Source organism: Natrix helvetica (assembly GCF_964273705.1).
Source record: "Natrix helvetica genome assembly, chromosome: 4".
Classification (NCBI taxonomy): Eukaryota; Metazoa; Chordata; class Lepidosauria; order Squamata; family Natricidae; genus Natrix; species Natrix helvetica.
Window position 1 is genome coordinate 94056044 of NC_138550.1, and position 72089 is coordinate 94128132.

General features: G+C 39.6%; 2 protein-coding genes across 7 annotated transcripts in view; both read left to right on the forward strand.

Moving 5' to 3' along the window:
* The first annotated feature begins 2480 nt into the window (after positions 1–2480).
* LOC309392183 (uncharacterized protein) lies at positions 2481–50235 on the forward strand. The gene is made up of 16 exons (XM_081953184.1): positions 2481–2496; positions 11362–11541; positions 13117–13230; positions 13957–14091; positions 14205–14322; positions 14896–15038; positions 15550–15717; positions 17983–18371; positions 30908–30977; positions 34460–34689; positions 38996–39170; positions 40936–41073; positions 41565–41682; positions 42211–42353; positions 47667–47834; positions 49189–50235. The coding sequence occupies exons 2-16, from the start codon at positions 11368–11370 to the stop codon at positions 49591–49593; spliced, it is 2688 nt and encodes an 895-aa protein (XP_081809310.1). The 5' UTR covers positions 2481–2496; positions 11362–11367; the 3' UTR covers positions 49594–50235.
* Positions 50236–63382: 13147 nt separating this feature from the next.
* The window catches only part of LOC309391423 (leukocyte elastase inhibitor-like), a 10660-nt gene continuing 1953 nt past the window's right edge, over positions 63383–72089 (forward strand). The window contains exons 1-7 of one of the 6 annotated variants that reach the window (XM_081951870.1): positions 63383–63534; positions 64050–64140; positions 65240–65417; positions 68488–68625; positions 69075–69192; positions 69833–69975; positions 70846–71013. In XM_081951870.1, the coding sequence (XP_081807996.1) occupies positions 65250–65417; positions 68488–68625; positions 69075–69192; positions 69833–69975; positions 70846–71013 (735 nt within the window). In that variant the 5' untranslated portion in view covers positions 63383–63534; positions 64050–64140; positions 65240–65249. Of the gene's footprint in view, positions 63535–63564; positions 63835–63859; positions 64141–64274; positions 64640–65239; positions 65418–68487; positions 68626–69074; positions 69193–69832; positions 69976–70845; positions 71014–72089 lie in introns of those variants that run through there. The other 5 variants (XM_081951873.1, XM_081951872.1, XM_081951874.1 and 2 more) reach the window with 5 other exon arrangements.

A 72089-nucleotide genomic window follows, 5' to 3' on the forward strand; every position in this document is an offset into this window, starting at 1 on the left:
GATAGGCATTTAACAGCAACAATATAGATCCAAATCCCTGCAGACTGATGGAATGGATCAGCCACATAGCGAGTGGGTTTGAAGAGATAAAAGATAAGTTTTTGCCAAGAGCTTTCTGAATCAGCAAAAGGCAGCTCCTATAAAACTGTTTATTATACTATTATTAAAAAAAAACCCTGAATATAAATAGTTTGACTTTGACTTATGACCACAACTGAGCCAAAAATTTCTGTTGCTAAGTGAGACAGTTGTTAAGTGAGTTTTGCCCCATTTTATGACCTTTCTTGCCACAGCTGTTAAGTGAATCACTGCAGATATTAACTTAGTATCATTGTTGTTAAGTGAATCTGGCTTCTCCATTGACTTTGCTTGTCAGAAGTCTGCAAAAGGTGATCACCTGACCCAGGAACACTGCCACTGTTATAAATATGAATCAATTCGTCAACAAAGTCTGGATTTTGATCATATGTCACACGCTCATTTATGCCATAAGTGTGAAAAATGGTCATGTCAATTTGTTCAGTTCCGTTGTAACGTTGAACAGTCACTAAACCAACTGTTGTAAGCTTTATCCTAGCAAGAACTTCTCAGTGTCTGTATGAATTGAAGGTTTCCTTGAAAAGTCAGTAGAAATTCACGGTTTCGACTAAGCCAGGAGTCTACAAACTTGGCAACATTAGGATTTGTGGATTTCAAATCTTAATGTTGAAGTTGAACTTCACAGGTCTTAAAGCTGCCAAATTTGGAGATCCCGGCACTAAGTTATTCAAAGTGAAAGTCGGCTGCAGGAGACAAGAAGTTGAAAAAGATGCAGCTCAGCAGTTCCAAACAAGCAGGAATGAAACATATACTGTGGAATGTGGGTTTCATACCTGCTGGTTTCCTAGTGACAAGAGAATACACATTGTCCTTGTGAAAATCTGGTTCATGTCACAATATAGAAAATCATAATAGAAATAGAGGTTTAATAGAAATAGTATTTTAGGATTTTATGCAAAGCTTCAATACTCAAGTGTACACACATCAAATTAAGCATACATGTTTCTACTGCAATAAAGTAACGGTGCGGTCTTAGGGTTGCCAAAGAGCAAGCATAGTGAAGTTATCACCAAGATTTTATCACAATGGGAAAATAATAGCCTTCCTTATAAAGCAAAGGGACAACACTGCTGTTCTGATCTTGATCCATGCTTTTTAAAAAAATGTTCAAACACATTTTAAAGTATTTTCTAATGCTTTTAAGGCATGTCTCATTATTACTATCACTATTAATATTATATACAGGAGCTTCATATTTGAGAAAAACAACTAATGGATATTTTATGAACTATCACCAGAGTTCCTGGAAGTAATAAAAGGGTTTTTCAGGCTGGTTACTTTTGATCTTCTGCCTAGATAACAGTAGATCAGAAAAGATGACAAACCCTTATGCTCTATTAGCCTTGAGATTGGCAAGTTTAACTTTTGAACTGGGACAAATCAGAGCAAAGGTGGTATGTTTAACTCAGAAACCTCTAACTTTTTGCTGTCATTTAGGGATTTTGGATATTTGGATTTTGCAGTTCAGATACAAAGGGTCTGAAATTATTTATTTATTTCTTTAGTTGTTTTACACTGCTTTTACAACACTCACTTTGGTTAAACATCTGACCGATACAAGCAAAAATGAAAGCAACAAAATCTTCATATACTGTATAGGAGTATGATCTTTTCTCAATTTATCTGCAAGCGCTCTGTGAGAAGTTCCTTTAGTTGATGGAGGTAAAGGTAAAGGCTATATAAGTAAAGGTGCTAGCCCCGCACACACGTGCTAGTCATTTCAGCCTCTAGGGGGCGGTGCTCATCTCTGTTTCTAAGTTGACAAGCCAGCACTATCCAAAGACGTCTCTGTGGTCATGTGGCTGGCATGACTAAACGCTAAAGGCACACGGAGCACTGTTACCATCCCACCAAAGTGGTCCCTATTTTTCTACTTGCATTTTTTACATGCTTTTGAACTGCTAGGTTGGCAGAAGCTGGGACAAGTAACAGGAGCTCACTCCATTACGCAGCACTAGGGATTCGAACCACTGAACTGCTGACCTTCTGATCAACAAGCTCAGCATCTTAGCCACTGAGCCACTGTGTCCCTCGAAGCTATATATCTGTACGTAAATGCAGGTTTAATATTTGAGGATTGACCCTCCCGTGCCCTTTTCTTCTTTTCACAGCAAGACACTCATGCCTGTGCTGTTAGTGATTCATTCTACAACTATTCAATTACAGTCATCTATTTCTATTGTTATTGTATCATTGTTGCCATCTTGTTTAAGTCCTATTCTTGTTACATTCCAGAAGTTCCATAGGGACAGTTCATGGGCAAAAATATATTACATCAGATAAATGTTGAGAAATTGGTTTCTATGGGAGTGGTAAAAAGTCCTATATAATCAGTATGATTTCCTCATGAGCTTATAGTGAAGAGACTGCCTGTTCTATTTGTTGATTTTAAAAAAGGTATGTAAAATTTCAGATTGCCAATTTTGCTTTTGTTCTTCTAGTTACGCCAATATACTAAGGGTATTTTATTTTACATTATGGGGATGATGACAACAAAAGATATGCTTTATAGATGCTTATACCTACATTCATAACCATGTCTCCAAATTAATCCTGTGTATGTTTATTTAGAAATCTGAACTGGGTCAATCAGACTCATTTCCAAGGAAGTTTCTTATTAGGCTGCCATGAAAATCACATCACAAATTGTGCAGTTGTAACTGGTGTTTAATATAGTTATTATAGTTATTATTTATTAATAATAATGTCCCAATAAGATGACTCTGGATGGCTTACAGATCATCAAAAGATAAATAAAATAGCAGGTAATTTTTTTTTAAACTATGCAAATAAAAACTTTAAAAATTAAAGAAAAAATAGGAACCAAGAGATGGACAGTATAATGATGATTTTTTCTTACCCGATAAACCATCTTCAGCAGTGAGCGCCCTCCTTTCAGGGCTTCAACCTAGCCAGCAAAATTAGGTTTTAATGCTCTTCTGGAAGGCCAAAAGGGTGGGAGCAGTTCTCACCTCCAGTGGTAGAATGTTTCACAGGTTCGGGGCCACAATGGATAGGGTCCATAGCAGGCCTCATTTGGTGACACAAATGGGCCAGGCTAGAGCTATCCAGGTGAGACGGCTTCTCTTTAGTGGTTAGCTTATGAAGGTCTGTGTATCAGCCAATTTAAAGGTACTTTGTGAAAAGTTGAGAAGCGTATATAACAGGCATTTAGTTGGCATAGCAGGGTGGAACTAAACTATGAATTAGTGAAATGAATTAGTAAAGACTATGGAGCAGATGAAAGGCAAGACTCGACTTGACAGTTTCTTGAGAATTAGAGAGGTAAATCATAGCAGAAGGAATCAGCCAAAAGATAAAGCATGCCAGCCAATCCAGAAGCGCAATTCTCATGTATCAATGTCACAAAGAATGATTCATTTGAAACCTAGGGGCAAGTTTCTATTGTCTCAGTAAATACTTGACAGTTTGAGGAATGTTATCATAATTATAATCAGTAGGCTGAAAGGGACAAATGTTTAAATGTATACGTGACTGGCTGTATAAATATTATTTTTTCATTTTATTTTTTATTATTAAATTTGTATATCATCAATATCCCTGTTTGGGGTGACTTCAGAGGGTATTATGTTACGCTTACTGGAAATTAAACAATAAGCAATTGTTCTCTTGTCCATTAAGAGCTAACATGCTGGAGAAAATTCTATGGTCACCTCCCAGTATTACATGACATATATAGGGGAATGGCCAGACAGTGCTACCATTAAATTTTGCTGGCATATAAAGAAAAGAAAAAGGGTTTTGGAAATAGGCCTTAGACCAAGGGTGTCAAACTTGATTTCATTGAGGGCCACATTAAGGTTGTGTTCGACCTCAGGGAGAGTGGGCTGGGGATATGTGGCCAGTGTGAGCATGGCCAGCTCGACATCACTTGTGTTAGAATTGGAAGGAACAGAGTTGGAAGGGACCTTGGAGGTCTTCTAGTCCAACCCCCTGCCTAGGCAGGAAACCCTATACCATTTCAGACAAATGGCTATCCAAAAACTTCCAGTGTTGGAGCATTTACTTCTGGAGGCAAGTTGTTCCACTCATTAATTGTTCTAACTGTCAGGAAATTTCTCCTTAGTTCTAAGTCGCTTCTCTCCTTGATTAGTTTCCACTCAGGTGCCTTGGAGAATAGTTTGACTCCCTCTTCTTTGTGGCAACCCCTGAGATATTGGAACAGTGCTATCATGTCTCCCCTAGTCCTTCTTTTCATTAAACTAGACATACCAGTTCCTGTAACTATTCTTTATATGTTTTAGCCTCCAGTCCCTTAATCATCTTTGTTGCTCTTCTTTGCACTCTTTCTAGAGCAGTGATGGCTAACCTTTTTCTAAAGCCGTGCCAAAATTGTGTGCATGCTATTGTGCACCCACCTGCGAATGCACACGCAACTCCCCCCTGAGGGGGGGGAGTTCTCACCCTCCCCAGGCTCCGGAGGCTTTCCTGAAGCCTGGGGAAGGTGAAAATGGCCTTCCCTGCCCCCCCGGAAGCCCTCAGGAAGGCAGAAATAGATCATTTCCAAACTTCCAGTTGGGCCGTTGGGCCCATTTTTCACCCTTCCCAGGCTTCAGGAAAGCCTCTGGAGCCTGGCGAGGGTGAAAAACAGGCCCAATGGCCCAACCGGAAGTTTGTCCCTGAACTTCCAGTTGACATGTTGGGCCTGTTTTTTTCACCTTCCCCAGGTACCAGAAGCTTTCCTGAAGCCAAGGGAAGGTGAAAAATGGCCCAACGGCCCAATTGGAACTTCAGGGAGAAACTTCCGGTTGGCCCATTAGGCCTGTTTTTTGCCTCTCTATGCTCTGGAGGCTTTCCTGCAGCCTGGGGAGGGTGAGAACAGCCTCCCCCAGCTTTCCGAAGGCTGAAAATAAGCTGGCCAGCAAGCACATACATGCAGGAAGTAAGGGCCATGCCGGCAAATATGGCTCTGAGTGCCACCTGTGGCACACGTGCCATAAGTTCACCATCACAGTTCTAGAGTCTCAACATCTTTTCTACATTGTGGCGAACAAAACTGAATGCAGTATTCCAAGTGTGGCCTTACCAAGGCATTGTAAAGTGGTATTAACACTTCAAGTGATCTTGATTCTATCCCTCTGTTGATGCAGCCTAGAACTGTGTTGGCTTTTTTGGCAGCTGCTGCACACTGCTGGCTCATATTTAAATGGTTGTCCACTTGGATTCCAAGATCCCTCTCACTATTGAGAAAGGTACCACATATACTGTACCTGTGCATTTTATTTTTCTTGCCTAAATGTAGAATGTTACTTTTTTCACCATTGAATTTCATTTTGTTAGATAGCACCCAATGTTCAAGTCTGTCAAGATCAGAGGTGGGTTCCTACCGGTTCGTCAAATCTACCGAGCCGGTTAGAAGAGGTTCCACCAGTGGACCCGGAAGTAAGTTCCGGAAGTCCTGACCCGGCCCTGTCACTCGCTCGCTCATCCCTGCAAATCTGGAAGCAGCTCCATCACTTGCTTCCCCCACCCGTCCATACTGTCCTAGCCCCGCCCACTGCTCACTGATTGGCTGGCTCACCAATTGCCCCGCCCGCCTCTGAGAACCCTATCTAAACCTACTTACCTTTTTTCCTGCTTGGCTCTCTATTGCTGCCTACCGACTCCGAGGAGTAAGTAAGCTGCAACTAAGCGTGGGGCAGGATGGTGGTGGCGGCAGGCCATCTGGAGCGGCCTGCCACGGCCCTGCATTATAAGCGAGTCCGGTGACCTTTTGCGGCCTTGTAAGGATCCCGGGCTTGCTTATAGTGCAGGGCTGCATGGCTGTCAGCAAACATGGGCGCGGGGGTAGGGATGGCAGCGGAAGCTTACACAGCACTGCCGGTGTTTTTGACAAGTTCAGGGATCTCGCTAGGCCTTTGCAAGGTCCCTGGACTTGCCTAAGATGCCTGGCTGCCAGAAAGCACGGGCGCGGGAGTGGGGACGGCAGTGGGAGCTTACACGGCGCGGCTGGCATCTTTGACAAGTTCGGGGACCTTGCAAGGCCTTTGAAAGGTCCCGGGACTTGCCTAAGATGCCTGGCGATCGGAAAACAGGACGTGGAGGTGGTAACGGCGGCAGGAGCTTACATGGTGCGGTCTCCTAGGACCTACTAGGCGCTGGCTGCACCACACAAACTACTGTCTGTCTCCCCGTGCTCAGAAAAGCAACTCTGGGAAGGTCCTTTGATGGTGGCAGGCATCCTAGAACCTGCCTGCTAGCAAAGGACTTGCACGGGCTTTCTTTTCTGAGCATGGGGAGATGGACTGTAGTTTGTGCTGACCACGCCACGCCAATTACTGCCCATCACCCCATGCTCAGAAAGCAAGTCCGGGCCCAACCTCATAAAGCGGCAAGGAAAGATCCACGTTTAAAGATAGGAGCCTTAACCGCTGCCAAGGCCTGTTGCTCAATAAGCAGGCGGAGGAAGCAATTGCTCCTTGTTCCAGGTCAGTTTGGCTGCAGTGCTTACACTGTTTCCCGCCCATTTTTGTGATAAATCCGTCCCCCCCCTTCTCTTTTCGAGGCTGCAGAGTTGACTGGTTTCCACGTGCGTCAGTGGCAGTGGCTCTTGGGGCTAACATGGAGGGGGAAGCGGCTTGGGAGGATTTTCCCCACAGGGTTTGGTGGAAAATCTCACAGAATGGAGCTTGGTGGTTTTCTTGCAGACGTTTCATTACAAAACTAGGTTACATAATCAGTGCTAGAAGGGAGTGGAGTGGGGGGGCGGAAGGAGGAGAAAGATAGAAGGACAAAATGAGAAAGAGAGGGAGAAAGAGGAGGTGGAGGGTATTGGGATCCCTGCTGCTTTCTGAGCTTGGTGGTTTTCTTACAGACATTTCATTACCAAACTAAGTAACATCATCAATGCTAGAAGGGAATGGGGTTGTGGGGAAAGGAGGAGGAGGAGAAGTAGAAGGACAAAAAGGAAAAAGATAAGGAGGGAGAGGATTGTAGGGTCCTTTGGTGTTCTCTGAACTTGGTGGTTTTCTTGCAACCATCTCATTACCTAACCAGGTGTCATCATCAGTGCTAGAAAGAATGGGGTATACAGAGAGGAGAAGGAGGGCAACGACTCTGTGGTCCTTGGTGCTCTCTGAGCTTGTTTGTTTTCTTGCAGATGTTTCATTACCCAAACCAGGTATCATCATCAGTGCTAAAATGGATATATTGGGATATATTGTGAGGAGGAAGAGGAGGGGGGAGGGAGACAACAGTGTTGGTGTTCCCTGAGCTTGGTGGTTTTCTTGCAGACATTTCATTACCAAATTAGGTAACATCATCAGTGCTAGAAAGAGTGGGATATCTTGAGAGGAAGAAGAGGAGGTGGGGATGGAGACGACACCGGGGTCCTTGGTGTTCCCTGAGCTTGGTGGTTTTCTTGCAGACATTTCATGACCCAGCTAGGTATCTCACACCGATGAGAATAAAACATCTGCAAGCAAACCATCGAGACCACAGGGCATTTATTTCTTCATTTATTAAATTTATATGCCTCCTGCCTCGTGGTCATCACGAACTCCTCATCAGGACCGTCCACAATGACCGGCCTCAGAATTACATCTCCACCATCTCAAATTTTATTTATTGTGTATAGAATATTTTAATGGTTTTATTTTAATTTATTATGTATAGAATATTTTTAATGGTTTTATTTTAATTTATTGTGTGTAGAGTATCTTTTTTTTAAATTATTTTTAGGGAACTTTTATTTATTTATTGTTTATAGAATATGTTTATTACAAGAAATGTTATACCATTTTGCAAATGTTTTACTTGTGATGCAATATGTTGCTTTTAAGTGTACAGGTTGGTGCATGGTTTATGTGTCTCAAGGTGGCTGCTTTTCTATGGGCAGGCCAGGTTGGTGCAAGGCAGCTTTGCCAGATTTTGTGTGTTTCTGTGTGATACCTGGTTGTTTAGGTAATTGTGAGGTGGTTGCTGATTCTGTGAGCTTCCTGGCACTGTCCTTTATAAGTTCCCACAATGCCTTGATAGTTTTTATTCCAGTCGCTTTGTCTTTCCTGTTCTTAGGGTTAGGGAAAAAAACTGGTTTCATCTGCAGTCTTTTGGGGGTGGGGGTTGTTATTTTTTGGTGTTTTCCTGACACTGTCATAGTTTGTGTGTATGGGTGTGTAATGTCTGCAGTTATCTACACATTAATAATGATCAAATACTAATATTTCCTTATACATTTTAGTGACCTTTCCTTACATAATTGGTATTTTCTTTCATACTTTTAGATTTCTAATTGCTGTTTCTGTTTGTTAGCAATTGATAAAACAAATCCCACGTGAAAAAGTATTCAAAGCCTTCTTGATTTTAATTGTCAATTTATTCATTCCTGCACGTTCTAATATTTATTCATTTTCATATCTTTGTTTTTCCACTTTGTGCAAACACAATTCCAGCAGCTGTTAACATGTGTAAAATTAAATATGTATTGTATTCCCTTTGAAATACAAGTAGTAAGTAGTAAGCTACTTACCGTACCTTCTGTAAGTAGCTCTTTTATTGTTTTGTGTACTTATTTTAATCTTACTTAAGTAGTAAGTACACAAAATAATAAATTTCCTTTTTTATATCTTCTTTTTGTAGATCATCCATTGGGGCAAAGAATTCAGTGACATCGTCTTGGACACTCCCATCCAGTCACATGACTGCCAAGCCACTCCCACCCAGTCACATGGCTGGCAAGCTACTCCCACTCAGTCACATGGCTGGCAGGCCATTCCCACTCAGTCACATTGCTGGCAAGCCACTCCCACTCAGTCACATGGCCGGCAAGCCACTCCCACAAAGCAGGCCACACCTACAGAAGAGGTTCCCAAAATGTTTGAAACCCACCGCTGGTCAAGATCCTTCTGTATCTTAAGCCTATTTTTTGGTGTGCTGGCTATTCCTGCCAGTTTGCTGTCATCTGCAAATTTGATGAGTTCCCCATCTATCCCCTCATCCAAGTCATTAATGAAGATGTTGAAGAGTACTGGGCCTAAATCAAAGCCTTGGGATACTCCACTGCATACTTCCCTCCATGTAGATACAGTTCCATTGAGGACTACATATTGAGTGCAGTTGGTCAGCCAGTTATGAATCCATCTGGTGGTGATGTTGTCTAACCCATGTTTTTCTACTTTATATAGTAGTAGGTTATGGTCTACTTTATCAAATGCCTTACTAAAGTGCAAGTAAATTATATCGACAGTATTCCTCTGGTCCACTAATTTTGTCACTTTGTCAAATAATGCTTTGTCAATTTGTCAAAGAAAATGTTGTGGGCTCCTGTGGTGGCCCGAACACTTTGCCAGTGAAAATGGGCTCCTGAGCTCCGTTTTTGGCTGCGACTGCCTCCTGTAACCCTCTGCCAGCAAAAACAGAGCTTTCCATTTTTGTTAGTAAAGGGTTGCGGGAGGCCGTCACAGCTAAAAATGGAGCTTATGAGTGCCACACGCATCTCTCCCGAGCTTCGTTTTCACTGGCAGAGGCACTCCAGGCTGGTTCTTTACTGTTTCAGGACAGCCCTATGGGTCAGATCTAAGTATCCCAAATTTGGCCCACGGGCCTTGAGTTTTACACCCCTGCCTTAGACCATTACTCTGTATCTCAAAGTTGATATATAACATTCAAAATAGGCATGGATGTGAGGTCCCTGAGACTCAAACTCACTAATGGGAACTTTTCTATAGCTGTCTTCCCTATTCCCCTAAAATATATATGGGCAGAGAGTTGGAAAAGGATCTTGATGGAAATATGCAAGTGTTTTGCCAAGCTAGGGTAGTGATCAAGTGGCCAGGCAATTGGTTCTTTTGGATCGAGAGACAATGAGCTCCAGTAAATAAAGAGATTTTGCACTTTATTATTAGCTAAAGCAAATAGAATGAAAAGCATATATACCAAGATGATACTGAAATCTGTTATAAGCTGTCAGGAGCACCTTAATAATGACAGCAGGGATACCCAAGGGAGGCCAATTTTGACATACTAGTGCTAGGTTCTGTGAAAAAGCTCCCAAGAAACAACCACCACAAAGTTTTAATCAAAACCTGGCACCATGACTTCATGGCACTCTTATGATATGAAGACTACAAGACTTGAGTGGGGTAGGAATTGAAAGTCTGAGATTTTCACAGTAAGAAAAGCTTTGAAGCTTCATGAAGATTCCCACCCCATCCCTCTCCCTTATTCAGGAAATGAGTAAAAACAAACAAACAAGCAGAGTAGCTCAAAATGAACTCTAAACTTCTACTAATTTGTAGAAAGAAAAATACATCACTAAACTCCTCAAAATAACAATGGTCTTCCACCTTACCACCATAGCAAACTCTGGGGCCAAGGAAACAAGAGGTAAAGTGTCTTTTAAGTCCAGGAAAATGTTTGCTTATGGCTCAAACATCTTCCTAATTCACTAAACTATAAGAAGAGGAATTCTTGTGGAATTGATTTCTTGGCCTAGTCTACCTAGTGAGGCTGACATTAAGCAATTGGTAAACGATATGGCATCCAAGGACAATATCACCCCCACCTCTCCTGACAACTATCTGTGAGGGCCTGCTTTAAACATTTGAAATTTGCTCAGGTTTTTTCCAAATAATTTTTATTTAGGACTGTAAATGGAAAGAATAAAAGTCTTTCTTTTTCCTTTCTATGGTCTTTTCTCTGTTCCTTTGATCTGTTTATCTTTTTCTAGTCTAGTGTTTAATTAGACTTATATATCTATCCATCCACCACTAGCATCTTATTTTTCCATAACCATTGAACTTGCAAGCTTCCCCAAAGTTCATTCAGCCTGGATGGGTTCTTTTTCCTTTTGATTTTACCAACCTGCAGTTTGCAAATAATTCCCGCAGCTAATTAAAACCAGTTGGGAGACAGGAGGAATTGTTGCCCAATCCAACAACTGAGGATACACACATTTCCTATCCTTACTAATGCAGAAGATGGAGAAGGGAGGAAAAAAACCCTTGCTTCCCAAGGCTGCAGAAGGTTTGGGCTGCTTGCCAAGTGCCATTTAAATACTGCCTAGTTGTCACCCGTTTGCACATCAGAGGCGTCTCCAGCAATTCATGTAAAGAATAATTCTTTAGTGGCAGAGTTTAATCAATGCCCCCAAACCATGCAGCTGTAGAGATAAATTTGTGGACCAAATATATATTTTCCATAAATTTTCATGCCTATTTATCAGACGTTTCCAGTGTTTCCTCATAGGGCTTGAGTGGTCCTATATATAGACTTGAATGCATTTTTCTTGTTTATATATACTAGGTTTAAATGGCGATGGAAGCACTAAGTGCAGCAAACACTAGCTTTGCTGTTGATTTTTTCAAACACTTATGCAAGACTCAAACTGACACAAATGTACTGTTTTCACCATGGAGTATTTCATCAGTTATGGCCACTCTCTACCTTGGGGCTAAAGGCCACACTGCACAGCAGATAGCAAAGGTAAGTTTGGACTTAATTATAACTGAAAGGTTTGAAAAAAAGACTGGTTTGGCTCTATAATCTGTTGTCTCCCAAAGTGATACTCTGCAGATTGTGTTTGGATGCCAATAATTATCTTGAACATTGGGCACTATCTAATAAAATGAAATTCAATGGTGAAAAGAGTAAGGTTCTACATTTAGGTAATAAAAATGGAATGCACAGGTACAGTATAGGTGGTACCTTGCTCAGCAGTAGTAACTGTGAAAGGGATCTTGGAGTCCTAGTGGACAACCATTTAAATATGAGCCAGCAGTGTGCAGCAGCTGCCAAAAAAGCCAACACAGTTCTAGGTTGCTTAAATAGAGGGATAGAATCAAGATCACGTGAAGTGTTAATACCACTTTATAATGCCTTGGTAAGGCCACATTTGGAATACTGCATTCAGTTCTGGTCGCCACGATGTAGAAAAGATGTGGAGACTCTGGAGAGAGTGCAGAGAAGAGCAACAAAGATGATTAGGGGACTGGAGGCTAAAACATATGAAGAACGGTTGCAGGAACTGGGTATGTTTAGTTTAAGAGAAAGAAAGACTAGGGGAGACATGATAGCAGTGTTCCAATATCTCAGGTGTTGCCACAAAGAAGAGGGAGTCAAACTATTCCCAAGGCACCTGAGGGTAGAACAAGAAGCAATGGGTGGAAACTAATCAAGGAGAGAAGCAACTTAAAACTGAGGAGAAATTTCCTGACAGTTAGAACAATTAATCAGTGGAACAGCTTGCCTCCAGAAGTTGTGAATGCCCCAACACTGGAAGTCTTTAAGAAGATGTTGGATAGCCATCTGTCTGAAACTGTATAGGGTTTCCTGCCTAGGCAGGGGGTTGGACTAGAAGGCCTCCAAGGTCCCTTCCAACTCTACTATTGTATTGTATTGTATCATTTCCAATCAGCATATTGATTGGTAAGTCTAGGTTTAAAGACCCAATACATCTGGAAACCACCAGATTGGGGAAGACAGATGTATGTAGGGTTCTCATTATTCATTGTAGGAAGGAGAGTTCAGATGAGGTGGATAACTCTCATCCAGGGTTAGAAGTCTGTTCTTTTGTGCCAATTTAATCCAAGAGTAATTTTTTCTGCCTGGTATGTTTTAGATAACTGAGTTATATTGGACTGATGAAATTGTAACAACAAGTTTGAACCTTTTGAGCACCAGGCACCAGTTCCATGGAGGGAGGTTTTCTGCAGACCAGAGGGTGCATGGTTTCATGTGCTGCCTGCATCCCATGATGGGGCTGCCCTTGTTTGCGCAGCCCGGTTTCTGGCATGCTGTGGCCAGGTCCTGGTCCGTGGACTGGGGGTTGGGGACCCCTGATCTATAGTAATAATCACTGAAGTCTTTTGGACTCCTACCTTGGTATGAATAGCATCTCCTTTTTATATAGGAAGGATAACGCAAGACATATCCAAATTAAGGAATATGACCTAATATGACCATTGTTTTAAACTGGTTTACAAGTCGTGGATTTGAGAATGTGTAATTTTATGCAGTTAATATAATGGTGCTATGTGTTCATAATGACTTTCATTGTAGGTGTTTCATTTTAATAAAGCTGGGGGAACTGAGACCGCCTATCCTCTGAGGCACCCACGGGTATATTCCAAGATGGAAGAGCTTTTGAAAAACCCATGCATCTCACTTACAAAGGTGATTTCTTAAAAATAATTCCTAACTGAATTTGGGATTGAATGAGCATTTATTCGAAGGTAGGCTAAAAATACTTGACAACCAGTTTGCTTTATTTTCATTAAATTTATATTTGCTTTTATTAGTTTGTCAAACATGTACAAAATAGCAGGTATAAATATAAACATGGAGATAAACAAAGTAAATGAATACAAATAGATGGGGACATTTGGACAGGGATGTTAGGCACTCTGGTGCGCTTATGCACGCCCCCTTTACGCATCTCTTAGGAATTGGGTAAGGTCCATGATAGACAGTTTAAGGTTGAAGCTGTGAGGGTTAGAGGATATAACAAGAGTCAGGTAGAGCATTCCAGGCATTGACCACTCTGTTGCTGAAGTCATATTTTCTGCAATCTAGTTTGGAGCGGTTTACCTTGAGTTTGTATCGATTGTTTGCCCATGTATTATTGAGGTTGAAGCTGAAGAAGTCGGTGACAGGTCGTTGATAAATGCTCACTTTATAATAATTGAAAAGAATGAGGTATTGTTTATACCATTTGCATTGACTTCTTAAAACAATCAGTAATTGCTCCAAGTGCTCCAACTGGAAACCATACAATTAAAAGATCAAGTCACAAAGATTTAGAAATAAATTTACAATAGCATGCAGGATATAAATACCTTACAATAAAATGCCTCCCTCGTCCCCCCGTTAATAAATTTCTTTGTTTTTTCTTTCTTTTAGCCTTCCCCAGAAATACATAGTAACATCCATTCAAGATTCCAAGCCTTAAATCAAGAAATCAACAAACCCACAAAAAATGTTTTGCTAAGTAGTGTCAATCAACTATACGGGGATAAATCGGTGTCTTTTCAAAGAGTGAGTGTCACCTTAGTTTTAGTAGTGAGAATGTATTACGGTAATAATGATGTATTGTTAAATTTGAGGTAAACTTATTGCTATCTTCTATTAAACTACATTTTACCTACAAGGACTTCTCAGAATCAATGAAGAAATATTATAAAGTTGAGCCACAAACAGTAAACTTTCAAGAAACTACAGACAATGCAAGAAAGGAGATCAATGCATGGGTTGAACAGCAGACAGCAGGTAAAGTCCAAATAATTGGCCAGGCATTTATAAAGATGTTCGCTTTGCTTATCCTTCTTTTCTGTATTTTACGATACTTAAGCATTATCATTTGATAGATTTATACGGAATATAGTAGGTTTACAATGTGAAGAAGCAAGAAGCAAATGTGAAGTGGAACTGGTATAAGAGTTGTATTAGGCTACAATTTGCTTGGGGACAGAGGGAATATACAAAAAGCTTCCTGGAAAATAAAGATTGTGAGAAAGGACTTTGATAATACTAATTTGCTTCCATCCTGAATGACACTCAAAGGAGCTACTGGTTTTAAGCATAAAAGTGCCACATGAGAAAACTAAGTGAAGTTGTTTTAAAGCAGGATTTTAGTCAGCAATAAGCACTACAACTGGAACAATGAAAGTCTGTATGTGAAGAAATAAGATCATAAAAATATCATGCAGACAAGCACAGCCACACTTAAAATATAAAATTGCAGTTCTTAAGTGATTATTTTAGCTTATATTTCCACCTTTATATTTCGTCATGTGAATAAAGATGCAGAAACATTATTTTTCTCATTCCTTCCGTGATAAGGTAAAATCCTCAACCTGTTGAATGAGGGCTCCATAAATCCCCTCACCCGGCTGATCATGGTGAATGTACTGTACTTCAAAGGCAACTGGTTAAACACCTTTAAGAAAGAGGACACCACAGAACAACCTTTCAGGTTGAGCAAGGTTAATCATTATTTAATTTTGTATGAAACAAGATAAGGCTTTGAAGATCACAGTAGTTGCTATCTTCTCCAAGTGAATGATCAGTGCACTATTGGTACCCATCAGCTTTAAAGCATTAGGAGGCATTGTGTGACACATCAAGTCCAAAAGTAAGTGGGACCATATTAGGCAATATTCCAAACATTCCACTATGAGCCATGGTGGCACAGTGGTTAGAATGCAATACTGCAGGCTAACTGTGCTTTCCACTGCCAGGAGTTCGATCCTGATTGGCTCAAGGTTGACTCAGCCGTTCATCCTTCTGAGGTCAATGAAATGAGGATCCAGAGTATTGCGGGCAATATGCTGACTCTGTAAACCACTGAGAGAGTTCTGAAAACCACTACAGAGCAGTATATAAGTCTAAGTGCTATTGCTATTGCTAAATGTTTTGGCCCCATTCACTCTGAAAAATTGTTGGAGGTTAGCATGCAAGTCTCATTCATAACAAAATATCTCTACCTCTTTTCAGAGCACAAGTAGGCCAATAAAGATGATGTTCCAGCATGACAAATTTAAGTGGAAGTATATAGATGAATTACAGACTCAGATTCTTGAACTCCAGTACATCGGGAATGATTTCAGCATGTTTATACTGCTTCCTGATGACATCAATGATGACAGCACTGGCTTAGAAATGGTAAACTGCCTACATTAAAGGGAAAATATGTTTTGAGATTTTTATCCCAAATGTTTACTGAGTTGTCTTTAATGCTTCTATTTGACCTGTTTTGTATCAGAAATCACCGAATTATTTAAAATTTATGACACTGTTTCGTCAGATATTAGATTTGTATTTAAACAGAAAATGACCCTTAATCATTTGGAGGAAATTATTATCATTTAGTTATTTTACATATGAAATCATACAGCACAAAAAAGAGAAAAGAAAAAATAATAATCCATCAAAAGTCCAAGATCCTTAGTTGAAAAATGAAGTATTCTGTCTATTGAGCCTTTTTGAATACATTTCACTGAAAAACAGTATTTCTCATATCTAAATGTAATAAATCGGTGATTTATTATGTATGGATGCTACATAAAGGCCTTCAATAAATGTCATATAATTAGTTTCAGAATTTTTCATTTCACTGAAAAACAGTATTTCTCATATCTAAATGTAATAAATCGGTGATTTATTATGTATGGATGCTACATAAAGGTCTTCAATAAATGTCATATAATTAGTTTCAGAATCCATGTGGTATCGCAGAATGGGATAAAGAGACTACAATCGCTATTCACTCTTCTAAGTAACCTTGGACAGTTTACACTGTAGAGCTTTTATAAGTGAAAAACTTGTTACAGGATAACACATACATACATACATACATACATACATACATACATACATACATACATACATAGCATGGGTCCTGCTAATATTAGTCTGCTGCTAGCTGCATGGCAAATTTGCTACTGATTTCTTTGGGGAAAGCATTTGTAATTAACTTCCACCCTCCTTGTTTGATTATTTGACTAATACCCCAAATGTCCATTAAATTAAATCCATTATTTTAGTAATGAATAAGGCAAGTTGGATAAAAAGACTGGCGGGTGTTGCTTCCCCTCTCTCTCCATCACAGCATGGCATATCCCACTGATCCATCTATCAAATCTTCTAAGTACACAAACTTCAAAAAACCACATTAGAAATTGTGAATGAATGGATTTTGTAATACAGCAAAGAGAAACCAATAAGCACTATACATCCACTTAAGAGAATAAAATCTCGTAGAAGAACCAGCAATGTAAAAGTAATGAGACACAGTAAGGTATTACCACTGTGAGAAATGGATTATGACGTTTGCTGGTTACATTATCTGCTGCCATATTCACCATCCTGCAAAAGTGTTATCTCTTCTAGGCAGTAGCAGGCATTCTGTCCCATGTAAAAAGAATGAGATGGTGTTCACTGCGATGACTTGGAAAATGTGCATTATGCCCTAAAAATTCGCAATATAGCAGAGCACAATTTATTAATAGTAATTAAACATGAACTATTATCTAGTAGTAAAACTATAGAATAATTAGATGTCTTAATCTCACACTTTGCAAGAGACAAAAATCTGCCTCCATTTGAACCAAAGTACTTTAGCATAGTTGCAGCCCTATACTTTAGAAATAGATTCCGCCATATTTGAAACAAACTTCACTGAATCGGGACAACTTAAGGACAGATTCCAGCTCACCTCCTACAAAGTAACATTTTTACGCGTAATACATCTTTGTTCTTTTTTATCACATATAATTTCTTCAAGAAAAAGCATAGGTTTGGATGAAAAAGTACAGGTACTTATATCCTTGTTTTAAACAGGCTACAATTGAAATAGTACTTATTAATATTTATGATATTCTGAAACATCTGTTTTATTTAATGACAGTCTGCTCCTTCAAATAATCTTGAAAAACTAGTAAACTAGTCAACAAGCTATTCTTGAATTATATATAATTGAAATTATGGCTTAAATTCAATGGTATGTAACCTGCATTAGTCTTGCGCATTTGATTTATAGATACGCTGGGTATTTATAAATCAAGTTTCATTTTTTTCTGCTGACACAGTAACTTTGCTGTTAACATTTGAAAAGTTTGGATTTTACACTAAATACTAACAGGATTTATTCTGCATAGCTTAAGGCAGGGCTGTCAAACTCACATCGTCAGGACAGCGCCCTGTGATGTATCGGGACTTTTTCCCTCTTCACTAAACCAGGCATGGGCATGGCCAGAATGTGACGCAACTGGCCCATGTGGAGTTTGACAGCCCTAGCTTAAGGGATCTGTACTTCAGCATAAACAGAAAACTTTCACTATTCAGCATGCATGCAACTATGGAGTGAGGCCTTTTCCAAAGTGATAACTATCTGATTTTCTTTGTGTATCTTTCTCAAAATTATTCTAGTTGGAAAACAAATTAACTTATGAGGCCTTCTCCAAGTGGACAAGTCCAAATGAAATGGAAGAAGTTGAAGCAAATGTCCATTTGCCTAAGATGCAATTAAATATCCACTATGAACTGAAATCGTTGCTGACCAACATGGGAATAACAGATGCCTTCAACACAGAAGCGGCTGATTTCACTGGGATGTCTGCAGAAAGCAACCTGGGTGTATCCCAGATTTTTCATAAGTGCTTTGTTGACATCAATGAAGAAGGAACAGAAGCAGCTGCTTCAGCTGCTGGGACCATAGATGGCCGAAGTGACCAAGGTGCAATTTTATTTGCAGCTGATCACCCGTTCCTGTTTTTCATCCGGCACAACAAAACTAAAAACATCCTCTTTTGGGGAAGGTTCTGCTCCCCTTGAAAAATTTCAACCCAATGTTAGCAAATAGAAAGGAAGTTACAGCAGAAGCAATGAGCAAACCCCAGGTGATATGTTGTCAAGTATGTCTAAATTTGGTGGGTTCTTTTTGTTTTCCGATATCTTTAGAAACTGTAGCACAGGGTTTTTACTGATATTTCAGAAAAAAAGTGAAGTCATATTTACTGCTCCCCCTAAGGAAACATAGGAAACCGCAAGCAACAGTTTGTTTTTATTATGTCATTTTGAAAAAAAAAAGATTTTTAATGTAAGTTAAATAAAAGACCTAATTTGATGCAATTATTTCCTCTAATGGGCTTTTTTGTAGAGATATATGGAAATATGATGAGAAAAATAATAAAATTAATTTCACACAATCCAGCAAACAAAAAAGAATGATCTTTCATAGTCAGTAAAGTGAAAACAACAGCTTGCAACCTGTCAAATAAATACAGGTAGTCCTTGACTTACGACGGTTCATTTAGTGACCATTCAAAGTTACAATAACACTAGTGATTTATGGTTTTTTTTTTCCACGCTTACAATGTTACAGCATCTCCATGATCGTGTGATTAGATGCTGGGCAACTGACTCATATTTATGACAGTTGCAGGTGTCCTGATCCCCTTTTGCAACCTTCTGATAAGCAAAGACAATGGGGAAACCAGATTCACTTAATAACTGTGTGACTAACTTAACAACTGCAGTGATTCACTTAACAAATGTGGCAAGAAAGATTGCAAATTGGACAAAACTCATGTAACAAAATGTTTCATTTAGCAACAGAAATTTTGGGCTTAAGTGGGGTCATAAGTCGAGGTCTACCTGTAGTTTCTGAAAAGATTGTGATAGGGTTGCCTGTCTTTAGGTTTCTTGAATTCTAACTCTTGGAATAGATAGTTGCAGTATGCTAGACCAGAGGTCTTCAAACTTAGCAACTTTAAGACTTGTGGACTTCAACTTGTGGAGTTGAAGTCCACAAGTCTTAAAGTTGCCAAGTTTGAGGACACCTGTGCTAGACAAAGAATTAATAAATGTTCTTCCTGCGCCAACTCAGAAAGCTCAAAACTGCCCAAGGACCTGCTGATCCAGTTCTACAGAGGAATTATTGAGTCTGCCATCTGCACCTCTATAACTGTCTGGTTTGGCTTTGCAATCAAACAAGACAGACACGGACTTCAATGAATAATTAGAACTGCAGAAAAGAAAAACCAATTGCTACCAACCTGCCTTCCATCGAGGACCTGTATACTGCAGGAGTCAAAAAGAGGGCTGTGAAAACATCTACAGAGCCCTCACATCATGGACATAAATTGTTTCAACTCCTACCTTCAAAACAACGCTTTAGGGCACTGCACACCAGAACAACTAGACACCAGGACAGTTTCCCCCCCCCCCCCGAATGCCATCACTCTGCTAAACAACTAATTCCCACAACACTGTCAAATCATTTATTAAGACTGTATTAGTATTATTCTTCTCATGCTTCCTACTACGTATCTCTTCCCACTTATGGCTATAACCATATTGCTTGTATCTTTACATATTGTTTTATGGTTTCCTAGTGTGATTTGATTGCTTATTAGTATCCTATGACTATCACTACCATATTTTACGGAGTATAAGACGCACCTTTTTACCCCCCTAAAAGAGGGTGAAAACTTGGGTGTGTCTTATACACTGAATGTAGCCCCATCCACCCACCGGCCCCAACCCTTTGGCCTCTGCCTTCCAGCAATTTATTTCCTTGCAACAAACGGGGGCTTGGCAGGCTGCAATAGGCTATAGCAGTGGTTCCCAAACTTTTTCAGTCCACCACCTCCCTGGTGCTACAAACTGATCCTCAGTGCCCTCCACCCAGTGGTGGAATTCATTTTTTTTACTACTGGTTCTGTGGGCGTGGTTTGGTGGGCGTGGCTGGGGGGGTTCATGTGACTGGGTGGTTTGCACAATGGAAGGAAGATAGTAACAGTAAAATTCAAAACTTTAACAATTAATTGCACATTTATTCAAAATCCAATTTAAAAACCTTTTTAGTTAATGTTAATTCAACAAAATTGTTGAACATGATCCAGTGATACCAGGTTTTCAAAGTCTGGTAGTCATTTATCAAGAACCTTAGTAACTAGTAACTTAGTAAACTCGGTAAAATTTAGTAACTACTTCACTGTTCAGTAAATTCTTAATGTGATGGATGGGCTTGATGAAGTGATACCAGTTTACCAATGTCTGGTTTTAAGTCACTTAGCAGAAGTCTTAGATCACCACGTTCAGTAATCTGGAGTCGATTTCTTTGCTTGGAGAAAAGTTGGATGACCACACTGAAGCCACGTTCCACCAAATATGATGTTGGAAATGCAACAAGGAGCTTCTTAACCACTGTCCATAGTGCAGGATTGCGATCAGAAATTTCTTTCTGTAACCAAAACTCTTGGTATGATTTCTTAAACTTTGGCTTCAGCTCAATGTCATTTTGCAGCTCTATGAGTTGTTCCTCCACTATCCCATCTTCCTCAGTATCTGAAAATGGATTTATCACCCAATCTGGAATTCCATCAAAAGAAGATTCTGATATCACTCAGATATATCTTTATGCAGCATGTCCAAATGGTCACAAAAAACATGAAGATCATGATCTTGTATCCCACCTTTCTCTTCTAACTCAGACAAGCTCAGAAATTGGTATAGCTCGCGATGGCCTATATTGCGCTTGAATAGAGTTAACTTTGAAATAAATGTAGAGATGACAGATTTGGCCTTAATAAGATTGACCTCATTTTCTTGCAACTGCAAATTCACTTCATTGAACTTTGCAAATAGTTCTGATAAATAAGCAATGTCATGCCTGATCTCTTTGAGTTCACCATTGACCAAAGCATTCTTGTCTTCAAAAAACTCCACAACAGTGTCAAAAAGATTGTAAAAGTGTCTCACACAGTTGACTTTTGATAGCCAACGAACTTCTGTATGAAGCAGCAAATGATCAAAATCTTCATCTTTCTCAACACAGAGCTCTCTGAATAGTCGATCATTGAGAGCATGTACTTTAATTTTGTTAACTGCAGTAATGACAGTGTGTAATGACTTGTGCAAGCAATCACTGAGGTTTTTTGCAACCAGATGTTGGCGATTGAAAGACACCATGAATGGTAAAGACATTTGGCACTGCTTTTTTCAAGTAAGCAACGCACCCATGGTAGCGACCAGTCATTGATGGTGCTCCATCAGTTGCACAAGCTAGTATATTGGTAAGTGGAATTTCCTTGTCTTTGAAAAACTGCTCAACAACATGAAATATTGACTCCCCTTTAGTATCTGTTTTTAGTTGCCTCGCAAATAACAACTCTTGAGTCAAACTTTTGTCTTTAATAAAGCGCACATAAGCAAGAAGCAAAGATTCACTGCCTGGCAAAGTTGATTCATCCAGCTGTAATGCAAAGTCTGTTGTCCATAGTATGCTGCACAATACATCTTCCACATTCTCAGCCATTTCATCTATGCGTCTTTGCACTAAATTGTTGCTGAGAGGAATTGTCTTAATTATATCATGTCATGACTTATGCAAAACAGTACTCAGAACCTCACTAATTGCTGGTAGGATGAGTTCTTCACCAATAGTATGTGGCTTTCCAGTTAGCAATCAGCAAGGAAATGTTGTATGATGCACGCAAACCATCAGTGTTTTGTTGGGAAGCATTGTAAAACATGTGTGACAGTGTTGGGCGCTTTTGCAAGTTGCACGAAGTGATTGAAAAAAAAGTAGGTTCTTGTCTGCCTACACAGGATGTACCTTCTTCAAATGTTCATTCAGTCTGGAAGGCATCATTGCCTCATTAGAAAATACTTTTTCACATAGTAGGCACCGTGGCAGCTGCTGGTTTGATGGTGCTGGTATAAATCCATACTTCAGATATTCCACACTATATTGTCTACATTTCTTCTTTGATTTTTCTGCTTCTGCCATTTCTGCTCTGAAAATCAGAATACTTACAATATGTGTGTGTTCACATCTGGCTTAAGGCTTTGCTAAGTGAATAAATAAACCCTACCAACTCCCCGCCTGCCTTCTTTGTGCAAATAAACCAGGATGTTGCTCTTTACTCTGCAGCAAAGCAAGGATTCAAGAGGCAACTGGACTTTCTGGTTTTTCCCTAACCCTCTCCCGCCTTGGTTTTTAAACTGAATGCTAGGCTCAGCTCTGCAAGGGAGAGCCCAGACGGAGGGGGGTTGGACTAGAGCAGTGTTTCTCAAACTTGGCGACTTTAAGTCCTGTGGACTTCAACTCCCAGAATCCCCCAGCTGGCAGAGATCTGCTGGGCTGTGAGTTTGAGATAAGCAAGGGAACCAGGGAGCAGCAGCAGCAGCACCTGTGGCTCTAGGCAGGCGAGGTACGAAAAGGAGTGAGTGGGAGGGACGGGAGGTGAGGCCAGAGCCAGTCAGTGGTTCATTTTACCAGTTCTCCAAACTGCCATAATTTGTCCTACCATTCAGGAGAACCGGTCAGAACCGGCTGAATTTCACCCCGCCGGAAGTGCTCAGCTGACTGGCGGCCAACAGTGCCCCAGACAGAATTGCACCCTGTGAGGGGGCCACCTCCAGCACTCCTCTGCCACCTCCCTTGCCTCTTAGTGCCCCCCTAAGTCATCCCACCGCCCCTCAATGGCGGTACCACCCACTTTGGGAACAACTTTGGGAACAACTGGGCTATAGCAATCCCTGCAGCTTCAAATAGCTGATGATTGGGAGAAACTGAAAGTGAAACTTGCTGTTTGCTCCAGAGGCAGATTTTTTTTCTTGTGCTAATCAGGCTGTTTGCTGCAAGGAGGTAAGTCAATAACTATAAATGCCTACAGAATATTCAAATTATTAAACTTATTTTTTAAAGACTGCTTTATTATTGTTCTAGACACCTTAACAAAATGAAGAAGCTTTTTAAAATAAATGCTTGCTCTGAAGAGGCCCAGTGATATTGTATCTTCTTTTGAATAGCAGAGAATAACTATACTTCCAGAAAGCACATCAATTTTAAAAGGATCTGTACAAGTATAGTCTGAAATGAAACACTACAAACAGTGTATATTGTCTCTGCTGTTTGTTGCAAGAAGGCAAATTGCTAGGAGGCAGAGATTTTTTCCTCCCCAAAAGCTAGGTGCATCTTATACTTCGGAGCGTCTTATACTCCGAAAAATACAGTAAGTGTTGTATCTTATGATTCTTGATGAATATATTTTATTTTTTCTTTATGTACACTGAGAACATATACACCAAAGAAAAATTCCCTTTGTGTCCAATCACATTTGGCAATAAATAATATCTATCTATCTATCTATCTATCTATCTATCTATCTATCTATCTATCTATCTATCTATCTATCTATCATCTATCTATCTATCTATCTATCTATCTATCTATCTATCTATCTATCTATCATCTATCTACCTACCTACCTACCTACCTACCTACCTACCTACCTACCTATCTATCTATCTATCTATCTATCTATCTATCTATCTATCTATCTATCTATGGCATAGGGTTTTCAGATTTGTCTTATTAATGATTGGAATTAATTTTGCATCATAAGCTTTAATTGTATTTCCCTGAACCTGAAGTAAATTTGAACTCAGCTTTGAAACTTGAACTTACACATCTAAAAAGCAACTCAAAACAATTAGGAAAAGAAAACTTTCACAACATCAAAGCATACAACAACAACACCCATTTCCCATTACCAGCAGATATTGTATCATTGTAGAGGAAATTGTCAACAAGCATTTTTAATGAGAACAGAATGGCAGTCATACAAAAAGAATCCTACATGGATGAGGTGTGCTGTGATCTGAACTTTAGAATAGCAAGGATCTGGGGAAGAATGGTAACAATAATATAATATATATACAACTTTTATAGAGAGGGAAAAACTATTGCAAGACCATCTTGCACATGATCTTAGCATGTTGATCTTATGCCCAACCTGACAGTTATCTTCAAGAGTTGTTTGGCAGAGTGAGATTGATGGCATATAAATTTAATTAATTAATCTGCTCTACTATTTTTATAAGTGGGGGGTCATGTGCGGGGTGGGGCACAGGTGTGTGTGTGAGTGAGCACATGATCGTGAAGTTGGAAGGTCTGAATGAACTTTTTTTAAACTGGTAGTCACATGGTCTTGATTTGTTAGTTGCTGTGGAATAGGGTGGAAGTGAGGACTTTGCATTATAATGCAAAATGCTCACTTCCACCCCATCCCAGAGGAACCACTATTCCTTCACTAACCCACTTTCCAGCTCTGTTCTCCTGTGTGCAGGGCAACAAAAGTAGACCATGTGACAACAGTTTTTAAAAATGTTCAGTCAGACCTTCCAACTTCTCGGGAGGAAAAGATCTTCAAAGTTGGAGGGTCTAATTGAACTGACTGATCAACCTCCCAGCTGATCGGGGCAGCCAGTCCATTGCCGCCTCCCAGGCAATCAACATGGCCCTCAGTCAGGCCCCCGCAGCCTCCCCACCCTGAATGGCAACCCCCAGTGGGTGCTGCCAGCCAATGGTGGGAACAACTGGTTCACCGAACTACACAAAAAATTAACAACAGGTTCAATCGAAACAGTACGAACCAGCTGAATCCCACCACTGGTTATGAAGCATGTGTGCTCCATCAGAAATATGTCAAATAGTATTAACCACTGGTTATGAAGCATGTGTGCTCCATCAGAAATATGTCAAATAGTATTAACCAGTGAAAGAACTCACTCCAAACCCAATATGTTTGAATTGTTGTATATAAAGTGATTATCTTTCTAAGCTGCTCCTCTCTTGGATGAGGTGCCCACTTTGCTTGTGTATATAAATAAAGAGTAGCCTCCCTTTCTGGCTTAGGTTCTGTTTGTGTCAGGCATACCATGCTAATGGATTTGCTGACACTTATGGCTAATATGTGCATGTGCTCTTACTTGTGTACATGCTGCTGAGCATGAACAAAATATTCATTCAAATGTAACTGAAAGTGTAAAGACTAACACTGCCTCTGTACAAAGGAGTCAAACTCTAGCCAAAATGAAATCATCTGTGTTCCAGGAACAGATCTCTGAAATCAATCAATCCCGTAGCACTTACTTGCTATTCCATCTTTTAAATGCTGATGTAATTGATTTGGGTACACCCATATTCAGTTTTTTAGCATGATTGTAAATTATTGGGTTTTCTGGAGTGAAAATTAGTATAAAATTTTATACAAACATGAATAAATAAAAAAAGTATTCCTTATTAGCACGTGAGTTTTCTCTGATGCAATATATGTAATATATATATATTATATAAATATAATGTGTATGTATGTATGTACGTATGTGTACACACACACACACACACACACACACACATACACACATTTATCTAGACTGTTGGGTAAACAATTCTAGAACTAGTGCAGGGGGGTCAAACTGGATTTCTTCGAGGGCGCGATCAGCATTGTAGTTCTCCTCTGCAGGCTGGCTGGAAGGGGAGGGAAGAGAGATGGGACGGATGCCTCCTGCAGCATAGTCATAGTGTCAAAGTGTCATATAACCAGGAATTCCTTTCTCCTTTAATGCTTTTCATCTTATTTTAGCTGGAGAGAGAATTACACACGAGAAACTCATGGACTGGATCAATCCCGCGAAGATGGACCTGACAGAAATTGAACTCTCCTTTCCCAAATGTAAACTGGAAGAAAAATATGACCTGAAGCCTGTTCTGACAAGCATGGGAATGACCGATGCATTTGATGATGGCAAGGCAGACTTCTCTGGAATGTCAACTAACAATGATTTAGTCATATCTGAGATTATTCACAAAGCATTCATAGAAATCAATGAAGAAGGCACTGAGGCAGCTGCTGCCACTGGTGTAATAACAGTACTTAAGAGTTCAGGTTTGACTTCCGGTTCCGGCGGCTGACGGCGACGGGCAACTCGTTGCTCCCTCTGGCTCCCCGGTGGGCTTCCCCACTTCTTGGGGGGCACAGGATGCCCCGTAGAGGCGTCCTGCCGGCATACTGTTCCCTATTTTTGACAATGTATCAGCATTTTTAACCATACTACCCCCAGTAATTGCTTCTTTAAAGTTATCATTTTCAATCAATTTTGATAAATGATTTTATTCTAGAATTATTTTATGTTGTACTGGACCTGAAAACTTTGCGTGTGGTGGCAACAGCAGTGTGTGTGCCTGTGGCTTTTGATTCATGTTTTCCGTCACTAGGAGTTTCTTTGATAAATGTTTCTAATTCTTTTTTAATATTTTTTTTCATTTTTTCCAGTATAAACATTCATATTTTATGGACAGTACATTGACTGGGTCAAGTTATTTTTGAGCCACTTAAACTATAATAATACAAATATATATATATACTTCAAGTCTTCCAACTTCAACAATATTGGTCTCTTTCCATAATCCTTTCTCATTTTTCCAATAGTTCATTTGGACATAAATAACATTTTTTGCCCTATATTTATTATCCCCTACTAAGTAATACCATTTAATAGTTTTAAAAATAACTCATTATTCCACCCTAACTTCAATGTCTCAAATGTGTAGGGTTGCTAATAATGCCAGTTATTAACAATATTTAATCAATCCTGGGAATATATTTCAACTCCCCATAATTTCTGTTCCTTACTATTTTAAATTCACAATATACTTTAATACATTATTAATGTTATTAATACAATTACATTATCTAATCCTACATTCCTACTAACTAACCTTTACTTATTGGGGTTATAACAAATATATATTGTCTATTAATATATAAACTACTATTTTATCTATATATATCTTCCCCTTTTATTATTACGTTTTATCCATCTCTTAAACTCTTTGAAATTCCATCATTTATCAACTTTTTTGTCAGCCTTTTAACTCTCTTTCTTAAAATCTTGTATCTCTTTTTGATTTTTTATACCTGCTAAATTTTCTTTTCTGATCACCTTGTATCACTTTCTGCTGTTCTACTTGAACAACCATCCACAAAACCATTTTTTGAAGGTATTTTTTTTCCAGCCCTATTATAGATTTTTAAAAATTATATGATTGCCTTCTACTTATTAATCATTTCTCCTCTTTATCCTTGACTTTTTGCATCTCATTTTGATTTTTCTCTTCCACTGCTTTTTCCAAGGGACTGTTTAAAGATACAGAAAAGGGTGTGGAAGTTACTCAACAATTGGAGGGGGGAGAAGAAGAACATGACTATGTGCTCCATCAGAGATATGTCAAATTTAGTTTAGTTTAACTTAGTTTACTTTATTGTCATTGCACATCATACAACAAAATTAAATGCCATTTCAGTGTACATTATAACTATAAAAATAAAAACACAAACACATATTCTTCACATGCTATATAATTGAAATTGAAAACCCGATATTGCATTAATATTGCACTATACCATAGAATTCAGTATAATTACTGCCCTGGGATAGAAGCTATTTTTCAGCCTATTTGTCCTTGTTTTTATTATTCCTTACAGTCTGCCAGGTGGTAATAGTTCAAAAAAAAAGGATGCCAGGATGAGATGGATCTTTAAGAATGTTTGGAACTTTCTTAAGGTAAGGGGAGCTATATAAATGATATTAACCAATGAAAGACTCAGTATGTTTGAATTGTATGTCAAGTGATTCTCTATCTTTCTAAGCTGCTCCTCTCTTGGATGAGATTCCCTGTTTGCTTGTGTATATACTTTTGAGAAAAATAAATCTCCCATATAAAAACAAGGAGACGATGAACAATAAAAAGCAGATTTATTTAAAATATATTTATATATATTCGTTTGCAAAAAGATTCCCAATCACGAAAGGAATTAAGAGAATGTTGAATAGGTCTGAATACATGGCTTAAATACATTTGATATAACAGATCACAGACCTTACATGTCAATGTCCTCTAAAGTTATATAAGCTGTTTAGCTATTCCGCAACAAATTCCTGAACAAGAAATCCCTTTTGGAATTCCTCTTACCACATTTCCCCATAACAAGACAATTAATCTCATCATTCCTTCCTGACACTGTTCAAATTAATGTCACGCTGAACTTTAATGGTATGTTCTAATCAACTTTATAGACTTGTTTTTCCCAAAAACAAACCCTTCACATAATTACTTATCTTAACGCTTTACAGATGTGCTGCTAATGTTATGAAAAGTGTAAATATGGAGTCACCCAGTTTCTCTTCTTTTACAAGAATAATCCCATTTCTCTCAATACTACACTTGATCTTAGCCAAAAGGCTGAGAAGCGTATGTGTATACATAAAGAGTAGTGTCTACCTTACAGACTTAGATTCCATTTGTGCCAAGCACATCATGCTAATGGATCTGCTGACATTTACAGCTAACATGTGCATGTGCTGTTACTTGTGTACATACTGCTGAGCATGGACAAAATAGTCATTCAAATGCAACTGATAGTATGAAGACTAACACTGTCTCTGTACAAAGGAGTCAAACTTTAACCAAGATGAAATCTTCTGTTTTTAATCAATCCCATAGCAGTCACTTGTTTAAAACTACCAGTAGCATCTATGGAGAAAACACATTTTCATTTATTAATGTGAATAGCATATTTTTCTGTAAGCTGCATTATTTCATTTTAAATGCATTCAGAAGACTAACCTCCAAGATTATTGGGGAAATCATTCTAAACTGCAAAAGGGTTTTTAAAAGGAATTTGGGATGTTGCAAATTTGAGTAGTAGGCCTCTTCTAACTTCCTAATCAAAATTAGAAACATGGGGACCAAGAAGACAAAGGATGCTTTGGAAAGGACTTAGATACAGGCCTTTATGTTCTCATTTTCCTTCCTGTACCTGTATGTGAGCAGTCTAAGTGTCTGCACCTGATTACTATGGAATGAGGGGCAGAATTGACGGTCCCTTCTCCTGACTTCTCAGTCTGCTCAATTGTTTAAAAATGGGAATTACAACACCCAGGAAGAGTATCAGTTGAATGAATAGAGGTAGGTTCCTACTGGTTCACACCAGTTTGGTGGAACCGGTAGTGGAAATGGCAACTGGGTCTCTGAACCAGTAAGGACAGCATGCTCGCCACGCCCCCCAAACCGGTTCCTTAGTTGGCACAATGTCTTTTTTTGACCCTTTAAAATGTTCTGCGCATGCGCAGACTTATTTATAGGCAGTGACGTGCAGTCGGGGGAGGCAGGGGAGGCACAGCCTCACCACTGTCATCATGAAAAGAAAAAAAAATGTAAAAGGAAAAAAGCGAGAGCTGAGGTCAGGCTGAGCTTGTTGCTGCCTCACCGTGGATGACTCTGCTTAACTGTTTAAAAAAGCCTCTAAAAAAGCGCCCTCTACTATGAGACAGGAGAACTGCATGCCTCATCTAGTCTGACTTTAGGCATTTTATGATCACTCGAGTAGAGTTAAGCAAGGGTTAAAAGCCTAAAAATTCCTGATGTAGGTGAGGCATGCAGTTCTCCTGCCTCATAGTAGATGGCGCTCATTTGGGCGCGGCTTCTTCAGAGGACCCGAGGCAAGAGCAGAGTTGAAATCCTCTCTGAAACAGCTGGAAAAGGCACGTGTGGGTCGGAGGGAGGGGGAGGAATTCAAACTTCATTGTCCTGGGGCGGGGCTTTGGGCAAAGGCTGGAGAGAAGGACTCTGGCTTGCTTGTGCTCTCCCTGGGGTATAGTTTGATTGCAGGCAGAGCCACATTGCCTTTTCAAACCTGTAATCAGTGAAGCTTGGCTGGATCCTTCCGGGTCTGGGGGAAAGTGTGTGTGCTCCAGTATAGCTCTTTGACTGGCTTCCTTCCTCCTCCTGTGGTCTCCTCGCTGGTGCTCTTCCCTCCAAACCAACTTTGTGTGTGTGTGTGTGTGTGTGGTGTGTTTGTTTGTTTGCAAGAGAGAGTGAGTGAGAGAGAGAGAGGGAAGGGGGTAGGAGAGATAGTCCAATCCAATGTGTGTGTGTGTGTTTGTGTTTGAGAGAGGAGGGAGGGAGGGAGAGAGGGTTTGGAAGGAGGGGAAGGGAGAAGAAAAAGAAAAAGAAAGAAGGAATCTTCTTTCGCAAAGGAGAAAAACAAATGCTGTCACTTTAAATCGGAACTGAGCATGCCTGGCTGTGGAATTCTGGGAGCTGAAGTCCACAAGTCTAAAAAATTTGAAACCCACCACTGTGTCAGTGCCTCACCAGCCATAAACCTCACCGCACATCACTGTTTATAGGCAACTGCACATACACGTGCAAACCAAACCAGCAGCAACGCCAGCAGAAAACCACCCCTATGCATGAAGGAACAGGGCTGGGAATCACAACAAGAAGGTTGCTTGCATTAGTGAACTGGTGTAATGCTCTGCTTTCAGGAGGAATTCCATCTTTTGAATGCTAATCTAATTGATTTGGGTACACCAGAGGTGGGTTCCTACTGGTTCGCACCGGTTTGGAAGAACCGATTCATCAAATCTACCGAAGTAAGTTCCGGAACGCCTGCCCTGGCCCTGTCACTCGCTCGCCCTGCCCATTCCGTTGCAGCTCGCTCACTCCCCAGCCCGTCCACATTACACTAGCCCAGTGTGGTGGTGTGCAGAACACTGGCAAGACAGTAATCTTCCCTCTGTAAGTAGCTGTCTTTATTGATTTGTGTGCTTGTTTCATCCTAATGCAATGCATGCAATGGAAGAGTTCATTTCTGTGTTTCTTCTTTGTGCAGGCCATTCATTGTAGTCAGTGATACTGAAGACTAGCGAGGACAGTCATCTTCCTTCTGTAAGTAGCTCTTTTATTGTTTTCTGTACTTATTTTAATCTTATTGTAGTTTATCCATTGGGGCAAAGAATTCAGTGACATCGTCTTGGCCATTCCACTTGGTCACATGGGCAGCAAGCCACTCCCACCTGGTCACATGGGCGGCAAGCCACTTTCACCCGGTCACATGGATGGCAAGCCACTCCACCCGGTCACATGGGTGGCAAGCCACTCTACCCAGTCACATGGGTGGCAAGCCACTCCCACAAAGCAGGCCACACCTACAGAAGAGGTTCCAAAATGTTTTGAAATCCACCACTGGGGGTACACCCATATTCAGTGAACAACCTACTGCATATAAATATTGTATTTTTAGATTCGGCTTCTGCATCACTCAGACTGGTGACCAGATGTCTCTTACATTAGTTTCCTCCAAAATGTTCGGCAAACAATGAGCTCATTTAGCAGATAAGGTCTGATGAAACTCTTCTGGGTGTGACAACTGCTGATTCAGCCTAAAGAGGGAAAACTACAATCGATCTTGAAATAACCTTTGCACATAGACAAGGGGTGTTAAACTGAATTTCATTGAGAGCCACATCAGGGCTGTGTTTGACCTTGGGAGACTGGGTGGGTGGGGCCAAGTGGGCAGGTGTGCTGACTGGGCTTGTGTGGCCAACTGGATGGGTGTGTCCACTGGATGGGCATGGCCAGCTTGATGCCATTCCCCAAACATCGGGCATGTTTCCTATTCACACTGGGTAAACTGGGCGAAAGCCACGCTGCCCTGATGTTTACTTTTCACATTGGATACACAGGGCCAAAGCCACATGGGCCAGATGTTTCCTCTTTATATTGGGTAGACTGGGCTGAAGCCACACGAGCCTGAGTTTTTCTCTTTGCAGTGGGTAGGCCGGGCCGAAGTCATGCTGGCCTGATGTTTCCGCTTTGCATTTGGTAGACCAGGCCAAAGCCACGTGGTCCTGAGGTTTCCTCTTCACATTGGGTAGACCAGGCTGAAGCCATGCGGTCCTGAGGTTTCCTCTTTGCATTGGGTAGACTGGGCCAAAGCGATGCGGGCCAGCCTCTTACATTTTCCAGGATGGCCCTGAGGGCTAGATTTGACCACATCGGGGGCCTTGTGTTTGACACCCCTGATATAAACAATCATTTGTCCCTATGCATATATCTAAATTGCTTTGGGCTTCCATTCTACCAAGAAATAGGTTATTGGAACTGCTGCAAAAGCACTTGCTTTGTTTTACACAACTACTTAGTTTTGTTTGGTTTTTTTAAAATGTATTAAGATTAAATGTTTGATTCATGAGGAGAAAAAGGTTATTCACCATCTGATTTCCCACAACCCTCTCATTGTGCCTTCATACTTCTACTTAAGATATTTCAGTGCACTGAGACTCATGTTCTGAGCTTCTACATCACGGGTGTCAAACTCGCAGCACATTACCGTCATGTGATGTTTCGTGACATTTTTTCCCTTTGCGGAGCTGGGATACGTATGGCTTGTGTGTGATGCATCTGGCCTGCCGACCGCCATTTTTACATACCTGCTTTACATGTTATGGAGGAAACTAAAGGAGGAAGAAGCGTACATTTGGTACCTTGAGTTATTTATAAAAAATTGTAAGTTTGCGAATATGTTGAGACCCATAGAAGTTTGAGAACACATCCAAGTCACAATGAGCCAAACATGAGACTTAAATGGAGGCTTGAATAGCAATCAGCATTTAATCTTTGATAAAAATTTAGAGACATGAAGGTCAGTTGTTCCCAACATACCCCAAGGATATGCAGGGAAGAACTACACTCCAGAGAAGGTGCAGCTCCTTTTTATACAGTTAGAAACATCATCACTAGCTTTATCAGCCTTATCTCTTTCCTGTTCCCATGATTGGCCATTTGGCCCCCTGTTGTGAAGGGCAAAGATCAAAGTGAGATACGTTCTTAGAAGGGGGGCAGATCAAAGATGTCAATTTTGCAGCTCTTTACAGCTCCATTTTCAGATAAATTCTATGCCCATGGATTGCAGATTGATAAGAGTTCAAATGGCAAGGATCACACATTTTGACATTTGCCAGATATTTTACAGACCCTAATACGTTACAAATACAAGGCATAATATATGTGTGTTACAGAAAACAAATGTTTCTACTAAAACCAACAAATTTGTATTACTATTCCCCTTCAAAATAATGAAAGCAGAATAAAAATAATAAAATAATATACTCTTGTAGAGTCTAACTTCTGGAAAGGAAGGTCCATGAAGTTTCTTTGGCATGTGAGGTTTGAGAATACGTTGAGACCCATAGAAGTTTGAGAACACATCCAAGTCACAATGAGCCAAACATGAGATTTAAACGGAGGCTTGAATAACAAACAGCATTTAATCTTTGATCAAAGTTTAAAAACATGATGGTCAGTTGTTCCCAACATACGCCAAGGATATGCAGGGAACAACTACCCTTCGGAGAAGGTGTAGCTCCTTTTTATACAGTTAGAGACATAGAATAACATTCTGGCTTTACAATACTCCTCACTAGCCTTATCAGCATTATCTCTTTCCTCTGTTCCCACGATTGGCCATTTGGCCCCCTGTTGTGCAGGGCACAGATCAAAGGTGAGATACGTTCTCAGGCAGAAGGGGGACATATCAAAGACGTCAGTTTTACAGCTCTTTACAGCTCCATTCCAGGATAAATTCTATGCCCATAGATTGCAGATTGATAAGAGTTCAAGTTGACATATGCCAGATATTCTACAGACCCTAATAACATTGCCACAGGAAGTCAGTTGCAGGGAACAAAAGGCACTTACAGCATGCAAGCTTATATGTTACAAATACAAGGCATAATATATGTGTGTTACAGAAAACAAATGTTTCTATTAATCAACAAGTTTGTATCCTTATTACTATTCTTCTTCAGGCATAATGTAGAGATGCTTCAATGATGCCTTCTTCCAGGATGTTTTTTCTCTTATCTCAGTCTATCCCTGCAATTTCCCAGTGATCTCCATCCAGGATTCACCCTGCCTAACTTTTCAAGATCAATATCTGCTAGGATCCCCTTACTGCTAGTTTCTGGACAGTGTGGCACTATTTTCAATAATTTAATGTGATATTTTTTTTTTAAAGTTTAACCACTTATATATAAAATTAGTAATTGCTGGCCTTCCCACAAACTATAGAATAGGTTTATTAAGATAGCTAGAAATTATGTTGCAATGGTGTTTATAGAGCCCCAAGGGAGACTGTGACTGTTTAAAGGGCCACACCCATGAAGTTTAAAGAGATAGTCATAGACATCCACCTCTCCCCTCCAGACTCCTCTCCTGCCCTTCCAGTCTCTTCCTTCTTTTCTAACCAGTGATCTCCATCGCTCGCTCGTGGAGAGGTGTTGTGCCTTGAGGCTGTCGAGTCAAACCAGTGAGGACAGGATCCCCAAAATGTTCATTTTGTTACTTCCAGGATTTCTTGCAGCTTTTTCAGTGTTTCTCTCCAACCAGATGTCTCCAGGAACTGCCCTAGCAGCTCAGAACACTACCTCTTCAAGGTACAACCATTGTATGTTTCTCTGTCTTGTTCTAATTCGTGCGGGTGCCACAGTGAGATTGACATAGCCCCACTTTAGGGCTGATTGACAATTTGTTGTGGCTCCCTTGGTTGGGATGTTGTTGTGTAGATTGTTGTGTTCTGGTGATAGAGCTGATTGCTGGCTTTGGCACCATAAAAACACCTAAATATAAGGTGACGTGCTGCCTAGTTGGGATTTTCAACTAGGCTAGAATGAGGTTATGCACTTTTCTAGAATATATTACTTAAAAGACACCTTTATCTTCTCTTTACTGAATTCTTTTAAAAAAAAACATTTTTATTGCCCCTTTTTCTTCATTTTATAACACAATTTCAACTTTGCAACAGCGATATGCTGGTTTTATCAGCACTTTTTAAAATATACATGATATTATATATCCTAATTACGTTCATTTTTCTCTTATTCATATAATATTCAACATAGAAAAATAAAAAATATATAGGAACTTTATATTATACGACATACTTATATCTATTGTTTCCATAGCTCTAACATAGTTCTCTATACATTTATCATTCTATATATTTTACTTTACACTTTTGTACATTCTGGTAGTGATATTGCTTACAATATGTATTATTCTATATAACTTTATACCTGTATTTATTTCTGGTTTAGTAATCATCTTTCATCATTCATTTTCTAATCTTTGCATCTATTATCTAACCAATTGTACCATAGGTCCCATATTAAATAATACTGTTTCTCCTTTGTCTTTAATTTATATTGTTAACCTGTCCATTTCGGCACATTCTAATATTTTGTTTATTACCATTTCCCCTGTAGGTATGCTTCCGTTTTTCCAATTTTGTGCATACGTGATTCTAGCTACTATTATTACGTGTAACATTAAATATTGAATTCTTATATTATATTTACCTGTTAGTATTCCAAATAAAAATAGTTCTGGTTTTAGGTCTATTTGTTATTTTACCACCTCCTCTAACCACTTTTTAAAATTTTTGCCCAATATTTTTTGGCCAATGGACAGGTCTACCACATGTGATAATAAGATTTTTGGTGACATATTTGGAAGCATTTTTGCCAACCTTGCTGGTGGCAGATGCCATCTATAGAACATTTTGTACAGATTTTCTTTATATGATGCTGACATTGTTAATCCATTATTTCTTTCCCACAGTTTTTGCCAATTGCCTAGTTCTGTAATGTACCCAAAGTTTTTTACCCATGTTATCATAGTTTCCTTTACTAATTCTTCTTCCATTTTAAAGCTCAATAGGTAGTTATAAAACTTCTTTATCAATTTTTCACCTATCCCCTGTAGTATCTTATTCAATTCTTGTGGTTCACTATAAGTTGTAATATCATGAACTGCCAATCCATATTGTCAAAGGCTTTTTGTGCGTGCGAGAAAATCAATGCTAGTTGCTTTTCAGGGTTTTTTGTAGTCCACATTTAGTAGTGATATTGGTCTATAATTTTTGATCTGTGTCTTCTTTTGATATTAGTGTAACGTATGCTTCTGTCCAAGATTTGGGTAATTTGGCCCTTAATAGCGCATCGTTATAAACTTCCAACAATGAGGATCCTAATGATTCTTGTATGTTTTTGTACAGTTCTGCGGGGAGGCCGTCTGGACCAGGAATTATATTATTGTTTTTTTGTTTCTTATTTGCCTGTGTTATTTCCATTGTTGTTATTCTTTTGTTTAACATTATTCTCATTGCGTCAGTTATTTTGGTTTGACCAGGTTTTTCCAAGTATTGTTTAGTAATGTCTTCTGATACATTTTCTTGGCTCTACAATTTCTTGAAGAATTCATGGGTTATTTTCTTTTTATCCTTGTTTTGATGATAAAGAATTTCCTTCTCATCCTGAAATTGGTGTATTATTTTCTTATCTTTTTCTTTGTTAGCTTATATGCTAGCCATCTACCTGGCTTATTTGCACATTCCAAAAAAATGTTTTGCCATTTTGACTTTTTCTGCCATTTCATCTTGTACTATTAAATTCAATCTATCTTTTATTAAATCCCTTTTTTTTCTTTTGTTTTTTTTCCTGAATTTTTTAAAATCCTCTTTCTGTTGGTTTTTTCTTCTACCCTGCATTTTTATTTATTTATTTGTCAACAAGTACCAGGAAACAAGTATGAAAACACATGAAAAAAATGGCACAAATAATTGGATATAAATAATCAAAACATAGCCATAAACACAAAAAAAGAGTACATATAAATGGGACTGTAGGACAGGGACGGTAGGCATGCTGATGCGCTTATTCATACCCCCTTAAGGACCTCTTAAGAAATTTGTAAGGTCCACAGTAGACAGTTCAAGGGGTTTATAGGGATTATATCTGTTTGCGTAATACTTGAAATAGATCTATACTAGTCTCCCTTTATTTATTTATCAGCAAATACAACACAAACATAGCAAAGGAAACATTAAAAATAAAAATGGTTTTCTGCCTGGATGGTCTTCTGTAATGAGTCGAAGGACAGAAAGGGGGAGTAGTGAGCTCCCTCCCATATTTGGGCATACCAGGGGTTGTAACACAAATACATACCTATTTCCCTGGCTCAGCTGATAAGGAGGAGAGCCTGTGGCTTAGTGGCTAAGACATCTGCCTAATATGTAATACATCCCAGGTTCAAATCCCATTAAGGGTATGGCTAGCTGATGAGAGCTAAATAGCTTGAAATAGATCTATACTAGTCTCCCTCTTTTTATTTATCAGCACAAATACAACACAAACATAGCAAAGGCAACATTAAAAATAAAAATATGGTTTTCTGCCTGGATGGTCTTCTGTAATGAGCCGAAGGACAAAAAGGGGGAGTAGTGAGCTCCCTCCCATATTTGGGCATACCAGGGGTTGTAACACAAATATACATACATGCATGCATGCATGCATACATACATACATAGAATAGAATAGAATAGAATAGAATAGAATAGAATAAATTTAATTTGTTAGCCGCTCCCTCTCCAAAAGGACTCGGGGCGGCATACAATAAAACCCCATACAAATATACATATACATACAATACATATACACATACATATAAACACATACACGTACATGTACATGGAGGAGGTAACAATCATTAAAAGCATACAATAGTAATCATAGAATTAAAATTAACAATTAAAATACCCTCAGTTAAAATTACAAATTTAAAAAAGACTGTCAGGAGCAATGGGATAAAACTATGGTTGAGCCAGGCCAGCTAATTGGAAAAGGTGGGTCTTGAGCTTTACACGGAAGGAGCGGAGATCGGAGGTAATCCTGATGTCAAGGGGGAGGTCATTCCACAGGGCTGGGCCCATCACAGAGAAGGCTCTGCTTCTAGGCGTCGCCCCCCGACACTGTTTAGTGGACGGCACCTGGAGAAGTCCCTCTCTGTGCGAGCGGATTGGTCGCAGGGATGTATGGGGCAGGATGCGATCCCGCAGGTAACTAGGTCCTGTGCCATGGAGCGCTTTAAAGATCGTAATCAGAACCTTGAAACACACCCGATAGACCACAGGAAGCCAGTGCAGCTCGCGCAGGAGAGGTGTTACATGGGAGTATCTAGTACACCCCATAATCACCCGCGCGGCCGCATTCTGGACCAACTGCAGTCTCCGAGTGCATCTCAAGGGAAGCCCCATGTACATACATACATACATCAAGATTGTCTATGTGAAAAAAGGGGAATGTTCTTAAATAGCATTTGATATTATTCATTAGTCTTTATTCATAAATTATTTAATATTCGCATTGATAGTTTTAAGTTAATTGCAGTTTTACCTTAACTCAGATCACATTTTTGTTCTGGGCCTAGCTTTTTTTTTTTTTGCAGTGGTAAAATTCATTCTTTTTTACTACCGGTTCTGTGGGCATGGCTTGGTGGGCATGGCAGGAGAAAGATACTGCAAAATCCCCATTCCTTCCACACTCCAGGGGAAGGATATTGCAAAATCTTCATTCCCTCCCCACTCTGGGGCCAGCCAGAGGAAGTATTTGCCAGTTCTCCAAACTACTCAAAGTTTCTGCCACTGGTTCTCTAAAATCGATCAGAACCTGCTGAATTTCACTGGTGGGGGGCCTAAACAAAGACCACTTTCATATGGGAATAAGCAAATCATATTTCTCTGCATACCTTCAACTTTTGTCTTTAGGAATCTGTAAATCACATTCCTTAAAGCAAGTAGAATAATTGTTCAAAAAGAACAATCAAGTAGAACATGGGTGGGAGGTTTTGGTCATCTCATTATCTAGGAGTTAATCTATGGCTTATCGTATTATATTTGTTCTCCAGGCTTGAAAACATGGACAACCTTACTGCAGCAAATACCTTTGCCCTCAACCTCTTCAAGATGATTCGTGCAAATGATTCTTCCAACAACTTGTTTTTTTCTCCTTTGAGTGTGTCATGTGCACTGCTAATGGCCACGCTGGGTGCCAGAAATAACACAGAAGCTCAGATGTTCAAGGTATATCAAGATACAATTTATCAAAAAGAAAAAAGGAGGTTGGAGGTTATTTGGTCCCCACCCTTCCTAGCCAATTTTGAGAACATCTATATTATTTATTTATGAAGTACATTTTGCAATCATGCAATTGTGGGCAGTTAATTTATCATCTGCTCTAAAAAGTTCTAAGTACACCCATCACTTCAACCTGGCTACACTCTTAAGATGATGCTGTTCGTGCAATTGCCAACTGTCTGATTAGCTTTTGAAAAATTCAGCAAGCACAAGACATGCCACTTCTATCGATATTCTTTAACTGTGCTCTCAATTCTCATCCAGATTTGGGATTCTGTTTGCATGAGGATGGGAGCAGCTCCTATTTGCTTGGAATGTAAACAGTATGCATAGGAAGTCTGATAGGGATTCAGCCCTCTGTGCTTGACTTCTTCAAAGCCATTATGGCAATTGCTAATTCTGGAAGTAATTCTGGAAATAGCAATAGCACTAAGACTTATATACTACTATATAGTACTTTACAGCCTTCTCTAAGCAGTTTACCAGTCAGCATATTTCCCCCTACATTATGGGTCCTCATACCAACCTCAGAAGGATGGAAGGCTGAGTCAACTTTGAGCCATTCAGAATCGAACTCCTGAAGTGAGCAGTGAGTTTGCCTGCAGTACTGCACTCTGTACTACTGTGTCGCTATTAGAATATGGCATTATTTCGGACAAAAGTCCTTAACTTGAAATCCCAAGATTTGAAAAACCATTTTTGCTGATCCTAGAGATACCCTTCACCACAATTACCCCCAAATCAGGACAATTTAATGATATGCTGAGACATCATTTCCTTTTAAATAAAAGAAACTCAGAAACTTGGGGAATGTAGAGGTTGACACAGAATCTTGGTTCTGGTACAGGTTTGTTCTTAAATCGAGGATATCAATAGCATTCATTTATTTCTCAAATATATAGATCACCCAGAGTCACTATGAATTAAAAAAAGGTCTAAAATGATTTTTAAAAAAACCAAAAGGACAATAATACAGGCCTACCCAACAGAATCCACTCAAGGTGGATGCTTCCTAACTTTGCACCTAGGGAAAAAAGCCAGTTCTTCAAGGCCCATTTGAAGGATGGCATGATCAGGGGAACTTGAATCTCTGTGGCAAAATAGTTTCAGAGAGCAAATATTGTGAGGGAAGGCAAAACATGGCACTGATTTAAAGATGGCTGCTATAGCAGGTACAAGAATGTTCCTTCTGCTTCTTAAAAAAATATTTTATGCATGGAGAGGTTGCTCTGTGAGATTTAGAAATCTATTTTTCCAGGAAGAGAACATTTCTGAAAATCCTCTATCCCTCTTGCTTGTCAGTCAAATTGATTTTCACCGGAGATCAATAACTAGGACTTTCAAAGATGGAGAAGTCCAAAGATGTGCAGTAAAGTCAAGTCAAGCTTAACTTTTAGTGACTTATTGGAAACCCATGCGGTATCAGTTTCCTTGGCAAGAGTAGGGAATCAGTTGGCTTTAAGAAAGGTTTCAGCCTCCTCTGCAAGCTTGGGGTTCAATCACTACCCAAATATTAATTAGGCCCAACATAGGCTTTCATTAGCCATTAACTTTAAAAGCTATACATCTGCAGGTAATCCTTCAAAAAAATTAGCTCCAGAATATGTAGAGATTGTTTGAAATGCTTAAGATTATCCAAGGTCTGCTATTGTTGTATTACATTTTGAATTGATGTTAAACTTAATTTGATTAACCATATATCGTCTTATAGGTCCTATCTCTACCCAAAGATGGGGAGGTTCACCAAAGATTTGAGAAACTTATTTCTGATATCAACAAACCAGGAGCCAATTATAGCCTCAGTCTAGTCAACCATCTCTTTGGAGAAACATCATATGATTTTCTTGCAGTAAGTTACATACATGTTGGATAACTGGCTGGGAACAGTTTGTCTTTTTGTTCTAATGTTTGTCTATCTCATTGCAACTGCTCTAATAAAGTACCAAATATTCCTATGGTTTTACTTCGTCTATTGATGTATCTAGAGGGGAAATAACAAAGTCTACCTGCTTTTACTGAGAATGTTACAGGAGCACACAATAGGATTTTCCTAAATATAGAACTTTCAAATAAAAGTCATAAATAGGACCATATGATCCATAATTGCCAGATATATTCTTGAATAAGCTATGTTATTTTAAAGTTAATTCCATACAAGTTCCTAATAGCTGATATTCCTTTTCTTGGCTGTATTAACTATCTAATGGTATTAGCTGGTTTTAGGTAATATTCAGTGTAATAAATAATGTTTCCAGATTGTTAATTTGTAGACAAATGAGACAAAAACAATTCTTGTTCTTTATATTTGCTTCTGTTATTGAGATGTCATTGTTTCTTAAGTCATTTATAGAATCCACTCAGAGATTCTACCATGCAGGTCTGGAGAAACTGAACTTCAAACAAGCTCCAGAAGATTCAAGAAGACATATAAATGCCTGGGTAGCAGAGAAAACCTCAGGTAAGAATGATAATAGAGTTAATTAGTAGCTGCGTTAAGTAACACATGCAATAATGTGTGTGCATGTGAGAGAGACAGACAAGGCAGGCAAATCCACTACAGTTAACCATTATTTGCTACAGCCCATCAAACCTCAAATGAAATTATAGCCATGAATAGCTTATTGGTTTTATCGATGGACACATCTGAGCATATTTCCATTATTTAACTTGCCTGTTGTTTATCTTGTATATGTGTGGTAACCTTACTAAATGATTATATAGTATGGGCAAGTATATAAATGTTAAGTGAGGGAGGATGGGTGGATGGAGGTTAGACTGGCCCTGAGAAAGCAAAATCTATATTTCATCTTCAATCAGAGGAACTCTCTGAGTGACCACCACCATTTGAGCTCTTGAAGAGAGAAATCTAATAATTAAATTAAATTAAAATGAAGAAAGAGAGAAGGGGGAAGGAGGGAGGTAAATGTTGAGAAATAATAAATCTTATCAATTAAAGCAGTTTTTTTTAAAAAAAAAACTTTCAAAGGTAAAATTCAGGATCTGCTTGTCCCTGGAGTAATTGATTCGCTTACAAAACTGGTTTTGGTGAATGCTATCTATTTCAAGGGGAACTGGGCAGATAAGTTCAACAAACATCAAACACAGAAAAAACCATTCTGGATTAACAAGGTATTCATTTATTATCACAGTAAAAGAGACAATCTGGATATTTTAAGTTGTATTATTTTGTATGTATCTGAAGCAAGTGTGGAATTAATTTGAAATATTCCTGTAGCAAAGAAATTGCTTACTCCTTACATTTTATTGATCTTCATGGAAATGGTTGAAGCATGAAGATCAGTCATCTTGAGTCCTACAGACTTTGTGTAAAGCAATTCAGACTTTTCAGTCATTGAAACTTTCTAGTTCAGCACCACTCCCACTAATTTTATGTGATTAACCCCAATAACTACAGAGTGATTAGTGAGTATATTTGCTGAGCATATAATACAATAATAATACAATAGTAGAGTTGGAAGGGACCTTGGAGGTCTTCTAGTCCAACCCCCTGCCTAGGCAGGAAACCCTATACCGTTCCAGACAAATGGCTATCCAACATCTTCTTAAAGACTTCCAGTGTTGGGGCATTCACAACTTCTGGAGGCAAGCTGTTCCACTGATTAATTGTTCTAACTGTCAGGAAGTTTCTCCTCAGTTCTAAGTTGCTTCTCTCCTTGATTAGTTTCCACCCATTGCTTCTTGTTCTGTCCACAGGTGCCTTGGAAAATAGCTTGACTCCCTCTTCTTTGTGGCAACCCCTGAGATATTGGAACACTGCTATCATGTCTCCCCTAGTCCTTCTTTCTCTTAAGCTAGACATACCTAGTTCCTGCAACCGTTCTTCATATGTTTTAGTCTCCAGTCCCCTAATCATCTTTGTTGCTCTTCTCTGCACTCTTTCTAGAGTCTCCACATCTTTTTTACATCGTGACGACCAGAACTGAATGCAGTATTCCAAGTGTGGCCTTACCAAGGCATTATAAAGTGGTATTAACACTTCACGTGATCTTGATTCTATCCCTCTGTTGATGCAGCCTAGAACTGTGTTGGCTTTTTTGGCAGCTGCTGCACACTGCTGGCTCATATTTAAATGGTTGTCCACTAGAACTCCAAGATCCCTCTCACAGTTACTACTATTGAGCACGGTACCACCTATACTGTACCTGTGCATTCCGTTTTTGTTGCCTAAATGTAGAACCTTACTCTTTTCACCATTGAATTTCATTTTATTAGATAGTGCCCAATGTTCAAGTTTGTCAAGATCCTTCTGTATCTTAAGCCTATCTTCTGGAGTGTTGGCTATTCCTGCCAGCTTGGTGTCATCTGCAAATTTGATGAGTTCCCCATTTATTCCCTCATCCAAATCATTGATGAAGATGTTGAAGAGTACTGGGCCTAAAACAGAGCCTTGGGGTACTCCACTGCATACTTCCCTCCATGTAGATGCAGTTCCATTGAGGACTACACGTTGAGTGCGGTTGGTCAGCCAGTTATGAATCCATCTGGTGGTGATGCTGTCTAACCCACATTCTTCTACTTTATCTAGTAGTAGGTTATGGTCTACCTTATCAAATGCCTTACTGAAGTCCAAGTAAACTATATCAACGGCATTCTTCTGGTCCACTAATTTTGTCACATTATCAAAGAATGCAATAAGATTAGTCTGGCATGATCTGTTTTTGACAAATCCATGTTGATTTTTGGCTATTACTTTGTTTGCTTCTAGGTGTTCGCAAATTCGTTGCTTGATTATTTTTTCCAGAATCTTTCCTGGTATTGAGGTCAGGCTGATAGGTCTATAGTTTCCTGGATCTATTTTTTTCCCTTTTTTGAAGATGGGAACCACATCAGCTCTTTTCCAGTCCTCTGGTAGTTCCCCGGTGTTCCAGGATCTCTGAAAGATATAATTCAGTGGTTCTGAGATCTCGTCTGCTAGTTCCTTCAGAACCCTGGGGTGTAATCCATCCGGTCCTGGTGATTTGAACTCATCTAGGGTAGACAGGTGCTCACTTACCATTTTCTTCCCTATTTCAATTTGTGTTCCTAATCTGATTTTTGTGGTGCTGCTTTTGACAGGTTGGACTGTTTTATCCCTTTGTGTAAAGACAGATGCAAAACATGAGTTAAATAGTTCTGCTTTCTCCCTGTTGCTTGTCACCTTCTTGCCACTTTCTCCTAGCAATGGACCAATTGTTTCCTTAACTTTTTTATTGTTTTTAACATGTTGGAAGAAGCTTTTTTTGTTAATTTTTACTTTTGTGGCAAGCCTTTCTTCATTGTGAGCCTTAGCTTTCCTCACTTCATCTTTACATGCTCGGGCTGTTTGCTGATATTCTGCCTTAGTTATGTCCCCCTCCTTCCACTTTTTATACTTACCTTTTTTGTCTTTCAGTTTGTCAGATAGTTGTTTATGCAGCCATGCTGGTTTCTTTTGGGAGCTGATATCTCATTTTTCAAAATTTCCCAAGCTTCTTGAGTTGTTTTCCCCTTGAGGATTCTCATCCATGGAATTTTTCCCAAGCTCTCTCTAAGTTTATTGAAATTAGCTTTCTTAAAGTCCAAGACTCTAGTTTGGCTTTGTTCTACTACTTGTCTTTGGATAATGTTGAATTCCAATATTGCATGGTCACTTAACCCCAGGGTTCCTATGGCTTCAACACCTTCTATCATTTCCTCTCTGTTAGTGAGGATTAAGTCCAATATGGCTGATCCCCTTGTTCCCTTCTCTACTTTTTGGAAAACAAAGTTGTCTGCTAGGTTTCTTAAGAACCTGTTGGATCTTCCACTTGGTGCAGAGTTTGTTTCCCAGTTGATGTCAGGGTAGTTAAAATCTCCCATTACTATTGTGGTGTGCTTCCTACATACCTTAGTTAGCTGACTAGCAAAAAGTTCATCTACTTCCTCTGCTTGGTTGGGTGGCCTGTAGTATAGACCTATGGCAGTGTCATTTTCCCCACAACCTTTAATATTGACCCAAATGCATTCAAGGTAGTTCTCATCATTGTTGTGTTCTATTTCTGTAGAGATGTAGTTATTTCTTATATATAGTGCAACTCCACCTCCTCTTTTATTTGGTCTATTTCTTTTAAATAATTTAAATCCTTCTAGCTGTATGTTCCATTTGTCGGTTTCATCCCACCAAGTTTCTGTAATGGCAATAATGTCGTATCTGCCCTCTTTTACTTGAATTTCTAATTCGCCCTGTTTATTCCTCATACTCTGTGCATTCGTATATAGACATTTGAGTCCATTTTGATTGACCCTGTGTTTACTGTCTACATAACCTGTGTTATGACTGACTGCCCCTATTTTCTTGCCACTTGTGTGATTCATGCACATGGTATGGCAATCACTATTAAATGCTTGGTTTTGCTTGACAGCAGGAGTGATAATCTTACCCACACACACATCTATGTTACATGCACTTATAACCCTATGAATTTTAGTTTGCTGGGGACAGAAATGTTCTGTATCTATTAATTCTCTGTCCCCGCTCTTCAGTTTAAATGTTTATCAAGAAAATCTGTGAATTTAACGCCAAGTAACTCAGTCCCTTTCTTGGATGGGTGCAACCCATCTCTTTTGTACAGTTTTTCATTGGACCAGCTACAGGCATCATGACTAATAAAACCAAAGCCTTCCCTTTTACACCACTCCTTTAGCCAAACATTAAACTCTGCTACACGCTGGCCCTTCCCTTTTTGTTCCTTATATACAGGTAAAACCTCTGAAAAGATAAGCCTACAACCTATACTATTAAGTTCATATCCCAAGTTCTGGAAATCATTCTGCACAGAAAGTACATCTTTTTGGGACAGATCATTTGTGCCAAGATGTATAATAGCATTAACGTCACAGTCCTTACTTGCATTCTTGACTATCTTAAGAATACGCCTCTTGTCTCTGCTGGCAGTAGCACCTGGCAGACACCTGACCTCTTTTAAAACCTCCATATCCTCTCCTAAATTTACATCCCTTACAATTGAATCACCAACCAGAAGGTGGCTTCTCTTTTTGCTTACCTTGCTCTTCTTCTGTGACTGATGTGTGATATCTGGTTCCCCATTTCGTATTTCCGAAGAAGGTACTTCGTTTTGGACCATGATCCCCTGCTTATTTGAGTCATCATTATCACACCTACCTTGACCTATCTCTTTAGTGTCCCCATTAAGGTCAGCAAGGGCACTATATCTGTTTTGCTGGGTCACAGCAAAAGCTTTGTGTTTATAAAGGTGAAACTCGAAAAATTAGAATATTGTGCAAAAGTTCATTTATTTCAGTAATGCAACTTAAAAGGTGAAACTAATATATGAGATAGACTCATTACATGCAAAGCAAGATAGTTCAAGCCGTGATTTGTCATAAATGTTATGATTATGGTGTACAGCTCATGAATACCACAAATCCACCATCTCAGAAAATTAGAATATTACATGTAATCAATAAAACAAGGATTGTACATAGAACAATATCAGACCTCTGAAAATTATAACAATGCATATGTACTCAGTACTTGGTTTGGGCCCCTTATGCAGCAATTGCTGCCTCAATGCGGCGTGGCATGGAAGCTATCACCCTGTGGCACTGCTGAGGTGTTATGGAAGACCAGGATGCTTCAATAGTGGCCTTCAGCTCTTCTGCATTGTTCGGTCTCATGTCTCTCATCTTTCTCTTGGCAATGCCCCATAGATTCTCTATGGGGTTCAGGTCAGGCAAGTTTGCTGGCCAATCAAGCACAGTAATCCAACAGTCTTTGGTGCTTTTGGCAGTGTTGGCAGCTGGAAAATGAAGTCAGCATCCCCATAAAGCTCGTCTGCAGAAGGAAGCATGAAGTGCTCCAAGATCTCCTGGTAGACGGCTGCGTTGACCCTGGTCTCAATGAAGCACAGTGGTCCAAAGTCCTGTAGCTCAGTGGTCCAAAGTCCTCTTTTCTGATGAGATCAACTTTTGCATCTCATTTGGAAACCAAGGACCCAGAGTATGGAGGAAGAATGAAGAGGCCAATCAAGCACAGTAATTCCACGGTCATTGAACCAGGTTTTGGTGCTTTTGGCAAAAGGTGCTTTTGGCAAAAATAGGAACCACCTTTGGTGGGAAGGTAACAGCATTCTGTGCGCCTTCGGTGTTTAGTCATGCCGGCCACATGATCATGCTGGCTCTTTGGCTTTGAAATGGAGATGAGCACTGCCCCCTAGAGTCGGGAACGACAAACATATATGTGCAAGGGGAACTTTTACCTTTATAAAGACTGGTAAATCTGGTGGATAGCTGAGACATGATAAATGCTCATATAAATGCTCAATTTGACTTAAAAGTCAAAGCAAAAGATGAAAGATTTAAGCAGAAGGGGGAAAAAACCCTAAGGCTAAATACATGATAGAATTATTTGCATTTCCTATGCATTTGAAAGATTTCTTCTAACATACATTTTCCCACTTTTAGAATGAAAGGAAAACAGTGCAGATGATGTTCAAGAAAGCAGAATACAACTTTGCCAACATATCGGCCTATCAGACTTCTGTTGTTGAGCTTCCATATGGTGATGATGATTTGAGTATGTTCATTCTGCTCCCTGATGAGATTGAAGATAACTCTACTGGGTTGGAAAAGGTTAGTTTTTCTTTCATGAAGCAGAATTTAAGCCCTTGCCCATCTGAAAACATCTCTGATACTAACTGTACGCTGTTCTTTTTAACACTGAAGCTAGGCTTTCTGCAATTATAATTAGTGTTATTGGGTTGACTTGTATTTTTCCTTATTTTGAAAAGATGCAAAAAAGTCTAAAGAACACCAGTGAATGCCTTTATATTTCAAAGAATTGTATACACAGGGTGATTCCATCAGTAGCTGATAGGTACAAGGCAATTGATAAGATTGCCAATAATGTACAGAATTTCTTCTGACATTACTAAGATGAAGGGATTCAGTTTTTGATTCTTCAATTTATACTGTTTAATGTAGAAATAGCTACCAAGATTCATAGCGTGAAGGAAGGAATAAAAAAGTTCATATAGCTGAGGTATTTTTGTGCGTGGGTATGTGCCTTTAAGAAAGGTTTAGCTTCTGGCAACTATTTGGATAAATCCAAGTAGTTTATTTATCCACTCCAAACACAAGTTGTTTGCCCTAGTCTACTTCCTAGGGCTAAGTGAGTGTGACTGGATCCATATCATCAAATCTGGTAATTCATATCAAAGTGATGATTTATAATCCAGCGCTTCTAACAACTATACCAAGCTAGGTCTCATTTTTTACTTTTCTTTCAGCATTTTGAACCAATTTTGTTGTATTTAAGTACAATGACAATAAAGATTATACGTATTTCTTTTAGCACAATTGTAAATTATTGGGTTTTGGGGAATGAAAATTGGTATAAAATTTAACACAAACATGAATAAATTATAAAAAGATTTCTTATCAGAAAGTGAGTTTTCTCCGATGTAATAAAGATACATTTGTCTGGGCTATTGGGAAACAAATCTAGAACTAGTGACTCTGCCATGTGGATCTGGTTTATATTCCACATGTTTGTTAAAGAATGTAATTGAGTTAGAAATGGTTATACTTTGAATATAAAGTTACATTTATATTCTTAAATTTTTCTCCTGGGTAGAAGGTCTACACCATTTTTGTGATTTAATTATATTTCCTAACATTCTAGGAAATACAAGAATTTGCAACTATTTGTAAGATTTCAAGATTTTTCTGTCATTGTGAGCAGCTGCATCATACTTATGTTACAGTAGTGGGTTGCTAACCGGTTTATTAATGGTTTTCTTATGCTGGTGCATGCGCAAAAGCATCCGTGCAGCTGGGTGGAGCCTCCCGCCGCTGCCACTACTGGTTCAGCCGAACCAGGCTCAACCAGAAGCAACCCACCTCTGTTGTGTTAGTATCAGGATACGTTACTTTGTCATACTATCAGGAATTCCTTTCTCCTTTAATGCTTTTCAACTTATTTTAGTTGGAGAGAGAAATTACATATGAGAAACTCATGGACTGGATTAATCCAGAGAAGATGGACCTGAGAGAAATTGAACTCTCCTTTCCCAAATTTAAATTGGAAGAAAAATATGATCTGAAGCCTGTTCTGAGAAACATGGGAATGACCGATGCGTTTGATGAGGGCAAGGCAGACTTCTCTGGAATGTCAACTAACAATGATTTAGTCATCTCTGAAGTTGTTCACAAAGCATTCATAGAAGTCAATGAAGAAGGCACTGAAGCAGCTGCTGCCACTGGTGTAATAACGGTATTTAAGAGTTCAGGTTTGGCAATCAAAGTCGAAGCTGACCATCCCTTCCTCTTTACTATTATTAAACGATATACAAAAAACATCCTGTTCTTTGGTAGGTATAGTTCTCCATAGTGGGTGCATCCAACATATGTTGGTACAATGGCTCTGACCCTCAATTCCTCATCAGATTTGTTTAAACTATGTTGTACTGAACTTTCACTATCACACTTACGATCTTCTCTGTAATTAGGGTAGAGATAGTTCCTTTGTAATACTCTATAATACTGGATTTTAATTATTTCTTTCCAGAATTATTTTTAATCAATTGAAGAAAATAACTTTTTAACACAAGTGTTCTGACTGGTAGATGAATCCTGCAAAATTGCTTTGTTTATATAGGAATGTGGGCTGTGGAGGACTTGTTGTTAAGCATGAATCAAATGTATTACAGCACAGATGTAAATATGTATCTGTCCAGTGTAAATTTCCATGTGATGATACAAGAACAATCAGCTCAGATTCCATTGTGACTTCATGTTTTTTTTTTTCATTTGAGTGACATCGTGGCTAGTTATGATGCCTCTGCTTGGCTTATAATAGCAAGTGTACGCAGTGCTAGAATGAGCACACATATATAATTTTGTGACCATCATTTAAACAAGCAGTTTGATCTATGTTACTCAAATATCTACCAATGATATTGACCTTTATATAATTCTTATTTTGCTGCAGTCTTTCTTGTAATCAAAACTGAAATAAAGAGCCGTTAATTATGTTGCTTTCAGATTTATTTAACAGCTGGTATGGTGATAGACCCGTTACATCAGGGGTCCCCAAGTCCCGGTCCGCAACCCTGTACCAATCCATCATCCTTTGGGAACTGGGCCACGAAAATAGCAGACAAGCATGAAAAGCTTTATTTATACATGGACGGGATTAGATTGAGTGCACAAACATTTCCCCTCCCCCATCACTGCCAAGCCATGTAGGCAAAGGGTGGGGACCGCTTGTTTATGTTACTCAGCTCCCATATTACTGAATTTCACCACTTTCATCCAGATTGTATTCCAGGAAGTCCTTGACTGTAATCGAACCGAGAATTACAGTCTTAACTCAAGATATCATGTGACCGGATTCTATGGTATGATAGTTATTATGATGGTCATTAAGTGAACATGTGGTTGTTAAGGAAATCCATTTTCCCCAATGGACATTTTTTGCTGGCAACTGAAAGTGAAAGCTGGAAACTGGCAAAAAAAAAAGTTATAAATTGTGGTCATGGGACCACCGGATGCTGCAAATAGCCATAAAAGTGAGTTAGTTGCCAAGTGCCCAAAATACAATTGTATAACCACAAGATGTGTGCCTGTCTTAGCTTAACTGTGAAACCACATCATAGGTAGCTCTGGGGAGGACTCTTGTAACTTTGTTAAGTGACCGGTTGGAAGTCAATGACGACCTGTAGGATAAAAAATTATTTATTGGATTAATAGGATGGAATGGATATCCATTTCAGCCAAATGTCCATTAAATTAAATGCATTATTTTAGCAATGAATAATGCTGGTGGGTGTTGCTTCCCCTCTCTCTATCACAGCAAGGCATATCCCACTGATCCATCTAATTTAAGGGTGTCAAGCTCAAGGTCCGTGGGCCAGATCCAGCCTGCCAGGTACTTAAATCTTGCCCGTGGGGCCAGCCTGGAGATAGCAAAGGACCAGGTTGCGGTGCCTCTGGCAGCCAAAACAGGAGGGGGGGCGTGTATTCCCCCCCCCCCCCCGTGCCCTGTTTTCAGCCTGGCCAGCCTCCTGCAGCACTTTGCCGGCCAAAATGAGGTGCAGGGGTTTTTAGCTGTCCAGGCTAAAAAAGAGTGGGGGGGGAGCATATGCCCCCCTGCACTCCGTTTTGGCTGGCAGGGTGCTGCAGGTGGCGTTTGCCCCAACTCCACCTCCTCCTGGCTCGTGGAGAACTACAATGCTGATCCAACCCTCAAAGAAATCCAGTTTGATACCCCTTACCTAATTCCTCTCAAATCTTAACATGTACCCTTTCTTTTGTGGCTGCCACATCCCGAGAAAGGATTTTTATCTGGATTCATCTACCTATGAGAGAGTTGTGTGTAATGGTTAAGGCATTGGACTAGAAACTGGGAGACTGAATTCTAGTTGTGCCTTAGATATAAAGCCAGCTGGGTGACCTTGGGTCGGTGGTACTTTCTCAGTCTTTGGAAGGAGGCAAAGATTTCTGAAATCTTTCCAAGGAAACTGCATGGATTGATCCAGGAGGTCGTCAAGAGTTCACTTCTCAAAAGCACCTGCACACACCCGCACACCCCAAGATACAATACAAGATCTATCAAACAACACACTAATTGATTAAATATCTTATTGGCAGTTATATGTATGAGACACTGGACAGTTGAAAAAAAGGATACTTAAATAATCATTGTGCTCATTAATGCAAAATGTTCCATTTGCAAGTGGCACATGATTATTTAGAAAATGTATGCTAATTGAGCAATCTGAATTAAGGTGTCTGTATATAGAGCAGAGTTTGTTAATATTAACTGGGTGGCTGATTGTACACTTTCATTAAGAAGCAGATTGCATAAAGTGCCACAAGTAGTTCCTCGTTTATTTGAAAGCCATACATAATTATACGTTATAATTGTATACTATACAATTTGCACAGTAATTGTAGATCAGTACTTTCCCCTCTGCACTTAGCATGAAGATCAAGTTCATAGTGATTAACATATGTAGCATTATTTACAAGGATTATATCAACGTCCTGTCAAAATGATTTACCGCTTCCTTTTCCCCATGATTCCTAGCCAAACAGTGTGGCTAAATAAAGCTGTGATAAAAGGGGATCTATGCCTAATGTATCACGCAGTGTTTGATATCAGCATTATTAAAATAATTTTGGTTGGGGTCATTACTTTTGTTATTTGTTTATTAGATTTGTGGGCCTCTCTGGTCATAGTAGATGGAACGGCATACAAACTCAAGATTGCAATTTAATTAAAAATAAATGAGGCAGCATGGTTGTGTTAATCCATTTACTATAAATTTCTACCGGTGAAGCCGATGGAAAGATGCTGGCAGGATGAATAAACAGAAAGTAAATACTCAGAAATGAACCATTCGTGCAGAGGACAAGGTCAAAGTTCTCCACAATATTGTAAGCCGCTCAGAGTGGCCAATAAATTAAATAAATCAATGAATGAATGAACGAACAAATGAATGAACAACTTTCTGAGGTACAGTAGCCTAAGGGAGTGTGACTAGCAAACAATCACCCAGTGAAATGACAATACAATATACATGAACTGGATTTTTCTGATTCTATCTGAATAATTACATCACACTGCCTCTTAGTGTTTACTTATAGTAATACCTAACATTATACTATTTTACATTATTTGCATTTATTTATATAGTTAGGTGCTTAACATTTTTAAATACTTATTCCTTTCCCGAAAACAATAATTTTCTTTCATATTTACTCCATTTTGTGCTGACACAACTGTTTTCTGAACAGCTTTTTTTTTAATGGTGTCAGAAAAATGAAAGATGTGTGATTAAAGTTGCAGTCTGTATCTACTTACACAGAAATAAGCCTTGCTACATTCAGTAGGAATTAGTGCAGTGATGGCAAAACCGGGCATGTCAAAAATTTGAAAAACTTTGACTCTTCTCCCCAAACAAAAGAGAAACAATTTTCTGTCTCCCCACTATCTGAGACACCCCGAAGAGTGACATTTGGTGACAGTGCCAAGCAGGGCCGGATTTAGATGAAAAGAGGCCCTAGGCTATTCCACTTATGGGGCCCTTTCACCTCCCATTTTTAAGTTTGTAAATTACATGAGAAATAATAAAATACATAATTACTGTGATATATATCAATATATTAAATGAATGTTGTAATTGGTACTAACCTTTATAAAAAATGTGGCACGGATAATAAATAAAAATAAAAGGCCCCTCTTGATCTTGAGGCCCTAGGCTGAAGCCTAGTTAGCCTATAGGAAAATCCGGCCCTGGTGCCAAGGCTGGTCTGGAAGTTTTTAGCTCAGGCACCACCACTGCCAGTCAAAAAGTCCGTATTGTGCCATTCCCCAAAGCTTGCAAACCTTGGGGAACGGGGCAATTGCCCCGGGCCCAATGCTCCAGAGGTTTTGCTGTATGCTGTTTAACTCCAAGCATTTTTTCTTTCTATTCACACACACAAACACACACACACACACACACACACACACACAGTTGACTCCCAAGTCTGCTCTGAATCACGTAAGGCATTCGTTCTTAAAGCAGCCTCAGGGAATGCTTTTCTGTGGCCTCTACAGTCTCTGAAAAACCTCACAAAAGCAAGTCCCCATTCTTGTGTAATTGTCAGAATACATAGGACAGCATGCCTCTCTCGCAACCACCTGAGGATTCGTAAGCTGCACCTGATTCTCACATGGCCTCTACAGTCTCCGAAAATCATGAGAATGGGCTGTGCTTTCAAGAACAGCAATTGTCAGATGTTAGTAAAATGTTGTTGTGTCACACTAAATGTCATGCCATGTTACCTTTGGCATACATGTCATAGATTTGCCAACACCAGATTAGGGCTGTCCAGACAGCCAGTAATTGGAAGAGTTAAGAGCTTTATTTCTTTGTGGTCATTTAGTGACTCCCTGTAGTTTTGCAGTTCAGATATAGTAGCACATAAACCAGATATAGTAGCACATAAACCATATAAATATCCATAAGATTGTTATAAGATTGTTCAACATTAAAGGTTGGCTTGAATGCATTTGGGTCAATATTAAAGGTTGGGGGGGAAACGACATTGCCATAGGTCTATACTACAGGCCACCCACCCAAGCAGAGGAAGTAGATGAACTTTTTGCTAGTCAGCTAACTAAGGTATGTAGGAAGCACACCACAATAGTAATGGGGGATTTTAACTATCCTGACATCAACTGGGAAACAAACTCTGCACCAAGTGGAAGATCCAACAGGTTCCTAATGAACCTAGCAGACAACTTTGTTTCCCAAAAAGTAGAGAAGGGAACAAGGGGATCGGCCATATTAGATTTAATTCTCACTAACAGAGAGGAAATGATAGAAGGTGTTGAAGCCACAGGAACCCTGGGGGTTAAGTGACCATGCAATATTGGAATTCAACATTATGCAAAACACAAGTAGTAGAACAAAGTCAAAGTAGAATCTTGGATTTTAAGAGAGCTAATTTCAATAAACTTAGAGCTTGGGAAGAATTCCATGGATGAGAATTCTCAAGGGGAAAACAATTCAAGACGCTTGGGAAATTTTGAGAAAATGAGATTACAAAAGCTCAGTCTAGCACAATACCAATGAAGAAGAAAAATAACAGCTCCCAAAAGAAACCAGCATGGCTGCATAAAGAACTCTCTGACAAATTGAAAGACAAAAAAGTTAAGTATAAAAAGTGGAAAGAGGGGGACATAACTAAAGCAGAATATCAACAAATAGCCTGAGACTGTAAAAATGAAGTAAGGAAAGCTAAGAGTCACAATGAAGAAAGGCTTGCCACAAAAGTAAAAAATAACAAAAAAAAAAAAAGCTTCTTCCAACATGTTAAAAACAAGAAAAAGGTTAAGGAAACAATTGGTCCATTGTTGGGAGAAAGTGGCAAGAAGGTGACAAGTAACAGGGAGAAAGCCGAACTATTTAACTCATTTTTTCCATCTGTCTTTACACAAAGGGATAAAACAGTCCAACCTATCAAAAACAGCATCACAAAAATCAGATTAGGAACACAAGTTGAAACATGGAAGAAAATGAGCACCTGTCTACCCTAGACAAGTTCAAATCACCAGGACCAGAAGGATTACATCTCAGGGTTCTGAAGAAACTGACAGATGACATCTCAGAACCACTGAACTATATCTTTCAGAGATCCTGGAGCACTGGGGAACTGCCAGAAGACTGGAAAAGAGCTGATGTGGTTCCCAAAAAATAGATCCAGGAAACTACAGACCTATCAGCCTGACCTCAATACCAGGAAAGATTCTGGAAAAAATAATCAAGCAACGAATTAGTGAATGCCTAGAAGCAAACAAAGTAATAGTCAAAAGCCAACATGTGTTTGTCAAAAACAGATCATGCCAGACTAATCTTATTGCATTCTTTGACAAAGTGACAAAATTAGTGGACTAGAGGAATGCCGTCGATATAGTTTACTTGGACTTCAGTAAGGCTTTTGATAAGGTAGACCATAACCTACTACCAGATAAAGTAGAAGAATGTGGATTAGTAAAGGTCTGACCAACCGCACTCAACGTGTAGTCCTCAATGGAACTGCATCTACATGGAGGGAAGTATGCAGTGGAGTATCCCAAGGCTCTGTTTTAGGCCCAGTACTCTTCAACATCTTCATCAATGATTTGGATGAGGGAATAAATGGGGAACTCATCAAATTTGCAGGTGACACCAAGTGGCAGGAATAGCCAACACTCCAGAAGATAGGCTTAAGATACAGAAGGATCTTGACAAACTTGAACATTGGGCACTATCTAATAAAATGAAATTCAATGGTGAAAAGAGTAAGGTTCTACATTTAGGCAAGAAAAACAAAATGCACAGGTACAGTATAGGTGGTACCTTCCTCAATAGTAGTAACTGTGAGAGGGATCTTGGAGTCCTAGTGGAAACCATTTAAATATGAGCAGGCAGTGTGCAGCAGCTGCCAAAAAAGCCAACACAGTTCTAGGCTACATAAACAGAGGGATAGAATCAAGATCACGTGAAGTGTTAATACCACTTTATAATACCTTGGTAAGGCCACACTTGGACTACTGCATTCAGTTTTGGTCGCCACAATGTAGAAAAGACGTGGAGACTCTAGAAAGAGTGCAGAGAAGAGCAACAAAGATGATTAGGGGACTGGAGACTAAAACATATGAAGAATGGTTGCAGGAACTGGGTATGTCTAGTTTAATGAAAAGAAGGACTAGGGGAGTCATGATAGCAGTGTTCCAATATCTCAGGGGTTGCCACAAAGAAGTGGGAGTCAAACTATTCTCCAAGGCACCTGAGGATAGAACAAGAAGCAATGGGTGGAAACTAATCAAGGAGAGAAGCAACTTAGAACTGAGAAGAAATTTCCTGACCATTAGAACAATTAATCAGTGGAACAGCTTGCCTCCAGAAGTAAATGCTCCAACACTGGAAGTTTTTGGATAGCCATTTGTCTGAATTGGTATAGGGTTTCCTGCCTAGGCAGGGGGTTGGACTAGAAGACCTCCAAGATCCCTTCCGTCCCTTCCAATTCTAACACAAGTGATGTCGAGCTGGCCATGCTCACACTGGCCACATATCCCCAGCCCACTCCCCCTGAGGTCGAACACAACCTTAATGTGGCCCTCAATAAAATCAAGTTTGACACCCTTGGTCTAAGGCCTATTTCCAAAACCCTTTTTCTTTTCTTTATATGCCAGCAAAATTTAATGGTAGCACTGTCTGGCCATTATTGTTCCCCTATATATGTCATGTAATACTGGGAGGTGACCATAGCATTTTCTCCAACATGTTAGCTCTTAATGGACAAGAGAACAATTGCTTATTGTTTAATTTCCAGTAAGCGTAACATAATACCCTCTGAAGTCACCCCAAACAGTGATATTGATGATATACAAATTTAATAATAAAAAATAAAATGAAAAAATAATGTTTATACAGCCAGTCACGTATACATTTAAACATTTGTCCCTTTCAGACTACTGATTATAATTATGATAACATTCCTCAAACTGTCAAGTATTTACTGAGACAATAGAAACTTGCCCCTAGGTTTCGAATGAATCATTCTTTGTGACATTGATACATGAGAATTGCGCTTCTGGATTGGCTGGCATGCTTTATCTTTTGGCTGATTCCTTCTGCTATGATTTACCTCTCTAATTCTCAAGAAATTGTCAAGTTGTGAATGACCCAATACTGGAAGTCTTTAAGAAGATGTTGAAAAGCCATTTGTCTGGAATGGTATGAGGTTTCCTGCCTAGGCATGGGGTTGGGCTAGAAGACCTCCAAGGTGCCTTCCAACTCTGCTATTGAATTGTATTGTATTGTATTGTTAAAAGAGTAAAGAAAGTATGATTAATTATCGTAACTTCAGTATAGTATCCTAAATGATACTGAGACTTATTTCTGGGTAAGTGCATAAAATAACTTTCATTTTCTTTTCTTTCCAATTGGTCTCAACTGCAATTTGAGGGGAAACTAATTGCTGCCACCCTCAATGAGGGAATGGAATGAATGTATCAGATATGCAAATTAAGTCTTTAGCTAACCTAAGGAAAAAAAAACAGAGTGGGCAGTGACAGTACTCCAACCTTCAACTAGAAAGCTAGGATCATACAATAAAATATTGAATTTTGGGGCTTCAGTTCTGACAGACTGCGTGCTGCAAGCCCTGGCTTAGTACATTTTTACTACAATTTGCAAGAAGTACGGATGCAATGGGTTATATTGAAGCAGTGAGATTTAACCAGCCAATTTATTCATGCAGAATTTGACTAAGCAATGAGGTTTGATGGTGTAGTTCAGGAGTGGGCAACTATAGCTTCTTTATTAGTTGTGGACTGCAGCTCAGGTCATGAAGCTCAGGAATTCTGGGAGTTGAAGTCCAGAGGTCATAAAGGGGCCATAATTACCCATCCCTGGTGTAGTTGAACTTACAATTTTCCTTGTGGAACTGTTTGAGGGTAACGTGATTGGGGCACTTCAGGAAAGCAAAATCAATAGGCTTTGATATCCCCTTCTATTGTCTGAGTGGCTTTTAAATATTTCCTCCCCCTACAGAATTTAGCAAATTGTGAAAAAAAAACAACCCAACCTTTTATTTCAGAATTTTGGAAATCAGTAAAGTACACACAGAACATTTTTTTCTGAAACTGGAGGAAAGGGTGCAGTCGAAGGAGATCTTTTAAGATAATGAATGGTGATAGAAAAAAAATATCATCAAGGATAACCACAAAAAAGGCTATTTGTTGAGGTGATTGATAGCACTAGGACCATGATGGCGAACCTATGTCACGTGTGCCCGAAGTGGCATGCGGAGCCATGTCACCTGGCACTCGTGGCGTCATCCGTTCCTCTTCCGGGTTTTCTGGTGTGCATGCGCACTCGATGATCAGTTGGCCTTTGTGCATGCGGCAGTGCCAGAAACCAGAAACTGGTCTTCCGTTTTCTGGCATGAGCATGCCTGCCGGCCAGCTGATCAACACCTGCGTATGCACGGTAGTAACCGAAAGAGTTGCCGGCTGGTGCACATACGCACAATGGAAACCAGAAGTTCATTTTTGGCACGCAGGTGTCCCCTGGGCAGCTCCTCTTCCTGGTCACGGCCCAGACAAAGTGCTCCCTTTTTGGCACCCAGTGCCGCCTGTGCGCGCACTTTTCAGCACTCGGTGCCAAACAGATTCACCATCACTGTACTAGGACATAATGGTTGGTCACAGTCAGTTGGTTACACCAATTCGTGGAAGCTATGGGGATTGATGGCTATTAGTCTTTCTGATAGTGTGGCTGTCTCTGAAAGCCATCTGTAGAGGCTTCGTGATGCAGCTAGTTAGCTGCTGGGCTAGATGGACTAAGGGCATTGCTTATTTTCTTAGGATTTATTCCAATACTGCCTTGATTCCTAATTTTAATTTTCTCTTGCTGTAAGGGAGCCTGAGAAAGACCATTTTTAAGGTTAAGTTCAGAATGATTCCCAGAAATATCAGATACAGAATACTGGAAGGGGGCATGAAGGAGATTCTCATTCATAGGAAGCAAAAATAATAAAAACAATGGTCAATAAAGAACACCTAAATTTAAAAGGTAACATTATAGAACAGGGATGTCAAAATCAAGGCCCAGGGGCCAGATCTGGCCTATGGGATACTTAGATCTGGTCTGCGGGGCTGCCTCAGAAACAGCGAAGGACTGGCCCGCAGTAGAGCTGTTGCTGTGAAATGTATGTATGTAGTTTTGAAATATACTTGGAATCAGAATGTTGAAACCATGAGAACTATAGAACTGAAAGTACCGTATTTTTCAGAGTATAAGACGCACCAAGATTTTGAAGACGCAAATTAAAAAGAAGTTTTTGTATTCTGCCAAAACAGGCTGTTTTTCACGAAAAAGGGCTGGTTTTTTTGTCAAAAAAAGGGCATGCATAGCATTTAGGAGGCTTATAGAGTGCTCCTAGGGGCTGCAGGGGGCAAAAAACCGGCCTGTTTTTTGCTCATGTTCGCCCTCCCAGCCCCAAGGAATACTCTGGAAGCCACCTAAAGGCTATGCGTGGCCATTTTTGCAAAGGGGACAGGGTTTCAGGAAGCCAAAAATGCTGTATTCAGTGTATAAGATGCACTCTGATTTTCAGCCTCTTTTTTGAGGGAAAAAGGTGCACATTATACTCCGAAAAATACAGTAGCTGATGGATAGACGTTGTACACAGGTATATGTGGAGACTGTCTGTCAGTAAGACAGAACAAGGAACTAAGTTATGAAATGCGTGCAGAAAAGTATAAAAAGAACGTCTTGGGGTGAGTTCGGGGCCTCTGGTCGGGGCCTCTGGCTAGGGGGTGTGGCCAGCTCAACACTCCTGTCAGAGGCACCTGTGGTGGACCGCGGTGCTTCTGCCAACGAAAACAGGCTCCCGAGCTCCGTTTTTGGTTGCCACAGCCTCCTGCAACCCTCTTCCAGTGAAAATGGAGCACGTGGCCCTCCCGAGGTCATTTTTTGGCTGTCATAGCCTCCTGCAACCCACTGCCAGTGAAAATGGAGCTTGGGAGCCTGTTTTCGCTGGCAGAAGCATTGCGGGCCACCACAGGCGCCTCCGACAGGGGTATTGAGCTGACCATGCTCCCTAGCCATGCCCCCCCCCGAAGTCAAACACAATTCTGATGCAACCCTCAATGAAATCGGGTTTCCCTGCTATAGAAGATACTATGGATGAGAACAAAGGATAACGTGACAATTTATCTGTCAAAAGGATTTACCACCTATTGTAATCCAAACTATCGATCTGCAACTGTCTTATTAAAATTAAATAATTGGTGATGTATTTAGTTTCCTTTGAGTCTTTCTAATAAGAAGTACTAGCTACAGTACTGCATGGCTTATATGAACTGAAGAGGAAATATACCATTTATTAATAAAACCTGATCTAAAGTTACGAATGTAAACAGCACTAGAAATTATGGCACATTTTCCAGATTTCTTTTGTTTTTTTGCACTTGTAAGTTGGAATGGACAAATATGAACCTGATTGGGGAGAAAGAATTCAAACACACGATTAATTTGACATGAATCTAGCAAACCATTTTGTTAACCAACTCAAACCTTGTCAAATGACACTTTCTCCATTATTGCACTTTGGGCTGTCGTACAAATATCCCAATAAAGAGGAACACAGTCAAACCACAAGCAATCACTCTTACCCTAAGACCAGAGGTTTATTTCATGAGCAATTTGGAATATGAACAGCCATCATAGCATTACTTACCCATTGCAATTCACTGACATAGCTGAATTAGCTATGGCTAGAGTCCCTGAACTCATTCCAAGACATTCTTTTTATACTTTTCTGCACACATTTCACAATCCACTTCCTTGTTCTGTCTTACTGTATGTGTCTCCACATACACCCGTGAACATCTCAAAACCTCTATCCATTGGCTACTTTCAGTTCCAAATTTCTCACGGTTTCAACCTTCTGATTTCAAGTATATCTCAGAACTACATACTTGGCAAAATCACATTTCACAGCAACAGCTCAGCAAGATTACAAATAATTCCGATATATTTTGAAACCTTTTTATCTAAAACTTTGGTTCATGTAGCTTTTTAGGGCCTACTATCATTCTAAAACCTAAATAATCAAACCCGAGTTTTCCTCTTCTCACAGGGCATATATAAATAAAATTGAAAAATAGAAATAATTTGCCTTTTTAACTGGGCTGCTCTCAACCTCTTTTAGAGTGCTAGGTAAGACAGTCCCTATGTGACTTGGCTCCTGCATCACTCAACTTGGTGATCAGTTGTCTCTTATACTGGTATCACCAACATATTTGGGCAAACAGTGGGCTCATTTAAGATGAGTTTTAATGACATTCTTTTGGGTGTGGCAACCGCTGATTCAGCCTGAGGAGTGAATGGTGCAATCGATCTTGAAATAATCTGTGCACATAGGACATCATTTGTTCACATGCAAATATCTAAATGGTTCTGGGCTTCCATTCCACCACGAAACAGGCTGTAGGAATTGCTCTTACCATACTTTGTTTTTCACACCTAATTTGGGAATTATTTTTTTTAAGGAAAATATATTAAGTTTAAATGGGTGACTTGGGAGAAAAAAGTTATTCATATTTTTTCCACTGTCTGATTTGCCATAAGCCCTCTCATTGTGCCTTCAGAGCTCTAGTTTAGACTCTTTGTTGCATTTTAGAGCTGAATCTCTACACGTTGTGTGGGAAATTGGAATTGAACTGAAATAGATGAAGAATAAGGTACGTTTGCAGTCTTGTTTTATTGATAAAAAAGATGGAATAAAAATAATAAAATAACCCAGTAGAGTCTAAGATCTGGATGGAAAGACTTGTCCATCCTTGGCATAGTATACAAATATTTCAATCCCACCTTCTTCCAGGATGCTTTTCTCTCATTTCAATCTAGCCATTTCAATCTTCAGTAACATTGCACTCCTAACCAAGGCATACAAAACCTTTGCCAGACCAATTCACAAATACAGCTCATCTGCCTGGAATCCACACTGTATAACAGACATTAATACAATTAAACGAGTCCAGAGGTATTTCACAAGAAGAGTACTACACTCCTCTACTCGCAATAGAATACCCTGTTTCCCTGAAAATAAGACTTCCCCAGATAATAAGCCAAATTGGGCCATTGAGCACATGCGCTAAAATAAGCCCTCCCCCGAAAATAAGCCCTCCCCAAAAATATTGCAACACTGCAGCAGCCATGTGACCATGCTTGCTGCCTCCTGCACCTCAAAAATAATAAGACCTCCCTGCAAAAAAGGCCAAGCGCTTGTTTCGGGGGGGGGGTGTCAAAAGAAAATAAGACCCTGTCTTATTTTCGAGGAAACACTGTACTTTATGCCACTAGACTTGAAATTTTGGACCTGGACAACTTAGAACTACGCTGCCTACAGTCTGACCTAAGCTAAGTACACAAAATTGTCTGCTACAATGTCCTACCTGTCAACAACTTCTTCAGCTTCAACCTCAATAATACATGGGCAAACGATAGATACAAACTCAAAGTAAACCACTCCAAACTCGATTGCAGAAAGTATGACTTCAGCAACAGAGTGGTCAACACCTGGAATGCTCTACCCGACTCGGTTGTTACATCCTCTAAAACTCACAGCTTCAACTTTAAACTGTCTTACCATGGACCTTACCCTATTCCTAAGAGGTCCGTAAAGGGGGTCTGCATAAGCACACCAGCATGCTTACCGTCCCTGTCCTACTGTTCCCATCTAGTTGTACTCATTCCTTATGCATATAGGTATACCTGCTTATACTTATATATTTATATGTTATATTCATACTTATACTTGTTTTTTTATACATGCTTGACAAACCAAAATAAATAAAAAAATGAATAGCCCTGCACTTGATCTCTATCCAGGAGTCATCCAGTTTAGCTTAGTTTAATCAAAACCTCCCAGGTGAGCCTTTATTGCTAGTGTCTGGACAGTGTGATTACTGAAAGGGGCACACCACGTACAAGCCAGAGCAAATCTGTGAATTTCTCAGCATTTTCTTTGCCAACCGTGATGACAAATTTCCAAAGAAAGGTGGAACACTTTCCCTGGAAGCCATTCCCGCACATGCTCAGTGCAAACGGTTAGGCAAGCTATCGCCTGAGCCTGGAAGCCCACGCCCTGGAGGATCCCTTTTAAAGGGATGGCGAAACCCGACCGCTCTTCCTCAACCACGGGCTTAAGGCAGCACATTCGCACTTCGCCCCGCCGCTCGCCGAGGACTCGCCGCGCGCCTGGGAGGATATTGCAAAGAGGGGTAGGCCGAAGGGAGGAAGCTTGTAGCAAGGCAGCGCCTGAAGCAATTCTGCTCCGGCCTGCAGATTGCAAACCGCTTCTAGAGGGCTGGTCGCGGAAGAACGTCTCGTTTCGGCCTCTTTCCAGGAAAGTTAGTTTAAAAAAAAAAGACTTTCCTCTAGGCCAAAAAATAAATAAAAATGCTTCCAGCCGTTGTTTGGAATTCAGAACTGCAGGGAAAATCTAACAGGCTGCCGAGTTGCTTTGCAGCTTTTAATTGAAATGAGGCGTAGATCGGTGGTTTGTAGAGCAAAGGGAGGTTGTGAGTATTTACAGGGCCTCTCCCAGGAAGTTTACAGTGCTAGATAGACGGGGAACATCGGCTTTTCCACGCCTGGATTCCTTTCCTGACCTTTCCCCTTCCCCGCCTAAGGGTTTTCAACCCGCCCACGTCCTTGAAGGGACGGGGTGCAGTTAGGTGGTTGAGTCAACCCAGGCTGGGAAGAACCTCAACATTAATCATTTTGCTTCTCCCAGGATTTCTTGCAGTTGCGCCGACGTTTCTCCCCAGCCAGACGTCTCTAGTAAGTGTGCTAGCAGCCCAGAATACTACCTCCCCCGCCCCCAGGTATGGCCATTACATGTTTTTCTCTCTCTCCTGTCCTGCAAGTGCCACAGGGTGAGATTGACGTAAAACGCCCGATGGCGTTTGTTGTGGCTTCCTTGGTTGGGAGCAGTGGTGAAATTCAATTTTTTTTTACTACCAGTTCTGCAGGCGTGGGTTGGTGGGCGTGGCAGGGGAAGGATATTACAAAATCCCCATTCCCATCCCACTTTTGGGCCAGCCAGAGGTGGTATTTGCCAGTTCTCTGAACGACTCAAAATTTCCGCTATCTGTTCTCCAGAACCTGTTAGAACCTGGTGAATTTCACCCCTAGTTGGGAGCTTGATTGACAATTTGCTGTGGCTCCCTTGATTGGCATGCTGTTGTATGAATTATTAACATAGGCTAGTGATAGAGTCAACCTTGACACCTTGAAAACACCTGAGTAGAAAGGCAGGTGCGTTTCAGTCAGTTGTGGAGAGCCTAAATCAGCTTTTGCACTTTGCAGGTGCAGTGTGCTGCTGTGAGTATGGAGTTACTCGTTGCACTGTATAAATTGTCCCACGTTGTGTTCCTTGTTGGATAGGCAGAGGAGAAGTGTTAGGGTTGCCTGGTTGGGATTCCAAATTCCCCATGTCCTGATAGGGCTTCTGTTTTTTTTGTGGAGCTGTACTGTTGCATTGAGTAAAGGAATGCCCCTCCCCCAAATATCTGGCAGAATAAAAAACTGAATAGAATTTAATAAACTTACTACTTTCCTACTCTTATCTTATATATGCTGGCATGGCTAGTGCATTTTACTGCTTAGGATTGCTGCTCTTGTTCCTTAATATGGTGGCTAACCTTTTTGATTTTTCTAAAATGTCTTTACTACACTGCAGAAAAAACATTCTACTTTTTTTCACATAGGGAGACCCAGTTGTTATCTTTGGAATTATATATGAGTCTGGCAGTGAGCTTCATAGTTCCCTTATATTTTGTCCACTAGGTTCTGCAAATCATTTTCCTTAAAGCAAGTAGCATAATTGTTCAAGCAGAACACAAAATATTTCCTTGGGTGGAGTGTTTCAGTCCTTATCTAGGAGTTAATCTATGGTTTATTGTACTATAATTTTTTCTCTAGGCTCGGAAACATGGACAGTCTTTCTACCGCAAACACCACCTTTGCCCTCGACCTCTTCAAGAAGCTTTGTGCAAATGATCCCACCAAGAACTTGTTTTTTTCTCCTTTGAGTGTGTCTTCGGCACTGCTTATGGTCTTGTTGGGTGCCAAAGGCAACACAGAAGCTCAGATGTCAAAGGTATATCAAGATATATTTTAACAAAACGAGAAAAGGGGGTTGGCTAGGAGGTGGTCCCTATCCTTGATAGCCAATTATGACAATATCTAATTTATTTATTAAATTTAAATGCAGCCCATTTTGCAACTCTCAGTGACTCTTTATGACCTCCTCTAGAAAGTTCCAAGTACACCTATCAACTTAAAAAGATTTCATTCCTAAGTGGAGGCTGTTTGTGCAATTGCCAAGTGTCTGATTAGCTTTTGAAAAATGCAGCATGCCAAAGGGCTGCCATTGTTATCAGGACTCTTTTAACTCTGGTCCCCATGCAATTCTCATCCAGGTTTGAGACTCTTGTTTGCATGAGGTGGGGAGCAGCTGCTGTTTGCTTGGAATGCAAACAGTGCAATAGGGATTCAGTCATTTTAATTCAAATTCAAACCTTTAATGTCAGAGTACAACATGTGTACAATGTGATTGGCTGAACCTCCCTTCATGCACTACCCCCACCCCCAACACAATAAAACTCACAGTGGAAGACAAAAAATCCCTATCCCAGTGAATCCTACTAACAAACAGTCCTATTGCATCATGTGAACTTACTGCATGTCGCGCTGGCCACGCACGTCAATTGTCCTATCTTGATATAGAGTTCTTTTTCATTCAGGAGTTTGACAACACACGGATAAAAACTGTTCTTCATCCTGTTTGTGTCGCCGCCTGTGCTTCTATATATCCTTCCAGATGGTAGGAGAATAAAGAAGGGCTGACCAGGGTGTACCATCTAGTGGTATCAGGGGACAGCCTACAATGTTTCGTGCTGTGCTCACCATCCTCTGTAGTGACTTTCTATCTGCGGCTGTCAAGCCAGCATACCACACTGTAATGCAGTGAGTGAGGACACTTTCTATTGTAGACCGGTAATCAGTTGTTGTTCCACTTTAATTTTTGGCAAGACCTGGAGGAAGTGGAGTCTCTGTTGGGCCTTTCTGGCCACCTGGATCATGTTGATTTTCCAGTTGAGATCTTCGCTGACATAGACGGGCCTAACTTTTAAAAAGCTATACTTACTAATTATGTAAATAGTATTATTTAGGACAAAAGTCCCTAACTTGAAGTTCCAGGGTTTGAAAATCTATTTTTGTGGATATACTTCACCACAATCCCAAAAATCAGAAGGGCAATTTACCAATATTTTGTGGTAGGAAAAAAACATCCCACCTCCAGTGTAAAACCTAAAATTGACATTTTTAAAGAATAAATAGGAACTCTGGGGAGTTGGGAGATGGACATAGAATCTTGGTTCTGGCACATGTTTGTGCTTCAATCCAGGATACCCATAGCATTCATTTATTTTTCAAATTCATAGACTGCCAAGAGTCATTATGAATTTAAAAAATGCAAAATACAGTAAAAATCAAAAAGAAGAAAATGGTACAGACCTATGCAACACATTAACAGAATCGACCTAAGGTACATGCTTTTTAGCTTTGTGCCTGCAGATAAAAACATTTTTCCAAGATCCATTTAAAGGATGACATAGTCAGGGGAACTTGAACTTCTGATGGGAAATGACTCCAGAGTGCAAGAAGGCAAAACATGGCACTAAAGATGAGACCTGGAACAACTCTATCATATCCTATTGAAACAATGGAAGAAAGGTGGCCATGGAATTACATGCCATGAAGATGTTATAGGTAGCAATCATCCAGGCACTTGTGGATAACTTGCACAGTTGGTGCAGTAGAGTGTGCCTATACCTGCCTATATTGCTCCATTCTGGACCAGCTGCAATTTCTGAGTGGCCTTCAAGAGTAGCTCTAAGAGGTGCTCTTTGCAGCAGCCCATATGTGAGGCAACAATGGAGTGAGTGACCAAGAGAAGGGATTCCCAGTCCAGGAAAGGTGTGGTTTGTGCACCAGACAAACCCTCCCAAGCCACTGCTGATACCTGCAGTGACTATTGAGTCCAAGAAGACCCGAAATCGTGCAGAGGTTCTGTCTAAGGGAGCTCTACCCCAGAGGTGGGTTGCTGCCGGTTTTACTACCGGTTCGCAACCCGTGTGCAATGCGTGTGTGTGCTGTTCAATATAAATTATTTGCACATGCGCAGATACAATTTACAGTGAACTGCGCACACACAGTCACTGAAAACCAAAATGGTGGTGGCTCAGCAGCAGCGAGGGAACCAGTTCAGGGCCTTGCAGGCCTGGGTCGCTGCCGGTTCTGCAACCCAGGCCTGAATTCCACTACTGGTTCAGCCGAACCGGGAGCAATCCACCTCTGCTCTACCCCATTCAGACTTAAAAGTTGGAAAGTTCTGATGCCAAAAGAACCAGAAACATGCAATCACCCAGTCTTGACAGGATTGAGCTTAATCCTGTTCCTGCCCATCCAAACCCCGGTGCCTGTCATGTCGGGCACTGGGAAATGACCTTGCTATTGTCCACTTCATGCCAATCTTCCTTGAAGCATTCAAAAGCATTTGCCTTCAAAAGTGCTGTTTACCATTAGCCTAAGAAATACATTTGCTCAAAAGTTTATATAAAGAGTAAAAGTAGGTACAAGAGTGTTCCTTCTGCCTTTTAAAAACACTTTATGCATGGAGGCATACACCTTGTGCTTTAAAAACCTTCTTTTCCAAGGAAGGGACATTTCTGAAAATCTTTCTTGCTTGTCTGTCAAATTGATTTTCAAAGGAGATCAATGACTAGGACTTTCAAACTTGTGAAGTCCAAATATATACAGTCAAGTCAAGCTTTATTTTTAGGGACTTTAGGGACACTTATACTATATGAATTTCCATAGCAACTGCAGGGAAATGGTTCCCTTTAAGGAAGGGTGTTTTTCCCCTTGTACTCTACAAGCTTGGGCTTCAAACATTACCCAAATACTAAGTAGACTCAACTCTGTTTAGTTTTGAAGCCCAGACCTGGTCAGCTATTAACTTAAAAAGCTTTACATCTGCAGGTCAAAAGTTAGCTACAAATTATATGGGAGACCGTTTGTAAGTTTTTCCAAGGCTTGCTGTTGTTGCATTACATTTTGAATTGATTTTAAACACAATTTGATTATCCATGTATCTCTCATAGGTGCTCTCTGTATCCAAAGATAGAGAAGTTCACCAAAAATTTGAGAAACTTATTTCTGAAATCAACAAACCTGGTGCCAATTATATCCTCAGTCTAGCCAACCGGCTTTTTGGAGAAACATCATATGATTTTCTTGCAGTAAGTTACATGCATGTTAAAGAATTGGCTGAAAATAGCCATAAATGTTCTCTGTGTTCTAATGTTTGTTTATCTCATTGCAATTGCAGTTTCGCTCTAAAAAGTATCTAATGCTCCTATAGCTATACTTGGTCTATTGAGAAATCTGAAGGGGGAGTTAAAAGGCCAATTGCTTTTACTGGGAATGCTACAGGAACACCCAGTAAGATTTTATTATCCTAAATATAGAACTCTCAAGAAAAGGAAAAATAGAACCGTGTGACCAATAATTGCCAGATATATTATTGAATAAACAAACTGTATTAACTATCCAATGGCACTGGCTGCCTGTAAGGTATATTGAGCCTAATAAATAATGTTTTCAGATTGTTAGTTCGTAGAAAAATGAGACAGAATCAATTCTTGTTTTTATTACTGCTTCTGTTATTGAGATGATGTTGTTTCTTAAGTCATTTTTAGAATCCACTGAGAAATTCTACCATGCAGGTCTGGAGAAACTTGACTTCAAACAAGCTTCAGAAGATTCAAGAAGACATATAAATGCCTGGGTAGCAGAGAAAACCTCAGGTAAGAATGATAATAGAGTTAATTAGCAGCTGCGTTAAGTAACACATGGAATATTGTGTGTACATGCGAGAGAGACAGACAAGGCAGGCAAACCCACCACAGTTAACCATTATTTGCTACATAGAAGCCCATCAAACCTCAAATGAAATTCTAGCCATGAATAGTTTATTGGTTTTATTGATGGACACATCTGAGCATATTTCCATTATTTAACTTCCCTGTATGTGTGTGGTAACCTTACTAAACAACGATATAAGATGGGCAACTATATAAATATTAAGGGAGGGAGGATGGGTGGATAGAGGTTGGACTGGCTCTGAGGAAGCAAAAGTTATAGTCCATCCTCAGTCAGGTGAGCTCTCTGGATGATTGCCTTGAGCTCCTGAAAGAGAATCAAGATAGAAATATAATAATTAAATAAAAATGGCTTTATTTTGGCTTACCTACAAACATGTCCATGATTTATTAAGTACTAAATTTACTAAGTTATAGGTAGGTAGGTAGGTAGGTAGGTAAATAGATATATCTATCTTTAGAAACAATACATCTTACAAGTGGGTTCCTAAGAATTTTTTTGTGCAATATTATGTGTATAAAAGTATTTATCAATTTAAACAGTTTTTTTTTAACTTTCAAAAAGGAAAAATTCAGGATCTGCTTGTCCCTCCAATAATTAATTCACTTACAAAACTGGTTTTGGTGAATGCTATCTATTTCAAGGGGAACTGGGCAGCTAAGTTCAACGAAGATGACACACAGGAAAAGCCATTCCGGATTAACAAGGTATTCATTTATTAACACAGTAAATGAGACATTATGAATATTTGAAATCGTGTTATTTTGTATATATCTGAAGCAAGTGTAGAATTAATTTGAAACATTCCTGTAGCAAAGAAATTGCCTAGTCCTTACATTTTATTGGTCTTCGTGGAAATGGATGAATCATGATCAATCATCTTGAGTCCTTCAGACTTTGTATGTAGCGTAGCAATTCAGACTTTTCAGCCATTGAAACTTTACTCAGGGATTTCTAGTTCAGCACCACTCCCACTCATTCTATGTGATCAACCACAACAACTATGGAGTGATTAGTGAATATATTTGCTGAACATGTGGGTCTCTTATGTATCATCACCTAGAAGTATTCGATTGAGGAGGAAGAGGAACAATATGTTTCTGTGTTGCTCTCCACAAAGAAGGATAGTTTTGATATTATAAACATCTGTTCATTTGAGAAAACTGCTGATTTAAACCACTCATTTGTGCTTCATTGCAACTAGACATAAAGATCGTTTTTTTTTTTCATTTTTCATCTTTCCCCATCTTTCTTACTATGTTCTCCTATTGGTTTCTTATGACTTATCACTTGTTTGTAACTTATGATTAATGATTGTAAGTTTGATTTATGACCTGTGACCTATTACATTATGCTGTTTATATGTACACTGTGAGCTGATACACCGGCGACAAATTCCTTGTGTCCGATCACACTTGGCCAATAAAGAATTCCATTCTAATTTGATTTTAAAGTCAAAGCAAAAGATGAAAGCTTTAAGGCGGGGGAGGGAGGGGGGACCAAGACTGAATATGTGATAGAATTATTTTCTATTTATTTGAAAGATTTCTTCTAACATGCATTTTACCTACTTGTAGAATGAAAGGAAAACAGTGCAGATGATGTTTAAGAAAGCAGAATACAACATGACCCACATATCGGCCTATCGGATTTCCGTTCTTGAGATTCCATATGTTGATAATGAGTTGAGCATGATCATTCTGCTCCCTGATGAGATTGAAGATAACTCTACTGGATTGGAAAAGGTGAGTTTTTCTTTTGTGAAACAGAATTTAAGACATTGTTTAATTAAGCCAATTAAACAAAGATAATGATAGGTCCTCAGTACAAAATTGTAGATTGGAGAAAAGAGATAGAGCGACATATTCTACATTGGGATTATCCTTCTTACGTTAGGAGGTTGGAATACAATAGTCAAAAAAGTTAAATTCAGAACAGAATTTAAGGCCTTGTCCATCTTAAAACATCTCTGATACTAACTGTACACTGTGCTTTTTAATACGGAAATTTGTCTTTCTGCAATTACAGTTAGTATTATTGGGTTGACTTGTATTTTCCCCTATTTTGAAAAGATGCAAAAAAAAAAAATCTCAAATGCACAAGCTAATGCAGTTATGTCTCTTATCATTGGATACACAATGTTATTCCACTGATGGAATAGGCAATTGATAAGATTACCAGTAGTATGCAGTACTACTCAGATGAAATTCCAGCCATGGAACATCTGACAGTACAAGGGATTCATTAAGAACTAGTTGTTTGAGACAGATTATGCTAGCCTTGTATCATCTTTAGCTGCCCCAAACAAAGAAGGGCTATATTGTCTGAAATAAACCAAGTCCTGTGGTGTCCACCTCCAAAGTATGATTTGGATGAGATCTGCCTGGAAAAGAATTTTCTCAGAAATATCTCTCGGCTACATCCTATGCTTTTCCATAGGAACCAGTTTAATGTCCATTCTTATTTTTATTTTTTTGATATTAGCCAAAATCATGTTCTGCACATTCACAGGATAATTTTAGCTCTGATAATTATATAGGTAATCATTCATTTAGTGACCGTTCATGTGATTGCAGGTTGGATACCTAGCAAACAACTCATATTTACAACTGATTGTAGTGTCCTGCAATCACATGATCATGATTTGTGACCTTTTATGCCAAATTTCCAGCAAAAAACATCAGTTCACATTTCGAACAACCACAAATTCTTAACTGTGATGATTCTCTTAACATCAATCATAAAAATTGTAAAATTGGGTCCAGCTTGACTTATGACCACAGTGACTTACAACAGAAATTTTTATCCCAGTGGTGTGGTC

What these genes read in the sequence shown, in the direction of transcription:
- LOC309392183 (XM_081953184.1), top strand. Translation starts at nt 11,368, where the DNA reads ATGGCGATGGAAGCACTAAGTGCAGCAAACACTAGCTTTGCTGTTGAT. An exon ending in CATGCATCTCACTTACAAAG is followed by an intron (nt 13,231 to 13,956) that starts GTGATTTCTTAA and finishes TCTTTCTTTTAG; the next exon opens with CCTTCCCCAGAAATACATAG. An exon ending in ACTCTACTGGGTTGGAAAAG is followed by an intron (nt 47,835 to 49,188) that starts GTTAGTTTTTCT and finishes AACTTATTTTAG; the next exon opens with TTGGAGAGAGAAATTACATA.